This window comes from Gymnoscopelus microlampas (genome assembly GCF_963454915.1).
Source record: "Gymnoscopelus microlampas genome assembly, chromosome: 20".
NCBI classification, from domain to species: domain Eukaryota; kingdom Metazoa; phylum Chordata; class Actinopteri; order Myctophiformes; family Myctophidae; genus Gymnoscopelus; species Gymnoscopelus microlampas.
The window spans coordinates 37,003,684-37,075,772 of record NC_139957.1 but is presented as its reverse complement, the minus strand read 5'-3'; the positions used below and the strand labels follow the sequence as shown (position 1 = coordinate 37,075,772).

At 42.7% G+C, this 72,089-nt stretch overlaps 5 protein-coding genes across 6 annotated transcripts in view; 2 read left to right on the top strand and 3 right to left on the bottom strand.

The window, feature by feature from the left end:
• The window catches only part of LOC311036848 (prostate stem cell antigen-like), a 1,598-nt gene extending 1,379 nt beyond the window's left edge, over nucleotides 1-219 (bottom strand). Inside the window, exon 1 of the mRNA XM_084045863.1 lies at nucleotides 98-219. Coding sequence (XP_083901989.1) covers nucleotides 98-146 — 49 coding nt within the window. The 5' untranslated portion in view covers nucleotides 147-219. The remainder of the gene's footprint in view (nucleotides 1-97) is intronic.
• A 22,216-nt stretch (nucleotides 220-22,435) lies between these two features.
• LOC311036119 (ankyrin repeat and LEM domain-containing protein 2-like) lies at nucleotides 22,436-24,592 on the top strand (the record flags this gene model as incomplete). The annotated part of the gene is given in 3 exon segments (XM_084044641.1): nucleotides 22,436-23,626; nucleotides 23,632-23,661; nucleotides 23,663-24,592. Coding segments are annotated over 3 exon segments (2,151 nt in total).
• A 5,185-nt stretch (nucleotides 24,593-29,777) lies between these two features.
• Nucleotides 29,778-65,977, bottom strand: mthfd1b (methylenetetrahydrofolate dehydrogenase (NADP+ dependent) 1b). Its single transcript, XM_084045456.1, has 28 exons — nucleotides 65,840-65,977; nucleotides 61,556-61,640; nucleotides 56,422-56,481; nucleotides 56,256-56,309; nucleotides 55,622-55,758; nucleotides 50,267-50,367; nucleotides 49,895-50,031; nucleotides 48,677-48,788; nucleotides 47,551-47,678; nucleotides 46,518-46,615; nucleotides 44,569-44,742; nucleotides 44,030-44,166; nucleotides 43,714-43,760; nucleotides 43,046-43,153; nucleotides 41,081-41,155; nucleotides 39,279-39,381; nucleotides 39,001-39,077; nucleotides 37,758-37,898; nucleotides 37,196-37,264; nucleotides 36,435-36,546; nucleotides 35,838-35,977; nucleotides 35,304-35,345; nucleotides 35,045-35,145; nucleotides 34,735-34,912; nucleotides 34,374-34,481; nucleotides 32,815-32,967; nucleotides 31,743-31,857; nucleotides 29,778-31,286 (listed from the first exon to the last, which is right to left on the bottom strand). The coding sequence occupies exons 1-27, from the start codon at nucleotides 65,875-65,877 to the stop codon at nucleotides 31,768-31,770; spliced, it is 2,805 nt and encodes a 934-aa protein (XP_083901582.1). The 5' UTR covers nucleotides 65,878-65,977; the 3' UTR covers nucleotides 29,778-31,286; nucleotides 31,743-31,767.
• LOC311036885 (GPI inositol-deacylase-like) lies at nucleotides 57,668-60,457 on the bottom strand (the record flags this gene model as incomplete). Its single annotated transcript, XM_084045896.1, has 1 exon — nucleotides 57,668-60,457. The coding sequence occupies one exon, from the start codon at nucleotides 60,455-60,457 to the stop codon at nucleotides 57,668-57,670; it is 2,790 nt and encodes a 929-aa protein (XP_083902022.1).
• A 3,137-nt stretch (nucleotides 65,978-69,114) lies between the features above and the next one.
• Nucleotides 69,115-72,089, top strand: part of dorip1 (dopamine receptor interacting protein 1) — a 7,478-nt gene continuing 4,503 nt past the window's right edge. Inside the window, exons 1-2 of one of the 2 annotated variants that reach the window (XM_084045168.1) lie at nucleotides 69,115-69,358; nucleotides 71,195-71,713. In XM_084045168.1, coding sequence (XP_083901294.1) covers nucleotides 69,267-69,358; nucleotides 71,195-71,713 — 611 coding nt within the window. In that variant the 5' untranslated portion in view covers nucleotides 69,115-69,266. Of the gene's footprint in view, nucleotides 69,359-71,188; nucleotides 71,714-72,089 lie in introns of both variants that reach the window. The other variant, XM_084045167.1, reaches the window with a different exon arrangement.

Below are 72,089 nucleotides of genomic sequence, written 5' to 3'. Positions count from 1 at the left end.
ACACACATGTTGAACTAGACAGGGCCTCAAAATTCCACTGGATGTTATTCATCCCAGGCTAGCTACTGCATTAAAATAATTATGAATCAGTTCTTACCTGTAGATATAGTCAAAACCAGAAGTGCCAGGGCTCCACACAGCTTCATGGTGCAAGAGTGATGTACAAATAGAGTAGACTAATAAACCCCGTGGATTTAGTAAGAAGGGAAGTGGATTGCTCAATGCAAATTCAGAAACTGGTTTCAGCATTTGCATGTCTTATCAAAGGCTCTTTTCAAGTGACCCGAATAACACTATTCAAAATGACCATGCCCTTCTACCAGCCCATTGTGAAAAAAATGTTATCTTGTGGATAAATTACTACACTATTACTTGGTGTAGGCCAACGATTTTCAACAAAGATTGTATTGATAATATCATTAATATATATAAACTCCTCACAAAAAGTTCGGAAACTTTACTTTGGTCAATCATTGCTCGGTTTCAATAATACCAATTGGTATTGTATATTGTTTTTATCGTTTAGTCAGGATTAGTCACCTTTACAACGAGGTATAACTTGTAAGGATCGTGCAATCGTGGAATGAGCAACACAGCCAAACGTGTCCCCCAAAAAGTTGACAGAATCCCTGAATATGCTTCTGTTGGTGTTCGCTCTCGTTTTGAGCGACCTGCACCAGTCACATGTGTGTGACTGGCACCTGAGCATGGGTCCAAGCAGCAACACTGCCCCCATGGAAAGATGCCAGGTTTGTCCTTTCAGGATAAGGCCTGTGCAAAAGGGCAAGTGGAAGCTGGTGTTCCGTTACGCAGAGTGGCAGCATTATATGGTGCCAGCCCTGGTACCATTTCCAAAACTAAGGACCAAGTTCCATGAGACTGGAGAAGTCAAAGACTTCCGCGTGGCTGTCCCAGGAAGACAACACCCCGAGAAGACCGGTTGCTTCACTGAGGAGCCATAGGCTTTCTTCCAGATATTTAGTTGCAGGATCCATGCTAAAGGTCGGGGGGGGGGGCGCTACCCACACATTTAGCAGTGTTGTTCAAGTTATAACTCGTTGTAAAGGTGACTAATCAACGATAAAAACAATATAAAATACAATACCAATTGGTATTATTGAAACTGAGAAATAAGCGACCAAAGTTACGTTTCCGAACATTTTGTGAGGAGTTTAAAATACATTTTTAATATCATGTTTATTTTGGGTTTTTTTCAAATCTAAAAGTTTTCATTGTGATACCGATAAATAGGAACTTGGGTTATACCAAATGTCTGGTTCCTCTAATCCAAGACACCACACAAAGGTTGCCTCTGGGACATGACCTTTCACTTGCACTGCAAGCACTCTTACTTCCCTCCTCACAACTTTAAATAGTCATTTTCCATCAGTCACACACACGTTGTAATGCACGTTTTCAGGAGGCTTTGTGTCGGTCATTTGCTTCTGCAGATATGTTTTGACATATGCTTTGTCAATGCATTTAATATCCTGCATTAAATATTTGTACTGGTCAGTGGGTTCAACTTCAGCCTTCGAGTCGCGGTGTATCAGAGGTTTGAAGGACTGGGGCTGGCTACAAGTTTGTTGTGGTCAAAAAGCAGTGGTGTAAAGTAACTACGGTAGACACATTTACTCAAGTACTGTACCAAGTACAATTTTGAGGTATTTTTTTACTTTACTGGAGTATTTCCAATTTGCAGTACTTTTACTTCTACTCCACTACATCTCAGAGGCAAATATTATATTTTTACTCCGCTACAATTATTTGAAAACTTTAGTTACAAGTTACCTTGTAGATTTAGATTATTATTACAAAAGATACATTAACCACTTCAGCCCTATATACATTTCGGCCATTTGAAAAAAGCCGATCTACAAGCTCTGCGACACATTGTGAGCTTGTGGATCTGCTATTAAGATTTTTAAACATTTGAAAACTTGTGAAATGAGACATTCTACATAATGAGTACTTTCCACTTTGGTACTTTTAAGTACATTTAGATACCAATACTTTTACTCAAGTAAATTCGGAATTTCTGACTTACTTAACAGAGTAACAGAGTATTTCTACATTGCAGTACTGATACTTTTACTTAAGTAAAACATTAGAGTACTTTTTCCACCACTGTCAAAAAGCATACAGTAGCATAACACGTACAGTACAGTACGTGTAGACTTAGCACATCCACCCGCAACGTTCTTCACTCACTGTGATGAAGTGTCACCTACTGGCAGGTTTCAGAACTGCCCACAGCCCTCCTCTGAGACACAGTGGGTAGACAGAAATGATGCCATCCTAATGAGTGTCGGTGATTACCAATTATGTATGTATGAAGATAGGTTAAATATTGGGTGAAGTGGTCCTTTCATGTGGCCAGCCTGTGACGTCGATCTTCTATGACGTCAGTTGACTATGACTCAAAGTTTTGGGCAAGGTTCCAGCCTGATCCGAGCCCTGACTTCCATCCATTATCAAATTAAAGTCAAATATCTTTTTTAAGTATGAAACATACCTCCCAACAAATGTGTGGAGGTACTTCTGTAGCCTATACTGGCAGTGAGCACAAGAAATGCGGTGGCACTGATGGGTCCAGCGGTTTTGCAAGATTAGCTTAAGAGATACAGACGAACCCCTCTAGACTCCTACAGAGCTACGCCGTGGAAATGGTTGACAGGTAGCGTTACCATGGTTACCACTGGAGAAAACGCAGTGTCCGTATTGCAGTATATTGTGTGTCCTTTATATTATAAGTACTGTAGCATCTATGCCAATCCTTGGCCCAGTGTGCAGTCAGTGATTGGCAGGAATAAACCCGGAGCTACATAATTGCTACAGTACGGTTTGGCAGGCACCCAAACAACCCTGGACCTCTGGGCTTCACTCAGGCGCTTCGATCCTATGTGCTCAACACCCAGTACCGGAGGTAACTCTGACAGCATTGGAGATCTGATTGGATTACATTTTTTTTTTAGTGAGATCCTTATTCAATTTAGAACAGGAATTTCCTGGGAAAGATCTGAACTATAACCGTGCCAGAGACCTATGTACCATGTGAGGAATTTAATCTTGTTTGTATTAGTGAAACCCTGAAAAGTGGTATTTTTGTGTTGAGCCTTACTTTTGAACTTGCCTGAAAATACTGACATTTTATGTTATTAGGAGTGGGTTTCAGTGTACAGTCTTCATACATACCCTACCAACCCGCTTTACATTTTGGCCTATAACTCTTGAACCGTAGATCGTACAATGGAAATGTCTTTTCCTCTGGATTCCCCGGATCCCCAGGGGACACAACTCCCTATATCTCCCTATATAGGCACACATTTGAACCGTATGCTGTAGAAATCTAGTCAGGACCCTGCAGCTTCCTCAGGTCCTGACGGGCCCTGTGTAGGCCACCTGGCCTGGAGCATCCCTTTTTAGTGCATACAGTATGTGGGGGATTGACCTTGAAAATCTAAATGGTTATAATGCCGAATGAAACGCCAGCTGGTACCACACGCCCCACCCCACAGGCAGGCACACGCACGCACGCACGCACGCACGCACGCACACGCACACGCACACACACACACACACACACACACACACACACACACACACACTAGTGAAACAGCTCTTACAAAACCCAGTACAGCATTTATTCATTTCTTTAAAGAAAATGTTTAACTTCCTGTTGACTTTACGGTTTGAAGATTGTCTTCTTCCCAATACAAATAGCAAAATCAACATGAAGTTGGCATTTCTCTTTTCAAATAAAAATGCCATGCTGGGTTTTGTGATGTTGTATACAGTATTGGCAGAATTTGCTTTGAGACCACCCGTTTCATCGTGCAATGCAAGTCAATGAGGAGAATTTTTGGGATTATCCATTGCTAATCAATGCATAGATATCTCGTTCGCCAACATATGGAATTACATCACTGCCATCCAACTACACAACTGAAAAGTTTTACCAAAATGTCATGGAGCTTTACAAAAGAAAAGAAAAAGAGTATTAGGCCAGGTGGAACCTCACTGACACACGCACTCACACACCTAATCTGATGGTGGGGATAAGGACCAATGAAGGGCAGCCAGGCCCAGTACAGTACATCCCAGTTTTACACCTGTCTCCCTGCAGTGTCCACCCCTTGTCCCACCCCATGTAGCCTACGTCAGTGGTTCTCAAACTTTTTTGTGTCAAGGACCCCCAAATTGATATATATTTGGCCCCCAGAAGAGAATATTTGATGTTATATGTAACATCTGCTATTTACAAAAAATAGCAGTTGTACAAGCTCGCAGCGCGGCACTAAGTGACATGATGCTGTGAGCTTGTAGATCTGCTATTTTTGAATAACCAAAATATAAATGGATAAAATGATTGTGATGCTCTGACATATGATTTTACACCCATAGAGACATGGTGAGGCACTGAGTGTGCTGTGCAGTGGAAACTGCAGGGTCATACTGTCATTAGTGATAGAGATATTATTGATTAAAAAAGGTACAACGTGAATTCTGTATTAGTCATCTGTGACAAATTCAGCAACACTTGCAGATATTCTCATTTGACTTGACGATAGGAAACAAGGTGACTCCAAATAAACCAGAGCTGAGCTACATTTCTCCACAGACGAGCACAGGGAGGAAACAGTCGTTTGCAGAGGTGTACTGTCTGCATCAGGTAGAGAGAGGTCAGCAAGACCTTGTAACCCAAACTCTATTTCTGGAGAGCAGTCATACTCTAGTGTCAGCCAAACTGGAGAAGTGGCCGGTGCTGGCAAGTTTGGAGATTTTAGCGTCCCAAGAGTCGTCACACACACACACACACACACACACACACACACACACACACACATACACCCACACCTCTATGCCACCATGATGCTAATTCACTCAGCAGAGGTGCTAAAGTCTAGTTTATGCTCTGTCAAATGATGGGGTCGCACGCTGAAAATAGCAGATCTACAAGCTCATAACACGTCACATCCACAATTGATCTCTCTCCAGTCTCACGATAACAGTCCATATACCGACTGTGCTGCCCTAATTGAGGTGTTGCAACGTCAATTAAGCAGCCAGCCAAACTCCATCCTATGTTAAAATTGGCATAAGGGAGGACCGGCCGGCGGACCTATGACGTCACGCTCATGTCACTATGACTCAGCCATAACCACATAAGGAGTTGCCAATGTAGCTACGCCCAAATATGGAGTGTGTTGTCTAACCTCAATGTGTCATCATTGGCAAACAAATCAGTCAGCTCCATATGTGGGCACAAAAGGGGCATGCCCATATATATGGGCATATACTGATGACATCAGGGATCTCCATACATGGGCATAAAAGGGACAAGGACTGAGAGATACAGAGATCTCCATATTGGCATACAAGGGACAAGGGCTGACAGATACAGAGATCTCCATATATGGGCATGTCAGTCGGATTGGATGTGCAACAACATACAGTAGGTGTGAGCGGCCCGAAATCTAGATGTTCGGCCCAGACCTCTAGTACAAAAAAAGAGAGGAGTCAGGAATGAGTCTGCTGATCTTTGTATCATTTGTGAAACTAGCACAGCAAAAGTGCAACACAATACAATACAGTTACAAAAATGACAACACAAACACAAACTATCCACTAAATCCGCCACAAAATTCTACAGCACAATGTATACAGGCATCAAAAAAGCAGTCACATAATTGGCATTTAAATAATCAAGCTACAATAACAGCATTTCTGTTTAAAGGTAGTTCACCCCCAAAAAAATCTTATTTTCTATCAATTACTCACCCCATGACACTTTGAATTCATGGAGATTTTTTTATTTTTGTCGCATTCCTAAGCCAATAATTTGCTGACCACTGTATTTCCGGTAGGAGACACAAAGAGTCTCCTTTGTGTTTCCTACCGGATACATTAGCCGGTAGGAGACGGTCATCAAATTATTGGCTTAGGAATGCGACAAAAACAGAAAAATAGCCATGAATTCAAGGCTTCATGGGGTGAGTAATTGATAAAAAATAAGTCATTATTTGGGTGAACTACTCCTTTAAATCCAAATATGTGTCACACTCACACTCTTTACATATAAATGGAAATAAACATAAAACTTACAAACAATCTTCTTCTGTAGTTTCAAACAGCACAGCAAACATTTTTCTCACCCACAGCTGCAGACTGAACGTGCTCAATTATAAATTGCACAGGTGTTACAATCACAAACAGGCAGTCAGGCACACAAAGAATACTTCAAAATAAAACAGAAAATAGCCTGGAAGGCAAAACACCGACTTCTCCATGAAGAAAGCTTTTCTTAGAATAATTGCTGATTGTAGTTATATAGCATTAGGAATTATAATACTGTGTATCGACAAATTAACATATTGTCTCTGTCAGGTGGAAATGTCTAAAACTGTTACTTTTCAAGATTCAAATTCAAGATCAAGCTCAAAACGTGTTGTTTTGAGCTTGCAGATCTGCTACTTTTGATGCTTTTGTAAGTAAGGCGTTCATTTACAAAAGTTAAAATATGGAGATAAGAGGTTTCTGCCAGAGAGTGACGATATAATGTGTTGAGAAATAATGCATAATGCAGAATAATACAACATAGTTCTACTTTTACAACATAGCTTTACTTTTACATAAAATAAGAATTACTAAAACACTCTAAAATAGAAATACATACAAGTATTAAGTTCATTGGGTTCATAGAGGAATTAAGTTCAGAGGGTTCTTACAGGTATTAAGTTCATATAGGTATCAAGTTCGTTTAAGCACGTTCATACAGGTATTAAGTTCATATAGGTATAAAGTCATAAAGCCACTCAAAAGGTTCATTACATTAATCATGGATTGGAAAAATACCACTAGACACAGAAATCATCTCTGGTGTACACAGTAGCCATAAGTACATAGTGTCAGGCATAGAAATCATAAATGATGGATATCCCCGATGTACACAGCAGCCTAAAGTACGCATAGAAATCATAAATGATGGATGTCCCTGATGTACACAGCAGCCTAAAGTACATAGGGGGTGACCCGGTCGGAAACTTAACTAAACATATGTTCAGAACACCTGTCAGTAACCTCTCATAAAGTACACAGTGGGTGAACGAAAGAAAATGAAAACCCCAGAGGAAAAACACAGAAACAATCAAAAGATCATAAATCAGATAACGACAGGATATCATGTTACTGAAAGAAAACCCCAGACCTAGGCATAAAGTTGTTTTTCAGCAAAGAAAAACCAAGAAGTTCCCCTCCCTCTGTCTACACTCGTGCTGAAAGGGGGGCGTCCTGCACGCGCCAAGTCAAGCGCATCATGGAACATCTACCACTCATCAACAGACCTGATTGACACCTCCCATTATCATCAATGTTTACTCTGTGTTCATGGACTGTATATATACGCTCTGTAGTTTAGAAATCGGTATGTAAGACTTCTCGCCCTTCCTTACCGATATACTTGTGAAGAGGGACAATTAGTTTTCCATCAGAGCTCTTGCTGTTGCATGCTGATTCGCTGTATTTGCTGTACTTCAGGTTGTACCATTTGATCTCTTACATTCATTCTGTATTAGCTTAAGTTCATCTTATACTGGACATTAATTAATTGAATATTAATAAATAATTGGCTTTTATAATTCTAAACTGATCTGCCTGGACATTGCATTCCTTTGGTTTCCTCCTATAACAATATCTGAACTCGTTGGGTTTTTCACTTGAACACATAACTTAATGAACAATTTTTCATTGGTGTAAAGGCACAGAGAAAAAACCCTAACAACTTGGGGGCTCGTCCGGGATATTGTGGGGGAGACCCTGGGACCAGGTGACCCTCTGGACATCATTCCTGAAGCGGTCACGGTGACGCTTTCTTGTAAGGACTGGTTCGAACCCCGGGGTAAAACATCAAACGGTAAGCGGATACCTGTTATAACGAAATCTGCAATTGGACACTCTAAAAAGAACCTTGTCCAAACAAGTAAAGTGTCACTGTAATACAAAAGCATAGTATAAAGAGTAAAGTGTTGACACATAAAAGAATGAATGCTAAGAATTAATGACTGTATAATTCGCCGTAATTATATGTACACCTGAAGCTGTGTTTTGATTACAATACAAACATAAGTGAAATAGTGGTCAGTTATAATTAAGAGAACGAGTTGGAATAGGGTCACGCTTTAACGTCTATCCTGGTCTAGGACCAGAAGGAGCGAAAATACATTTAAGAGGTCGCTTTAACGTCTATCCTGGTCTAGGACCAGAAGGAGCGAAAATACATTTAAGAGGTCGCTGTTACGTTTATCCTGGTCCGGGACCAGAAGGAGCGAATATACATTTAAGAAGTCTAGCCTGATCAAGGATCAGATGTATTGAACAGTCCAGGGGGCTGGTGTTAACTGTGGTATAAAGTAAAGTTAAAGTGGTTGACACAGCACTTAGGTGAGTGTCGTACGAGGAATTAACATTTGGAGTCGGGGACTCTTTGTTGTGGGAAAGTGCGGGAGGTTTCCTTATGCAAAAATTTCTTAAAAACGATCTTGATCGCTTTTCCGAAATTTTTGAGTAAGTTTGCATTAACAACTGTATTGAGGGAGGGAATGCGCTCGCGATCGTAAGATCGTATCTCCTCTGTCTATCCCTTTCTATCACATCCTGTTACATTGTGTTGTTGTAAAGCATCGAGTGGTGAGGGTTTTTCTAAACCATCTCCAACACCTTCGATGTACTGAAAAAGGACAATTGTTGTATTGAGAAGCACTACTCTAGGAACTTGTAGATCGGTGATTTTCACTAGACCTGCCCATCATTTTAGGCCGCAGTGATAAATGTGCTTTTGACTCACGGATAGTAAGAAGGGGGAATCACTGATATCCCTCCCGCCTCACTGGGTTATTTGCCATTTAGAACTAAAACATCTTTGGAGAATAATTGTAGTAAATAAGCGTAAAAGCTGAACTCAAGACAATTAAGTAGTCCATCATTTATTGCAAGGTAAAGACATACAAAAATAGGTTGAGAATATTCTAGCACAAACAAAGAGTACGTTTCTAAATTGTATTCTAGTGTGGAGACTGAATAAATTTGATTAACTACCGAAAGACTCGAGCCACTGGAAAATTAATACATAGACGATAAAAATACGCTAGTCATAGCGTAAAACAAAAGCATAATCATGGCCAATTGGGGTGAATTGTTTGAGGATTTAGTCGCAAAGTGCTTGGAATGTGAACCGGGCGCTAAAGCTAAAGAAACAAAGAAAGAGCAGTTAATGTCACTAAAAGAGGAATGGCAGGCTGCGGGACAGTGTCCTCAAGACTCACACCCCAGAGATGAAATGGTGGGCATTAAGCGTGCCCAAATAGCCTTGACAAAACAACTAAGAGAGACTCAGGAACAATTGGAAACAACATCAAAATTCACCGGAAAAAGAAAGTTGAAGAAGACGGCTGAGAGCTTAGAGCAGAGACTAGCACTTATTAACAGTTTGGTCCATGCACATAACGCTCGCAAGGGACAAATAGACAGTATGAAAAAAGCGATCGCTGCTCCGCCCCCAGCCATGCAAATCCTTGCTAAAAAGGTTGAGGCTACCGCGCCTCCAGCGTCTTCCCCTGCACCCGCTGTTACCATCACCCCTGCAACACCCCCTATCTACCCTTCATTGCCTGAAGGGGTGCCACCCCCATATGCAGGCCCCGTTACAAACATGCAGGCTCCCGTCATAGAGGTAAAGGGTGGGTGGTTAGATGTAGAGGGGACCAAAGGGACCAGAGATAGAGACAGGGAGAGAAATATAATGCTAGATTTGACTCAAACAACCCAGAACATTGGCTTAAGCAGCAGAGAAAGGGAGCCACAATCATCAAGGTTTTGCCCTGTCAGCCCAACATCACACTTCTCTAAATACACACGTCCTGACATGTGCACAAGCGAGGAGCGCGAGACGGGTCAGGGGGAGAGGAGAATCATCCACACAGGGCCCACACAGCTCACACAGGCAGAGTTACGCAAGATGAGACAGTACCAGGGGGAGGATATGAGACAGTGCCAAGAGGAGGACATGAGACAGTATAAAGAGGAAGACAGACAGAATAGTCAGGACGTTGGGGAATCAGAGTCAGACTCAGAGCTAATAGAAGCCTGGGGGGAGGAGGAACGGAGAGCGAGACAGGAAGAGAAGGAAAGAGAGAGAAAGAGGAATAGAAGAAATGAGAGGGAAGTACAGAGACAGAGAGATCAGCAGAGACTGAGACTCCAGGAGGAAGCCAGAGAAGGACAGAGAAGACGGGAAATGGCAAAGCTCCAGGAGGAAATAAGAGAAAGGCAGAGAGAGAGAGATAGAGAGGAACAGGATGAGGGACGGCAGGAACAGGAAATTAGGGAAAGACGCTCTCCGGAAGAGACAGACAGTGAGGTAGGGCAGTTCATACGTGCAGCTCACCAGACACTTAGAAATAGGGTCCACACTGATTCACACACTGCAAACGCCTCTCCACCTGCCCCAGGTAACCAAGTTGTTCGCAAAAAGGCACCCCCTTCCCAAAACCTCATGATGCCCCTCATTAGCATTGGGGGAGGCCCCCACCAGGACTATCAGCCATGGAAAATTAAAGAAATGACCGAGCTAAAGAAATTGCTCCCTGACATGACTGATGGTCACGCTGGTTGGTATAGAGCATTAGGCTCACTAACAGTCGGCATGGATCTTTGCTTGGGCGATATGCGCCAACTCACAGCGGCCTGTACTAGCGCCTCTCAAATGGAGGAAATAGATAGACGTGCAGGAACACTGATGGCTAATGACGACGACCCATGGTACATGCACAGGCCAACATGGTACTTAATTATGACAGAAATGTGGCCAGGCAAACGCAAGACATTGGCTTTCACCATAGGAAAGACTGAGACACCTGATGCGTTTCTTCAACGCACCACAGACGAATGGTCTGATGTCACAGGCGAGCACCCTACAAATAGTGAGACGTCCAGAATTTGCTATAAACAGGCTGTCTACACAGCACTCCCTCCTGACGTCAAAACAATATTGGACGGCATAGCCACACTGGTTGCCGAACCAATGCACATATGGACCACACATGTTAAACATCACCTCAAACGACACAATGACAAATTGGCTGTCTCGGATAGCGAGCAAAAACAGCTCGAACTTAGACTACTCAAAGCTCAGGTGAAGGAGGCAGAGGAGAAAGCTAAAGAGAAAAACAAAGAAAAGGACAAGGCGGCCAAACAATTAGTCGCACACACACCACAGGATGAGGTGCAGCCACGGGGAACAGATGGGGAGGGAGAGGGAGACAAAATGATGTTTCAAGGTGCCTCACAGCAAACCAGCTCACAGTCAGCGCAGCCCGGGGGTCAGTACAAGCCTTATAGGGGCAACAATGAGGGGGAATTCAGAGGGGGGAACGAGGGATACCAGGGGGGATATCAGAGAAACCGGAAATTTCCCGGGAAATGCTTTAACTGTGGCATTTATGGCCATATGTCAAAAGACTGCAGAAGGCCAAAACAGCAGAGTAACAACAATGACTCACAGGGTGCCCAGCCTCGCCAAAACATGTCACAAGCTACGCAGCCACTGACTCACTACATCCTACCGCCACAGCAGTACCAATACGTGCAGCCACAACAGATCGTGCAGCAGAGTGTGCAACCTCAGCAGAGCGTGCAGCATGGCACGCACCAGATCATGCAGCAACCACCCAATGCCGCAGCCTTGCCTCCACTGCAGGGTGCGGTGGTGTACGGGTGGCCACCGCAGAACGCATAGGGGCGCCTAGAGACTCCCAGTCAGGAGTCGGCAATGGCAGAGCCACTCCTACACATTCGGGTTGACGGGAAGATAAGAACATTTATGGCTGATTCTGGAGCGCGTTACTCCACACTGAATGTGGGAATCACACAAAAAGACTTATCTGACGTTCGCATGCCCGTGGTGGGATTTTCAGGACAAACACAAACCATGCCACTGACCAAACCTCTCCTGACTGAAGTTGGGAAGCAACAGCTGTCCCATGCCTTCATGTACTCTCCTGAATGCCCTGTCAATCTCATGGGCAGAGACTTATTGCTTGCATTAGGTGCTAACATTCTATGCACCGCCGATGGCATCACTATCAATTTTCCAGACGGGACATCTGTTAAATGTACAGACAGACTCAACATAACCGGCCAGTGGCCACTGATGGATAAGAAAGCAACCGAACAGACGTTTCCAGCTGAAGTTTTTTGGGGGGCTCTCCAACCGCACACTGTGGGTCATGTTGGTATTCTGACAGCTTTTACACAGTGGAAAGCATGGATATCCAATCTGTCTCCCTACGTAGCGCCCCAGGATCCTCCTCATGTTACGCTAAATTATCTGAGGGAACAGACTGAGGAGGGGGAAGTGTATAAAGAGGAGTATGACAAAAGATTATTGGGCACTTCATACAAAATAACCTCCTCAGTTATGTACGTAGGCCCCGAGGGGGTAGTAGCTGAGGTTTGTTTACCAAGTGAACTCTGTGATTGGTACAAGTTGTCATCATATGCGGTCCCACATGTTTCCTTACTCTTGTCCCCTGGCCATCAAGCCCGCGAATTAGGTTCCATGGCAAAAAGGTTACACGAAACAACAGACTGGTGTATGACTCATGATCCTCGGCTAATGCACTCAGTCTCACAACAAGCTTACAAAATAACATACCCCGCTGTAGATAACACAGTGTTACTGGAATATCACGATGTAGAACGATATCATGGCCGAGAATTAGACGATCATGAGTCAGCTAAGCCGATGCTCGAGCAGTTGCCTAGTCATATCTGGTCACAAGGAGCGAACGATGTGGGTTTCTGTAATATTGCACCCATCACATTCTCGGTTGACACAGCTGACCCTGTTTACATTCCACAGTACAAAATGAAACCTGAGGCCACGCTAGGCGTACGTCACATAGTCAATGACTTATTGCAGGCAGGAGTGTTGGAGCCTAGTACATCTATTTGGAACACTCCGGTTCTGGCAGTCCCCAAGGCAGGTAAACCTGGTGTTTACCGTTTAGTGCATGATCTCCGTAAAATCAACGCATTAATTACCACTCCACTGGCACCAGTCCCTAATCCTTATGTAGCTATAAATGCACTTAAGCCGTCACATTTCATATATACCACAGTGGACCTCTCGAACGCGTTTTTCTGTTTACCTTTGTGTCCGTCACTTCGCGACATATTTTCTTTCACTTTTGAAGGTAAGAAATATCGTTACACGAGACTCCCACAAGGGATGCGCCTGTCACCAGGTCTGTTCAACCAGGTGTTGAAACAACAACTGCTCACGTTCACAGTTCCTCCGGAAGTATGTCTGATACAGTATGTTGATGACCTGATTTTGGCATGCCCTACAGCGGAAGTGTGCCTCGCGGTCACTTCCTCTCTACTCAGACACCTCTGCAACATGGGATACAAAGTATCCAAATCCAAATTGCAATGTTGCAGACCGAGAGTTTCATTCCTAGGTAGAATAATCAGCCACAGCCACACTTCTCTATGCCCCTCTCAGCTGACTACAATTCTTAGTCATAAAAAACCTGAGACTGTCAAAGAAATGATGTCATTTCTGGGTCTCACAAATTACTCACGACAGTACATACCATCCTATGTTGACAGCACAGCATTATTGAGGGCCATGATCAACGAACATGGCATGAAAAATGGCAAGGTATCCCTCAATTGGACAGCAGCTGCAGAAATGCAATTTGTTCGGTTGAAACAACTATTGAACTCTCGTGTAGAACTTAGTGTCCCAGATTACACTAAGACATTCTTTCTGGATGTTTCTGAAAAAGCAGGGATAGTGAATGCTGCTTTGTTTCAGAAACAAAGGGGGGAGAGGAATGTACTGATGTACTACTCGACGAAACTTTTGCAAGCCGAACAAGGTCAACCTCCATGCACACGCTATGCAGTAGGACTGGCAGAGGCAATAAAGAGAACTGCACACATAGTCCAATGCCACTCACTCACCATACTCACAGAGCATAGCATCACAGCCTTCATCGAATCCAAGGCATTTACACTCACAGCACTCAAACAGTCACGCATGGAGAAAATTCTATTGGCACCCAACATACAGTATGCACACGAAGGTGTCAACATGGCAGATCACATGAATCCATTGCCACCACACAATTGTGTCCAAAGGACGGAAGCAGGTTTGAAACTCAGACCTGACCTAGAAAATGAACAACTTGCACACACTGATACAGTCACATACTACACTGATGGATGTTGTTTCAGAGACGATGAAAAAGGGCTGCAGGCAGGATATGCGGTAGTAACCAAGACAGATACAGGCAGTTGGGAGACAATAGGATCAGGTAAGATAGAAACCAACCCCTCCGCTCAGAAAGCAGAAATAGTTGGTCTGACTACTGCTCTCACCTTAGCCGAGGGAAAGAACGCTAATATCTACACTGACTCAGCCTATGCACACGGGACAGTTCACTACGAACTAGGCAAATGGTTTAGAACTAATTTTATTACATCAGCCGGAAACCCAGTAAAGCACCAACAAGAAATTATAGACTTGGCACACTCCCTCACTCTGCCAAATAAAGTTTCAATCATGAAATGTAAAGGACATGACAAAGCAGGTTCAGAGATAGCGCGTGGCAACCACGCCGCAGACAAAGCTGCAAAGACGGCTGCAGAATATGTGAGTCCTGCGCTAATAATGACCTCTAACCCCCCAATAACTACCTTGCCCACATGCACGTTAAAAGATCTAATCACGCTGCAGGAAAAAGCAGGAGTTTACGAACAGCAGGCATGGATAGAAAAGGGAGCAACAAAGTCAGACACAGGTTTGTGGAGAGCACATGATGGAAGAGTAGTTTTGCCCGCTGGTTTAGCTCACATTTTTATCAAGGAAGCTCATGGGCTAGCTCATTGCTCTAAAGCACAGACTTTGCACAACTTAGAATCCCAGTGGTGGCACCCCTATCTGAAAGACATGGTAAAGGAACAACTGAGCAACTGCGACATATGTAACGCGTATAATGCCAAGCCAACAGGTAAACCAGCAATGGGATATTATCCTGTACCCCATGCTCCATTCTTAGAATTAGTCATTGACTTCACTGACATGGGACGGGACAATAGGCACAAGGGCTACCGATACATGCTAGTTGTGACAGATTCCTTTTCAAAATGGCCAGAGGCCATACCATGCAAACGAGAGACAAGCGAGGTTGTTTGCAAGTACTTGATTAACCACCACATTCCTAATCATGGATTTCCCCAGAAAATACGGAGTGACTCGGGTTCACACTTCCGGAATGAACATCTAGAAAAAGTGGAGAAATTCATGGGAATCACCCACAAGTTCGGTTCGGTCTATAAGCCTTCTTCTCAAGGTCAAACGGAACGGTGTAACAGATCCCTTAAGGAAAAGCTAGAAAAAATATGTGTTGACTCAAAACTGAGCTGGACCGAGGCTCTCCCGATCGCCCTTGCATCTCTGCGTAGTTCTGTAAATAGCACCACGGGGTACTCCCCTTTTGAGTTGATCAGAGGTTACCCTTTCCCCGGCCCAGCTACTGCAGCTGTAAGGGGGACCGAAGTGGATTTGTCAAGGATAAATCACACCTCGTTCTACAATGCTCTAATCACATTGGCAGCGTGTATTTCCCAACAGGCTCAACTCAAACGAGAGGAGGTGCACCAGAAGAGGGACGATCAACAACTAGCTGGAAAACCTATCCACATTGCAGACTGGGTCTTCCTGAAAGTGATAAAGAAGAAGTGGGGAGAACCTAGGTGGACGGGTCCATTCAAAGTAACTGTCAAAAATTCTCACTCTGTACAGCTAGAAGGAAAAGGTTCCACCTGGTACCATCTGACTCAATTGGCACCAGCAGACGCTCCAGGGGAAAGGCCCCTGGCGCAAGTCCGAGAGGACATTATCACCAGTTGGCTGGACGATCCTGAGGGGGCGCATCTGCAGGAAGAAGTGGGAGGGAACCGAGAGCCATAAGGGACTAGCAGCCAGCAAGGAGGAGTCCACATATATAACTGTATATACTCAAACTGTCTAACTGTTTTCTCTTTCCCTACCTAACTACATTATTTTCCAAAATTGTTAGGCACTGAGGTCCTATCCAGATCAACTGAAAATTACGATCTGTGTAACCGATGCCTCTCTTGGCTAAAATAACTCTTGAAAACTTTGACACACAAGAGTGTAGTATATACATTTATGAGTGTGGGAATTGGCGTATTGAAGTTATAATCTGGGATTCCTTGGTAGAGGAACAAATCTGGGCAACCCACGGGGAGTGGGAACAGGCAATCGGGAATCTTTTTAACAGGGACCTGGACCAATATTTTGAAGAAGAGTCTTTGGCCCTATATTTCTCTCGCCTTTAACAAACGTTCATTGCATTTTTTCCTTTTAACAGGCATACTTCAAGTCCTGGCGTAGATCCGAAATGATCAATTAATAACCATTTCTCTCTTACAGACCAAGGTTCGTAAGGATAAGCTGCTTAACAAAAAAAAAAAAACAAAGAAAAAATACTAAAAAAAAATATATATATATATATACATATTAATAATAATAATAATGAGTAGAAGTGATAAAAGTATATAAATAGGACAAATAGTTGCAAAATCCAGTAAAGGTAAATTACAGAACGAAAAGTAGTTGCATGCCTCTTAGGGCAGTAGTAAATAGACACCCAAACACAACCAAAATCCATGTGTATTGGCATAACCGGTGGAGAATAGATTATCACAATCATATCACTGGGTTCAGAGATTGTGACCATTTCGAAGAATTTTATATGTGGGAAATATCCCTACTGGATCTGGCAGAAGTAATACTACACATATTGTGAGAAACAACAGCCCCATTACAATTAATTCTACCGTAAATTTGCGCCCTGTTGACAAACACACCTGAGGGAAGCACCATGTCCACAATTGACCCCCATTATCAAAATGCTCCAGGACGCCGCAGGTTCCTACCAGTAGGATCTAGACCAAAAAATAGGAAAAAGGTGTTATGTTCTCCACAGCGTCTGGTGCTCATCACCCTCTGCGTAGCCCTTGCCATCACCCTACCCATCGTATGGTTTAAACTAGGAAATATGGAAGGTTCCAAATCTCCCTCCCAGGTTTATGGCCCCTCACCGCGACCACCCATGACTGACGCAACTGACTCCACCACTGACCACCCGACTAACAACGAGACCAATCCGCAATACGCTGAAAGCCCTCTCCCACCACAGCCCTTTGTTTCACAAGAGTTATTGGATGCAGTGTATAACATGGTCCGCATACCCTGTACTGGTTGTAGCGTACAATATGCGGAGGTAGAAGGCCCGACATTGTACTTTCCAGAGGAGCTAGGTGGGGCAATCAAAATAGATGAATGCATTATAAACCCTAGATGTGTCAAGAACAGCCAAGCGCAACTGTATGTATGTCTCAAAAAATGGGCATACAACGACCGAAAGTGGGGCATGTGCGACCACTGGTCCGATGTGATCTATAACTCAGGAGATCGATGGAAAGAGGCCAAGCCTAAAAGTTTCGGTGCCAGACTCAGCATAAGACGAGAGAGCGGTCATTTAGCCGGTCCAGGTATTAACCCGCTATGGATAGACTTATACGACGCTGAACTTTCTGACACTGACACCTATGTGTTGGGATCTTACGAGTCGGGTTATCCGGTTGGTGTGTTTAAGATCAAGGTTGAGACTTGGAAGGATTATAATAAGCGACAAGATGCAGAACTGATACATAAAGCCTACGTTAAAGGTCATCATTATTCTTCTGACTTATTTAGGGTAGTCACTCCACCCCCTCCTACCACACCAACCACTCTCAAACAAGGGAAAGTATTCCTGGATAACATGCCTCATAGCATTGCAAAGACAGTTGAGACAGGTTTTGCTCAATCAAACACTTGGCTGGAAATGGTGGCATCACATGGAACAAAGGGTTCTGATTGTGTTGTCTGCTCGGGCCCCAGGCCAAATCTCATCCTAACCCCTTCTGTTTACACCTATGAACCAAGAACCAGGCATTGTCTCTTACAGCTCCATCGCCAGGACAATCCAGAGAAAGAATGCTTGGAGTTGGAAAAAGCTTTCCCCATCGCCCCTCCAGCAGGTATACCACCAATCTTCTCTCCGGTAGTTGCTAACCACTCATGCATAACCAGGCAACAATCCACTATTGGGGTATATATGGGAGACCTAGACCCTGATAATTGCATTGAAACTCTTGATGTTACAGAATGGCAAAATTCAAGTCAGTTCCCTGTCGCCAGAGCAGACGTGTGGTGGTACTGCGGAGGTAGGGCTTTACTAGGTGTTCTGCCCGATGGATGGACGGGCACTTGTACCATAATCTCCCTGATAACCCCTGTTTCCGTCACTAAGGTATCAGCCGATGAATTAATTAATAAGATCGACAGGTTTGAGACCAATGCTCTCAAACGCAGAAAAAGGGATGCTTTTGATCTGTATGGCCCCAGCCCGGTATATTTGGACGCCCTGGGAATTCCCCGTGGCGTCCCTGACGAGTATAAACTTCAAAATCAAGTAGGAGCAGGATTTGCATCTATTGTTTGCCCATGGTGTATCATCAATTCGAATGTGGACAGTCTTAACTATGTCCACTTTAATGTACAACGTCTTACTAACATCACCAAGGATATCACCACTGGTATTGCAGCCGAACTTCACGCTAACTCCCTCATGACTTATCAAAATCGCATTGCATTAGATTATGTGTTGGCTGCCACTGGAGGTGTGTGCGCCATGTTTCCGTCTTCTCAGTGTTGTGTGTTTATTCCCAACAATACAGCCCCTGATGGAAGAGTGACCCGTGCCCTGGACGGACTCCGCGCTCTATCCGTAGAGATAAAAGAGCATTCTGGCATTAGCGAAGGACCATTCCCTGATTGGTTTGACAGAAAATTTGGCAAGTGGAAAGGGATAGTTGCGTCCATGCTCATGTCCATAGGTGTGTTTATGGGTATCATAGTTACCTGTGGATGCTGTTGCATTCCATGCGCTAGAGCACTATGCATCAGGATGATCGAGACGGTGGTTTCAGGTAAAATCCCTGAGATACCCCCTGCCTACCAATTGATCCAGCAGACGGAACCACGAGAGTTGTATTCTGCTTTGAACCGCGAAATTTCTACTATGCCGTTGCCTACTGCCCCTCGCTATTCTAATGTCATGGACCATGTTAATTCTACACTGATTGAGGAAGAGATTGAGCTCATTGAACCCATATATGTTGATCACCAGCCCAACCTCCGAACTGTTGTAACAGAGAGGCAGACAGAGTCGCCTATCTATTGTAAAATTATTGACAATCCCCCTTGTGGCCATAGCAGCCGATGTCCAACGCCCCCCATTGAGGATTCCTATTATGGCGTGGTGGAAGAAATTTGCACTGTATACATTGATCATTGTTCCCCTGACTTCTTTCCTGTGAGGAGGGCCCCTCTGCTAGGAGAGTGTCCTGACTTGTACCCTAACCCTGACACCGAAGACGATCCCCTCTATGACGAACCCCTCGATACTTTGAGTACTCAACTGGGTATTCCTGAGACCACGGAGGATCCCCTCAAAGCTTTGCGTGTTCACCTGGGTTAGACCAGGTGAGAAGAGGGAATTGTTGAGAAATAATGCATAATGCAGAATAATACAACATAGTTCTACTTTTACAACATAGCTTTACTTTTACATAAAATAAGAATTACTAAAACACTCTAAAATAGAAATACATACAAGTATTAAGTTCATTGGGTTCATAGAGGAATTAAGTTCAGAGGGTTCTTACAGGTATTAAGTTCATATAGGTATCAAGTTCGTTTAAGCACGTTCATACAGGTATTAAGTTCATATAGGTATAAAGTCATAAAGCCACTCAAAAGGTTCATTACATTAATCATGGATTGGAAAAATACCACTAGACACAGAAATCATCTCTGGTGTACACAGTAGCCATAAGTACATAGTGTCAGGCATAGAAATCATAAATGATGGATATCCCCGATGTACACAGCAGCCTAAAGTACGCATAGAAATCATAAATGATGGATGTCCCTGATGTACACAGCAGCCTAAAGTACATAGGGGGTGACCCGGTCGGAAACTTAACTAAACATATGTTCAGAACACCTGTCAGTAACCTCTCATAAAGTACACAGTGGGTGAACGAAAGAAAATGAAAACCCCAGAGGAAAAACACAGAAACAATCAAAAGATCATAAATCAGATAACGACAGGATATCATGTTACTGAAAGAAAACCCCAGACCTAGGCATAAAGTTGTTTTTCAGCAAAGAAAAACCAAGAAGTTCCCCTCCCTCTGTCTACACTCGTGCTGAAAGGGGGGCGTCCTGCACGCGCCAAGTCAAGCGCATCATGGAACATCTACCACTCATCAACAGACCTGATTGACACCTCCCATTATCATCAATGTTTACTCTGTGTTCATGGACTGTATATATACGCTCTGTAGTTTAGAAATCGGTATGTAAGACTTCTCGCCCTTCCTTACCGATATACTTGTGAAGAGGGACAATTAGTTTTCCATCAGAGCTCTTGCTGTTGCATGCTGATTCGCTGTATTTGCTGTACTTCAGGTTGTACCATTTGATCTCTTACATTCATTCTGTATTAGCTTAAGTTCATCTTATACTGGACATTAATTAATTGAATATTAATAAATAATTGGCTTTTATAATTCTAAACTGATCTGCCTGGACATTGCATTCCTTTGGTTTCCTCCTATAACAATATCTGAACTCGTTGGGTTTTTCACTTGAACACATAACTTAATGAACAATTTTTCATTGGTGTAAAGGCACAGAGAAAAAACCCTAACAAATGGAAGCCAAGTAAGAACTCAGAGTCAGTCCAGCTGTGCTCTGCTGGGCTAAGAAGGTAACAGGTATTTCATTATTATCATAGTCTAACTGTGCCCTCTACTGGACAAATAGAGTAACATCAATGTTTGTTTGTTTTTACCCTCAGTTGTTCTTCTTTGCAAGTAATAATATTCATGCCACATAATATATATTTACTTAATGTTGATATTTTGAAAACTTCCACACAAACAAATTAAGTCACACTATAATCTCATGATACTAATGAATCAAACAGCAAACTTTAGTTCCTCTATAATAATAATATTAATATTATATTATCAAATATTACCTGAGTGCAAATAGCCGATCTACTGTACATGCGAGCTTGTAGTTCGGCTATTTTCACATTATTTGTCAGGGTGGGGGGTCCCCAGTTCACGGTTTAAGTAGTTAAATCCTCTAGAACCCTTTTCCTGCTTAGGCCACTGGACTGTGAACCTCACTACCAAGTGTGGTAAGAAAAATACTTGAATGGGAGCTGTAACCTATTCCCATTCATGTCATTGGGAAAATCAAATTCTCTAATAAATTAATAATATAAATAAAGTCTGCTAGATCACCTTTCAAACGAGCTGACACAATCTGGGCACACACATCCATTCACGGATATCTCCATACATAATGGGCATGTGAAGTGCCGATTTGCACTGATGTCAGGCATGTCCATTTTTGGGTATTATCGCCGGGGTTATTGCATTGACAACGAGTCATGAATGAATGAATTTCGTGTCTGGCTGCCTTTCACAGCCCATCCCTTACGGGATTATTCAGACACAAGTTAAACAGTTTTTCCCATGCCAACATGCATGACACAAAAATAACAAAATAAATAAAAACCACACTGTATACATAACTCTGATCAAAAGTACAGTTTAGTATTCTCATTTTTAAGCTAGAGAGTGGAGGGCAAGAGAGAGAGAAAGAGAGATTCTGAAGACAGACTTAAATGTTTAACTTAGACAATACTGTGTTCACTCAAATATTGTATTATACAATACAAAAAACTCAAAGCTTAGGAGTGAGAACAACTTGGTATGTGCCCACCATATACTGTATGTGCCCACCATATAGATCATTGTCTCCGCCAGGCCAACGGCAAGGGGCAGATTTTGTTAAATCTGTGTGTCTATGTGTCCGTGTGTCTGTGGCTAACCTTGCAAACCACTGGGCCAAGTCATCCAAATGTTTCTCAAAGCTTGTAAATATTTCAGTGGGGTGGGGTGACTATGTTTACATTTTGTGAATTTATAATCTCAGGTTCACTACCCGCCGAGTAACCAAACCACAAATTAAGACTTATACCTAAATATGGAGCCATGGAACTCCATATTTGGATGTTAATATGACATCATATTGATGATGTAAGATTCTCTGGCAGAGATATGCATTCGACTTAGTACACCTTTCTAGTTGAGATTGAATCCTTCAGGGAACAAAGAAGAAAGATGCACATATGCTACATTCAAAGTGCATACCATGGACATGGACAACATGATAGCAGGCCATGTTAAAGGTGACACCATGCAGACCATCGTTGGCAGACTGCAGTGCATGACAGCAGACCAGTTGCAACAGTCAATTCTTGGAGCAGGACTGAAATGCGGCCCAATAACTTCAACCACACGAACCACCTATGAGAGGATGCTGGCCCAAGCCCTGATTCAGACTGATGCGGTTGTATTTGGATCTGAGAGGGGCGATAGCCCAGGGCCGTCGTGCAAAGAGGAGGCTTATGATAAAAGCCTGACATTAAATCAGTCAGTGGAGGAGGCTAAGGGAGAGAGCATCAGAGCTCTGTGTAAAGAGAAGCCATTGGTTTATTATGGTGTATGCCCTCAAAGGGATGACCAATTCACAAAATATGAAAATGTTAATGTCTTTGTGGACAGGAAGACGGCACTTAACGTCATGAGGGCAATGAAAGGGGCTAGGTTCAAAGGCTTTTCAACACAAGAGGAAGCAGAGACATTTTCCAAAGGGATAAATACACTGGAATTAGAAACATTGCACGCAAGTTTGGAGAATGCCAATGAATTCCCCACCCCACGAAACCAGGACCTTACAAGCAAGCTAAGAATAGCTGTTGAGCAGGGTGATCAGATAGCCTTTATGAAGCTAGTGTGGGATAACCCACGCTACCTCATAGGCTCTGGTGACAACCCCACTATTGTGCATATAGGTTGCCACTATAATGTCCTACATGTAGCAGCCAAGGAGAACCAGCCTGGGATTGTCCGTGTGCTATTGGACACACTGGAGGACCCAGAATTTATGAGACAAATGTATCCTGATGATCAGGAAACAATTCTTCACCAGCGTATTTGCCACATTGTAGATCTGTATCTCAATACACCCGATAAGACAAACAACGATGGACCTCTTCACTTTGCATGCAAGTTTGGATGCCCAGAAGTGGTCAACTTGCTGTGTTCCCATCCCATCACAGACAAACAGCGAAGGAATAAATACGGCCAAATGCCCTGTGATGTGATTTGTGAGAGGAATAACAACACACCGGAGACACAGAAACAAATGAAAGAATACCTTGAAGATAGATGCTATGTACATCTATTGAGGGCTACAGACAACAGTGTCCAGCCTATGTTTACATTTACACGTTCACCAATAAGCCAACTAAAGACGGATTTTCAACCTCTGGATTCTGGATTGAAGGCTGTCCAATCGATCCTATCCTGGCAGTTGAGAGCATACGTGGGACCTCTTTCTCCTTCAAAGGCAGCAGAGTTTTATAAACTATGGAGGAATCCACAACAGAAGCCAGCAGAGAACCCAGCAAGGGATTTTCATGGTATACTCAAAACAGACCCTGACAGGGGAATAGAGCGTGTGGGAAGGGAGATTGCACACAAGCTGGGCCACCCTTGGGCAGAATACTGGGACTTCCTGAACATTTTCGTTGACTTATCAACAGAGGAAGGACTGAACAGGCTGGAGAGCTACCTAGAGAAGGACAATGGATCGAGTGTGGCTCACCAAACCGCAAAGTGGATCGATCTTTTAACTGATTCAACAACTGGCAAACAACACGTATCATCTTCCACAACAGCAAATTGCTCTGTGTCTCCAGTATGCGATTTGCCTTTACAGTTTGAGGAAGCTGATTTGCCAGATGTGTCGATCTCACTTGACCACCAAGAAGAGAAGGTAGATGATGCTGAAGGCCATCCGTCTACCTTTGTTCCTGTGAGTGAACGACAAGGCCTGGATTTGTCAGACAGCAGTTTCTGGACATTATGGTCCCCCATACTGTCCAGCCAGGAAAAACAGGAGAACAAGGACGATGAGATGATGATGATAGGTGATGAGAGTACCTCTTCAGATGAGTATCGGACTGCTGTTGAGGAATTTGTTGATTACTCCCAAGAGGATGAGAGGATGGGCTCTGTCTCGTCATATTCATCTAGCCAATCTATGGTGGATGACAGCGAGTACACAACCCTCATACCAGAATCCAGTACAAGTCAGAAACTTTTCATTAAAGGGGTCTTACACACCAAGTTGGACAACGAGGTACTGTCTGCTATTGAGAATGTCAAGATTAATGCAGAGAGATACCCATTCATTACCAAGTGGAGGAGCACTGTTCAAGCCTATCCATCAACGCAGACGTAGTGCCCCAGACAAGAACCGCCCACAACAACTCTGCCAATCCAGCTAAGCTCTATTGGCACGGTAGGTTGTGCGTTGGTTTGCAGAGTGGGAGACTGAGGTTCGATCCCAGCTCGGGTCTAAATCACTACATCTGTGTAGTCGGCAGGACATGGAGGAGGTTCTCGCATGAGGGACATGAAAGACGTGCGTTGTTGAGCGTAGCGTGCGTGGCTTAGCGTGTGGTGTGAAGCGTGAGGCTCCAAAAAACTGAGGGGGTAGATGTGCCCCAGACAATACCACCACAACAGCTCTGCCAATCACTCAGCTCTATTGGCACGGTAGGTTATGCATCAGTTTGCCTTGGGTCTAAATCACTACACATACAAAAAGCATTTAATGGAGAAGAAGGATTTCACTTCTCAGAGGATCACCTCACCATGGCATCCAAGATCCCCCAACTGATCAGGGGTCAGCAGTGAACAGGATGATGTACCTAATAGCTTATTGTGGCTTTCCTGACTGTGACTGACCTGAGCACCTGACAGTATACAACTAACCATAACTTTAAAACTTCTACATAAGGAATACCATGTTTATATTCAGGTATATAAGCTACCTGGCTACTTTGTTCAGAGAAACAAAAGCGTGATCAAGCGTTTCATATAATAGTATGGTGCTATTTCCACCAAACCACCCAGCCTATTTGAGTCATAATTCATACTCGTAAGCATGTAGAAACAATTACAGTATCAAACTCCAATAAAATGCCAACAAAATGGAAAAGAAATAATACTCAAATAAAGAAAAATGGAAATTGGAAAAACAACCCCCTAAAACAGGGTAAGAAGAGAATTTCTAAAGAACCTTGCACACAGAGTCCGATTTTTGTATATGAAAAGAAATCAAGGGCAATTTTTAAAACAAACACTCACTTCTCTGACATCTTGCACACCGACTGCAATTGCTGTCCGATGAATGTGATGGTGAAATCTTTTTTTTTTTCTCACTCAAACCAAGTTTGATTACTACGCCTGTACCAATGCGTTAAAAAAAAAGATTAACCAATTAAAAAAGTTTGCATGAGACTGTGCAAGGGCCCAAATGAGTTTACAAACCCCCTTCAAACCCAGATGGTTGACCTTCTTAAGGTGATTGCTGAGAATCAGAAGAAGTGCCCTTTTCCAAGAAAATCAAGGATCACCTGTGTGGCCCTCTGAGAAGTATGTATTGATGGGGCCTGGTACTCCGGGCCTGAAGGGAAAAGAGAATTGTGAATGTAGGAACCCACAGAGCAAAAACAAACATCAAAATGTAATGGGAGTAACTAATTATGCCATCTTTTCACTGCATAGTCCCGGCTGTCCTGCACCCTCTCCCTCTCCCCTCTCTCACACTGATCGAGCTCTCCCTTCTCTCCCTCCCCACCCGCTCTCTTGCTATGTCCATATTTGGGCATAATCTATTTACACTGACATCGGAGAGCTCCATTTAACGAGATCCATCTAACGTCAGACATAACAGAAACCATTGACCAACAATTTTCATATGTCCATATTTGGGCATTTGAACGAGCACCACTGAAATACTTGACCTAACCAATAGCTTACCATCTCCTAGAAATTAATACATTAAATTGCGAAATCACATTTCAAACATACTCTACAAAGGAGAATTTACAGATCATGATTTCCAAACGTTTTCAAACCATAACAATACCAATACTAACCATAATAGCACTCCACAATCATAATCCATGGAAACCCTTGATCCACAGCCTCACCATCAGACCTCCCCCTCGCCCTTCATTAATCACTCATCATGTACATCTGACTCTCAAGTCTTTTTCCATTGTTGGCATACCTTAGACTTTCTCATCAACATACAGTACCTGACAAACAAGAAACTAGTTTAGCTGGTAGAACGTAATATTTTCCTGTCCTCAAGTATGGCCCTTTTGCTCCTGTACACTAAGATGGAAGCACTGTCTGTACTGATAAGACCCAATTATGGAAATCCCCAAAATGGAAAATAGGTGAACCATGCCACATTTTATACCAGTCTCAGGACTGTCACCTGCCAGTATACAGTGGATAACTACCCAGTCTCCAGGTTCTTTAAAGTATAGCTAACCGCTTTAACCCTGACGTCCCAATTGTGGATGTCATTATAGGCTCAAAAAAGAAAAGATATACAGTACAAGCTCACAACATGCTGTGATGAGTTGGGAGCTTGTAGATCGGAGTTCCCCCCAAAATATTTTATATTTATTTACTCTATATTTATATTAATATAGAGTAGAGTCAGTAGACACTATGGCACATCAGGAATCCATTAGTATACATTTAGGGCTAGGCCTATGTGATTCTGGTGATATTACTGATCCCTTATTTTGTATATGTCTGTGGCAAAAATAAAATATTGATGGAAATGTCCATCACAGGCTTGCATGGTGATGACCCCTGATTCAGCCTGGATATCAGGTTTGGCTTGCAAGAAAGAGAGATGAAAAAACAGATTTATTCTCCCATGTCAGTGTCGAAGCAATGACAAATATTTATTTAATCCTCAATCTGGTTTTCCTGGCAGAAACACATTGCTTTACCTGTCCTGTAAGTTTCATCATAATGATCAGGTTGGGGCGTGGACACTTAGCCATCCGGTGAATCATCACATACAAAGAAGAGACATACAATCTTAGCTCACAGTTAAGACACACACACAGACACAGACAGTTTAGTTCAACTTTCTGAAACAGGTAATTATTTTGTTTTTATTGAGTTTACTAGGATCCCCATTAGCTGGTGCATAACAACAGCTAATCTTCCTGGGGTCCACAAATAACATAAAACATGACATTTGACAAGACATTACAGGACAATTATATAAAAAAGATTTACAAGGTCAATTTTCCTTCGAACAGTGACTTTCATATCATCCATCATATACAACATATTCTCTGATTCCCCATTTCCTTGTTCCGTGTTGATTTTGACAGCAAATTGTGATTACGTTTTAGTCATAGTCTTTTGAATAAAATTCCATTTAGTTTTAGTTATATTTTAGTCATCTGAAATGTTTTAGTTTTTGTCTATTTTTAGTCGACTAAATATCATCAGATTTTAGTTGACTAAATCTACAGTTAATATAGTCGACTAAAATGTATTTTGGCGGTGCCTTGATGGCGTCGTAATGGCTGATTTTACACTTGGTTGCATGCTGAGAATAGCCGATCTGCGACGCGTTGACAGCATTGCAACAGATACATTATTTCTTATTTACTTTAACAATGATTTTCTCTTTCTTTCTTGCTTCAAGTGAAAATGGTGAGTCAGTTAATTTGGTTTTCAACACTTTTTTTGTAATCCTTAGAATGGTGTCTCTCAAAAGGACATTGATGTTAAGTTTAGGAATGGGTTTGGTGTTTGTTTAGTTAATTAATTTCGGTTAAGGTTAGGCACTGCAAGTATGGTTAAGTTTTAGCATGTGTTTGGTGCGTTTTTAATCATTTAATTTTAGTTAAGATTAGAAACTGTTATACAGTTACGCTCAGGGTTAGGAAACTAATACTGCATGAGAATTCATTTGTGACGTGGCATGCATGCACATGCTTTTTTTATCAGGATAAAGAGAAAGACTGCAAAGATGAGGGATGTCACCCAGACTCATCCTCTGGCTCTCAAGATGTAAGACAACTGTTTATTTTACACTGATTATTATTGCACAGCTGGAACAAGATAACTAATTTGAATGTTAACCCTGTCTTTTTCAGCCCATAGCAGCCCCTCATACATATTTTTCTGATAAGTGGGCCCACCGGTACGAGGTCAAACAGGGCGGGACTTCAGGCTCTGAAGACGTAAGGCAACTTTTTATAGTTTCTGACTCACAATTTCCCAGTTTCTTAACTTGTTTTAATCCCTTTCTGCATAAATGCAGCTTTTTTTTTTAAAGAGGAAAAAAAGGCTGTTTTGTTGCCAATCAAATGTGCTTTATATGTGCTTCACATTCAGCCATTCAGTTTTTTCAAATAATTGTAGTGGAGTAAAAGTATAATATTTGCCTCTGAGCTGGAGTAGAGTATAAGTAAAAGTACTGAAATACTCCAGTAAAGTAAAGAATACCTCAAAATTGTACTTAAGTACAGTACTTGAGAAAATGTATTTAGTTACTTCACACCACTGCATTCAGACACATTCACACACAGCTATTTGTGCATGCTCACAACGCGTGAGCGTGTAGATTATTTTTCGTTGTGCGATACAAATGTGTAACCTAGTAAATCAGGCTTTACACTTTATGCAGTGCACACCATTCACACAGCGATGGTGGAGGGAACCATGCAGGGCACCTATCTGCTCATCAGGAGCAGTTAGTGGTTCAGTGTCTTGCTCAAGGACACATCGACATGCAGACAAACAGGAACCTATATGTCCTGAGCCACTCCCGCTTTAATATAGCACCCACAGCCTTGTATTACAGAGTTTCGTCACCTCGGGGGCAGAAAACAGCACCGGTCACGTGGTTCATGTAAGTTCGAAATAATGACAAACGCTCATAGACTCCAGTACATTGCGTAAACTTCCGGCTCAGGGCTTTGTCACTATTCGCCAATAGAAGGCTCTGTAGAAGACTGGCCCGATGAAGTGAACGGAGGTGACGCAATTCTCCATATATGGCTCTGATAGCACCTGTACATTTTGATGCATGGATTCAATCATTGATGGGCTTTGTTTGTTTGTTTGTTTTATGCCCGTTTCCAGGGGGCTGGCAAGAAGGGAAAGGGACAAGGAGGAGGAAAGAGTCAAGATCAAGTTGGAAGCAAAAGAAAATGAATCCTCATAACTTAAGTGATCAGTTTCCGCTGTACTGTATGATAATAACTGTGAAATATTCAAACACCAAAAAATAAACAATTTCAGCAAGAGAAACAATACTAGGTTGTAAAATATCCTGGAAATAGATATCCCGTCTTAGAAAGGGGCAGATGATGGTCTGAATCGCCCGCGTGGCGGTCTGGGCACCTAGGCTACAGTGTAGCCTGGTGTCGCGTGTTCGAGTCCCGAACCCGAAGGCCTTTGCTGCGTGTCACACCCCATCTCTCTCCCCCCGTTTCCTGTCAGCCTACTAAAAATAATTCTTGAAAAAAAAGAAAAGGGGCAGATGATGAGGGTTAATGCAAAAGCAATATAGAAGACAAAGACATGGCTTTTAATCTGCTCTACATGATCTTTATTCAGTATTTTCTAATACAAAAGCAAAAACTTTTTTTTCTTCTTTTTTTTCATTATACAGCTGTGTTAATTACTGACATTGTTAAGACAGTGTAACACAATTAGATTGCAGGACAAGATAAATCAGTCAGGCAGGGTCTGCATTTAGCTGAATACTGTGCTTATTACAAAAGGCCTAGTGAAGCCATAGTGCCATCAGTTTAGAACATAAGTGGTTGCATACAATATACGTAAAGTGATACCGTGTAACCTTTCCAGTTAAAATAAGTTATTATTCACTGGCATATTTTTCACAATAACCATTCCACATAAATGTATTGTGGTTGTGATGTGACCAAGTGTCTGTCTGCCCTCTTCAATGGGAATCACAGTTCATACAGATTCTCCATCGACCACAGAGCTACCAGAGGTGTCACCAAAAAGTTACACAGTATGACTTAAAAAAATAAAATAAAAAAGGTACCTGATGCAAGACTCCAGGCCTTGTCTGTGAGAACCGTTTGGAAAAATATCATCTAAACGTACAAGGCTGGGAATCAATTACGATGTGAGTAGTCATGTGAGGGCTCCTTCACCACGTTCACCCTGGTGTCAGTATTTTAGGCATGTCATTATAGACAAAAATGTCCAGAAAATGTCAAAAATATTTTAAACACGTTACAATTTTCAAAAAGAAATAGCAGATATACAAACTCAAAAGCGTTGCGTTGTGAACCAATACAGCTCAACTGTCAACATGACGAGTGAACTGAACATAATATGAAATAGAAATAGTTACATAAAGCAACATATAATGCCTCATTTATGCTCCATACCGAAAATAGACATCTAAAAATTGAAAATAGATCTATAAGCTCAAAACTGAGCTTGTAGATCTGCTATTTTAAATAAGTCCATGTGAAAAGAGTTTAGAGAGGAACAACAAAAGTTGGTCCAAACTCCCTCAAGGTCTCCAGAACCAGTGTGTCGGATGATCCAGAAAACAATGGACAGACACAAGGAGGATCCGAGCCTCGTCCACCTGATGGACAGGAGGACGCATCCAGACACGGTCAGGCCCTTGCCGATGTCTCCTCTTTCCTCGACTCTTTGTCGGGTGGCAGAGACCAGCTTCAGGGCGCCGCCGCCATATTGCTTGTGCCTCTTTGAAGCGTTGTGAACTTGTATATCAGCTAATTTGGCTATTACTGAAATAGGACTTAAGAGAAGTTAATGTGCAGCCTTAAAAAGGGAATGTAAACAACTAAAAGTCTAACAGACGGCAGCAGCAGTGTCAGGGGGACAATCTGTCAAGGTGATTAATTAAGTTTCTAAATTTACCCTTCAGTGAGTGGCCTTGTGGGCAAAGCAAACTAATTATTTACAGATGTGAGTGGCTGAGTGAAAAACGTGTGATGAAAATCATGAATGGCAGGCAAAAAGGAAGACACTTCCAGGTTTTGTGCTCCGTCACATTTGATCAGGGCTCCATTGGCAGGTCACATCTGTACACAGAGACCGAGGAGATAAGAGGAGGATGAAGATATGCAGTGGTGGATAAAGTACTCACATTTTTACTGACAGTAAACCATTAAGACCTGAGGCCCATTCTACAAATGTCTTCTAAATCCTACAGTTTTCTGAAAAACGTATGTTGTTATATCAGTGGTAAGTTTTCATGTCAAGGACCACCCAAAAGTATATGTATTTGGTCGCGGACCCCCATCTCAAAATATGTTGTTCCAGGGATCCCCAGAAGCAAGTCCGGTATAAAAAAATGTATCTGGAGTAAAGTAAGCTCACAAGCTGTGAGCTTGTACATTGGCTATTTTCAAATTTCCAAAGTATATATATATATATATATAATGTTTTGGGGGGCCTTGACCAAGCAGTGTGACAATGTGCTGTCACTACAAGCAACAGGCAGCACAAGACGGACATGGATCGATTGGTAGCCTTACCAGTTGAACAGTGCAAAGATCCACATTAGAAGAGTCCGTTGACCTGCTCGGTCTCAGGGTCCAGATCGATGTCATAGAAACATGGTCTGGTTGGCAGGCCTGGGATTGTAGGCATCTAGAGGGAACAGATAGAAATGAGAGTCACAACGATGATGATGATGATAATAATACTAATAAGCAGTTACGATTAACCCATTGAGTTGAGGGAATCGATGAAGGCGTATTTGCGAGGTCAGATAATAGCTTACAATGCCGGGGTGAATAAGAGACGGTCAGCACGCCTTAATGAATTGACATCTCTACTAAAAGATATTGACCAGAGACGATTAATAACCATTTTCAACCTGGCATCCCTTTATTGGGAATGTCATTATAGGCGGACAAAGGACCTTGCAAACAGTCAGATTCTTCTGCACGTAGAAAATGGACACACACTTCTCTATAACCTCTTGCACACCTACTCCGAAATTGCTGTAATTTTTTCCCAAATCAAACCCAATTTGATTCCTGTAAGGGCTGTCACGATTACAGATTTAAGTTGACGATTAATTGTCACACTAATAATTGCGCTTAACGATTTAATTGTGTTTTTGGCATCGAACATTAGAACATGTGAATAAAAACGTAATTTCTGTTTGGCTTTTAGGCTTCATATCAAAACGTATTTGACAAATAACTTAAATATACAAAGAAATTACTGACATATTTAATAATTTTATACTTTGAAAAATGTTTAAAAACAAGCGGAAATAGCTGATCTACAAGCTTTCAACGCGTCACGAAAAAAGCTTGTAGATCTGCTATTTCCGCTTTTTACAATTTTGACAATTATTATGCAAAATAATTGCGATTATCTCAAATAATTGCGATTACACGATTATGTAATAATTGTGGCAGGCCTAATTCCTGTGTCCCTTTTCCCCATATGCATTAAAAACTGATTATCCAATAAAACATTGCATCGTTGCTATGTGCAAAAGCTAAGTGCTTCACACAGCTGGCTGCAAGGCCGACTTCTCTCCTGATACACAACAACAGAGGAAATGGGTGTGTCTACTAGTCTAGTGCCTACCGTGCCAACCAGCGGGAAGAGGAAGCCGGCGCCCACGCTGGCTCTGATGTCCCTGATTGGCAGGATGAACCCGGTGGGAACGCCCTTCTTGTCTGCCTCATGAGAGAGCGAGAGGTGGGTCTTTGCCATGCAGATTGGCAGATTGCTGAAGCCCTGAGGGGAGATGAGATCGGTTTTTGTTTTGGTTATTATTAATTCTGTCCAAATTCCACCTGGACCTCAATTTCTTATCTTTCATAAATCTTTCATGATCTCCACTGTAGTCTACAAGGTGTATGCAAATATGCCATCATTTGGTGGCTTCAAATCTGGCGTGATCATTCTGCAAAGCTACTTGTGTGTCATTTACATAATAGTAACTTAGACCAGTGGTCAAGTCAAACTCTCGAGGCACAGCTGTATTCATATCACTCTGTTATCACTCTTATCACTATGTAAATGTTTATTATTGACTAATGCCAAATACAATTTGACAAAATATTATATTACTCATGAAATATACAAAATAATTCAAGAATTGCTTTTGACAAAATTACATCAAAACAGCAACAAATGCCATTTGAACCAGACACGTCACTAATTTAGAGACCAATAGCTAAAAAGAAAGAGATGCACCGACAAGGAAAACAATCTTTTTGTATAGTTGTATATATAGCAACGATAATGTGTGGTTGTCACAACATCCCAGATGCCGTGGGTGGCATAGCTTTTGTGAATCACCGACTTGGCATTTTAACTTGAGGTTCGAAATAGTTGGAATGACACTTACGATTATCTTCATTCAAACCGTCCATGCGTCACATCAAGTATAGTTATAAACCAGTTAGACAACACACAGTGATACATCTTGACAAACATCTAAACGAGTTTCACAAGATAATGTTCATTTCATCTCATTAAACAGATGCTACAGGTATGTGAGTTATTTCATCTTGCAGTTTGCAGTAAGTAGCCTTGGGCAGCAACAGTTCTCAAGCCATGTGATGCATAGCTCAGAAGCCAATATCCTACGAGTAAACCCCCTGGACATGACGCTAGTACTGTATGCCGCAGGGACTTACCCCTAAACCAGCAATTGTGGTGCCAAGCAGGGAGGCATTGGGTACCATTATAGTCTTCGGTGTGACTAGGCCTCCCAGTCTCAGGGCGGACACTCTAACTCCGATAAATCAGTGGTTCTCAAACTTTTTCATGCCAAGGACCCCCAAAAGGATATGTATTTGGCCGCGGACCCCCATCTCAAAATATTTTGTTCCAGGGACCGCCAGAAGCAAAGATTTGAGTTACAAATGTTCGCTTAAAAATATATATATATAAAAGTTTTGCACAAATTCTCATGATTTTTCAAAAATAGCAGATCTACAAGCTCATAGCGCGGCACTCGGTGCCGCGCTATGAGCTTGTATATCTGCTATTTTTGAATAGCCAAAGTATAAAAGGTTAAAATGATTGTGACGCTATATTAAACACATTTTGCTGGGGACCCCCTGGTACCCCCCCCAAGGACGCCTTGGGGGGGTACCTGGGGGGGCACACGTACAGTCAGCAGCGGTACAGACCTGTCTGGTGTAGCGCTCCACCTTCTCTTGGGCCGCTGGCAGCAGCTCGATGTCGTCAGCTCCATAGATCTTCTGGGCAATGATTCGAATCTTGTCGGCGATGGGCAGCTAAAAGGAGAATCGCAAACACGACTAGGGGTGAAAACTTTTCGGTTGAAACGATTAAGTGACATAAAATGTAATAAAATCATCAGCATTAACTAAACTGAATTTACAGAAGAACAAAATAATTAAACAAGTCAGATGACTGGGTGGTGTGAGGAGAGTGAGAGATGGTTGAGAGCACAGTAAACATTGAAAAGTAAAAAATAAAATAAATAATAATAATTTAAAAAAAGCTGTATCCCTGTAGATGCCATACCTCCACATCATAGAGGAACTTAAAGTTGCTGGGGGCCTCAGAGGCCCTCTCGACGGCCTGTCCCAGGGCCACTGCACCGTCTCCACCATCGGCCCAGTGGGAGGCCCTCACGGCATCGAAGGCCCCGGCAGACTTGGCCACTCTGCAGATCAGGTCCAGCTCAGCTTCAGTGTCGGTCCTGATTCAACGCAAAAGGTGTCAAAAAAGGTCAAGAGGAAATAAAAGGGCCTGGCAGCCGAGTTTCAGCAATCTGAGCTCTTTTCTCTACTTGCAACACGTACAGTACTGTATGAGGCATCACCCAACTTACTTGAAAGCATTGACTGCAACCACGACTGGCACGCCGAAGTGCATGGCATTTTCTATCTGCTTATTCATGTTACTGCATCCCTTCTCCAGTAGCTCGAGGTTCTACACACACACACACACACACACACACACACACACACACGTGAGACAGAGGGAACTGAAAAGATAAAAGCCACAATACCTTCCCCTGCTCTTTCAGGGTAAAGTATGAAATTAAGTCAAGGAGAAGATAGCTGTGGGTGACGATGAAGATGATTTACCTCCTCTATGTATTCCTTGGGAAGTGGCATCCCAGCAGTGACCTAAAGCAATAAACAACAACAAAATATTTAATTCACAGAGATCACAGACTGTGTGAATTTACCAAATCAGCGATGGAGGACAATCCTCCAGTTTCATTACTCTTAGTACTTAGTACAGTAGCCACTCTATGACGTCAGTCATCTATGGCGCACCAACTATAGAGAGTTTTCAGGGATTTCCATATTGCAAGGGACACAGACAGAGAGAGAGAGATCTCTAAATCAGTGGTTCTCAACCCGTGGGTCGGTACCCCCTGGTCAAGCATTGGCCAAATTGTCAAATAATATAAGAAAGAGGCAACATTTTTTTAAATAGCAGATCAGCTATTTTCACAATATTTATCTGTGGAACCGAGTCAAACTAAATTGAATGCCTCAACTCCTACAATTCCAAGTGCTTGTCAGGGTGGGGGGGTCCCCAGTTCAAATTATGATTATTTTGGGGGGTCACGGCCTGAAAAGGTTGAGAACCACTGCTCTAAATAAACCTACGAGGGGTCCTCCACCATGCATCTTCAAGGCTCGGACAGTAGCCACCAGAACCACCACATGGGGCCTCAGGCCTGAGTAACGACACTTGATGTTGAAGAACTTCTCCATACCGATGTCAGCACCGAAACCAGCCTCGGTCACTGTTGGATAAAAAGGACATAATCAAAAGGGACAGTGAGGTTGAGAAACACGTTCTAAGCCATTGATTCTCACCTTGTTTGTTTATTTCAAGTACCCTCAGTTTTTCAGATATACAAGCTCATAGCGTGTCACACTTTGTGCCGTGCTATGAACTTGTAGATCTGCTATTTCTGAAAGTTTTTTTTACACTTGTGCAAATCTTTGAATATACTATATATTTTTAAAGTGACATTTTTAACTCAAATCTATGCATCTGGGGGTCCCTGGAACAAAATCTTTTGAGATGGGGGTCGGTGGCCAAATACATATAATGTTGGGGGTCCTTGACATGAAAAAGTTTGAGAACCACTGATATAGCAACATATGTTTTTCAGAAAACTGTTAGGATTTAGAAGACATTTGTTAATAAAGAACAAACAGAGGCCACCACAGAGCATGTCTCTCTGTCCCACTCACCTACAAAGCCCTCAGGTCCGACCAGCTTCAATGCAATCTTATCAGCCAGGATGGAGGAGTTGCCGTGGGCGATGTTGGCAAAGGGCCCGGCGTGGACGAACACAGGGGTTCCCTGTGGAGACAGACCGCTCAGTAATGCAACGACAGAGCACATAAAGTTCTAGTGAAAGCGCTGCTGATAACAGGGGTCTGGGTCATTAATTTTTCGCACTGGTGAGAATATGTTTTATCCCTGCTTCTGGCCAGACTGAATGCATTTCCTTTTGGGAAATGTAGACTGTCTGATATGTTTGACATGTATGTTTGTAATAAAAGTTGCGATTAAATTGTGATAATTGAATAAAAAAATGTTTAACCACATTAACCGTGGCAGCCCTATTTTGAGCAAATTTGTCAAAATGGATGTCAATTTCTTTATTAAAAAATTGCCGATCTATCGGCTATTTCCCCTATTTGTTGTATGGTGAAGTATATAGATAAAATGATAAATGCTTAAGAAAATGCACCCCCCTTTGTTTTTGTTTTTACAGATCAAACCCTGATAAAATCCTAATCGGATACAAGCACTAAGCTCCCACAACGCTATTTGTGGGTAGTTCAGTTCCAGCCTGACCAGTCGTGCATTATGCAATGCAATGCCAGAGTGCGGTCTAGCCAACACCAACCAGGGACTTAAAGCATCACTTTTGATGCATTTGTGCAAATCTTTGACGGTGTTGGTCATGATAATGACGTATACTTTATGATGCTGCATGTTTCACCTCCAACGTCTGCATCAGGTTGGGCTTGATGGCGTCTCTCATCAGGACGGTCAGAGCACCACACACACCCTGGAGAGACAAGAATGAGTATTTCAGCACTAACCAAAAGGTTACTACAAGTGCTGTATAAGTGGTACAGTACAGTTACACACCGTTAAGTGGAGGTAATATGATATTTTCTCTGTCGGATGGAAACCTCATACTGTATGTCCAAAACTGTTACTATACAGGATTCAAATTCAAAATTAGCAAAAGTAGCAAAAGACTACAGCACCACTCACAACCAACTCTCAAACTTCTACAACCATGCAGTAAAAAGAAAGGCAGATTCCATTATCAAGGACCCTTCACGCCCCCACACACCACTCCTTTGAGTTACTCCCATTAGGCTGCTGTTTCAAGGTACCTCTGGTCGGTACATCAATTTTAAACAAGGTCAATAATCCATTATGTGTGTGTGTGTGTGTGTGTGTGTGTGTGTGTGTGTGTGTATATATATATATAATTTTGGGGGTCCCCGGACACCACTTTGCCCTAGAGATGAAACCGACGGGCCACTGACCAGGTCCTCGGTGGTGACGGGCACCCCGGCGCGGCTCGTGGCCACCACCATCTTGGCCAGGCGCAGGCGCATGTCCTCCAGGCTGCTGGTGAGCGCCAACACTGCCATGATCTCACTGGCCACCGTGATGTCAAACTGGGCCTGGGGGGGACAGACAGATGTTTCATATTATATCATCAGTTATAATATGCGCTGCGAGGCATTGTGAGCTTGTAGATCGGCTATTTTTGGCAAAGAGGTATAGGTGTAGAGGGGGAAAAAGAGCAGACCAAGTAAACAAAAAAGGTTTAATCTCAAGCACAATTTTATACAATATAGAGGGGGGTCCCTGCTTCATCGCTCTCTCAGCTAGGGGGTCCTTGGCCTGAAAACGTTGAAGACCCCTGCTTTAGCAGATGCTCTTCCAAGTGCGAGATCGGAACAAGCAGAGAAAGCATGAATTCTAGTCAACAAACAACAACTCTCACATAGAGAGAACGATGTGGTGCCTCAAAGAAAGAAAAAAAAAAACATCAAACCTAGCATCTGTCTAGCCATGCTTATCCAAGTAATATTCTTAACATCTTCTTAACAAAAACATCAATCAGATGCGAGTAAACTAGCATCTGATGAGATGAAAGAAGGGATACAAGGAGAGGGGAGTGCTAGGGGTGAGATGAGAGTCTGAATCATAACCTGGCGTCTATATTTATACACATGTCGTTATAGACGAAAATAGCAAGCTCACAAGCTTGTGAGCTTGTAGATCTGCCATTTTTGCTAAGATGAAGTATATAGACCATCGAAGTCTGACGTAATTTACACATCCTTTGTTTGTCTACCTGGTTCGCGGTTTTCCACCCCAATTCTGAATCCCATAGACGTATTTAATATCGCGTCTAATAAGAACTGTGTTCCAAAAATAAACAAATGACCCCGGCGGTTTGACTCTTATGGATATGAAGCATCAACTGACGGTGAGAAAACGCTAATGTTACTTCCGCCAAATTAGTTACATTTTCGCCAGAAACAGACTGTATCAAATATAAGTGACTGACTATCATAAACGATACAGAACCTCCTCCCTGACAATATCGCCGAGACAGTTTGTTTATTTTTGGACCACAATTCTTATATGAGACGATTCTATGATGACCCAATGTTATTCTCCATAGCGAAATTACTTTACGAACCTGGGGATTAACGAGTGACGTCAGGACTTCGGTGGTCTATAGGGCTTAAGTGTCAAATAATACATCCTTACCTCTCTCGTCTGTCCCTTCTCAGTCGGTGACTGGCCGATAGTGATCTTCCTCAGGAAACGGTCATTGGTGTCCAACACTGGAATGACACACAAAAGACAGCATACATTTAACCACATGAACCCCTAGCGTCTTGATTCTGGGCATGTCAAGACAGGCGGAACATTCTGCACAGAGTATGTACTGTTTAACCACATGAACCCTAGTGTTCCTATTCTGGGCCCGACATTCAGCAAAGTAATGTGTGACCCATGCGTGATGTCATACAGTGGGCGTGTACCTCTGTGCCAGGTGATGGAGTCGGGGTCCATGTCCAGACGGGCGAAGCTGGTGATCTCCTCGTCCGTCAGAGTGGCGGGATCGGTCTTGTTGATGCCCAGTTTCTATACGTCACACAAAGAGGAACACACAGAGAGGTGATGACGGCTCAGGAAGAGACAAAGGTGTCGTCTGGGAATTGGAAGGTTCTTGGGACCGTTCGATCTCCCTACGTACATACATACATACATACATACATACATACATACATACGTACGTACTGTAGATTGTGAAGGGCTTTGGAAAAAGGTGTTGTGTATAAATATAATGCATAATAAATTAACCAGGCCATGGGAAAAAAGGAGGGGTCTAGTATAGAGCCCTGGGGACACCGGTCAACTAACTATCTAGGGCCTAGATATTCAACTGGTGGCCGGCGGGCAAAGTCCGGCCCTTGGGGACCTTTATTGTGGCCCCTGAAACAGATTCCATATTCCAATGTAAAAAATAAAAGATTGTATGGTTTTGAATGTTTTTCATAACCATTAACTAAAACTCAATAACTAATTAACCATTAACCTGCGAGGTACTGTATGTCTGTGACTCACTCCGGATCTTGGGAATATAAAAAATTAATAAAATAACATTGAATTAAACATTTAACTGTTAGTAACCGGTTATACATTTCTCAACAGTTACCGGCTAAACGGTTAACCATGAACATTTTGTTCATTGTTTGTTATCACAGTCTTGTGAACCCCGACCTCAAGTCACATTACAATTTTGCCCCCCGCCCCCCCCCCCCCCGGCGTAATCTAGTTAAGACAGGATAGCCCTGATAGATGCCACTCTGCTCTCACAGTCGTGGGCAGAATGGAGGCAAATGGGTCAATGACTCCAAAAAACAAATACCTCTTCTGGTCGTGCTGTGTTCCAATTCACAGCACCTGATGACTGGAATGAGTTACTGTACAAAGACTTCTACAACTGGACACAGCTTTCAATGTCTCCTTTAGGGACATTCTCATAGAGACTGTCAAATGCAAATGCAAATGCTCCCCCCCCCCCCTCACAGAAATAGTGATCACAGCCTAGAAGAGTGTTTGTGTGTCTGTCTGCAGCTAATCTCATAAACCACTGCACCGCTGTCCCTCTGTATTTGGGCAAGACTGACATCATCAACATGACATCAGAGATCCACAGGGGAACCATGGTGTTATAAGACCTTGTACTGTTAACTTACTGTTATCTATTGCCTGTTTCATTGCATTGTGTTTACAATGAAGTCCCCGTCTTCTGTTACCCTGTCTTTTGTGGTTGCTATTTACACACAGTAGCTCTGTTATAGACCGAATCATCACCACAACCAAAAACATATTTCCGGGTAGATAACACCGGCAGCGCGGCATTGAAGCAGTATTATTAATTCACCTTATATCTAGAAGAACAGGACACTTATCATATTGTTATTGACTATTAGAAATGTATTATTTTGTTCAAAATATCCACAGGTTGACAAACTAGAAATAGCTAACGTTCTGGACACTTTATTTTATACTTTATATTTACTGTGTAAATATCCATAGACTTTCTACCAAGAAATACCTGTTTGTTTAGAAACATTCAAACATTCTGATCTGGTCTATGGTCTCGTCTGTCCCTCAGCATTGAATGTTTTGTCACGTTATTATTATTATATATTTTTTTTTACATCTACTCCCCATCAAGAGGTACATTTACTCTCGTCCTCGTACAGTTCATAAGAATGTGTTCTTATGTGACATACACCTGGTTCAATAAATGTTAAATACAACTTTGTTTTACCTTGAGCCTGTTGATCTGGACGGGGGAGAATTGCCTCTGGCCTCCACTGAGAGGCACCAGCCGGTTGTACAAAGCCTGAGGAGACATACAGTACAGAGAATATTCATATCTGATTCACAACCTCAGCTATGTTGAATAGAAGCCTATTTCCACCACTCTGTACAAATGAAAAGGCCTGAATTGTGTTGCCACAATTGCCTATCTCACAGGTTCTTGAGGGGGTGTTCCATGGGCTCCCCAGCAAAATCACTGAGTGTTAAACAAATGGCCCCTTATGAAAGAAATCTCCATGAATTCAAGGCTTCATGGTTTCTAATTGATAGAAAATAATAAGTCAGTCGGTCTGTAACTCAGACAAATGTACAAATGTAAGCATTCCATGTGTACACTCTCTGAGTTAAATTAACACTGAGAATGTTAGTGTCGAATGGGGTTCCAGAGATTTAAAATGCTATCAAATGGGGGTCCACAGTCTAATGCATATCAAAGTGGGGGTCCTTGAAATTGAGAATCACTGCTATAGAGTCATGCCGTAAGCATCTTCTGGTATATCTTTTCAAATGGGGGTCCGCGGGCTAATATGTATCAATTTGGGAGTCCTGGACATGAAAGAGGTTGAGAACCACTGGCCTATCTCACAACTGTGAGAGAACTTTTGAGGTATAACGTCGGAATGGACCCTTCGCTAAGCCCCACCCACTCCACTCTGTGACTGGTGGTGCGAAGTTAGTCACACCCAGGCCTGGCAGCGCCTGGCAATCTCTGCTTCTCACCCATTGACTTGCATGTTAAATGATGGCTTTTCCCCTTAAAAATAATCGATCATTTCAGGAGCAAGAGCTTCAAAATCTCTTCTAAATCTAGTCAAGAAGGCCTGCAGTAGGCTATGCACTGGACAAATGTGCATGACATTATTTCAATAAACTAAAAACATGGGAAATGTTAGAGGGAGTAATAGCCATGGATACACGATGGTCGACTGTCACGACCGTCATGGATGAACTTCAACCTGGTGTTTGCACTTTCTCCATTTATGGGACATCTACATAAACGTTCATATTTCAAATATAAAGTGCTTATCCCATGGCCACGGATGTTACATGTATATACGGGCTCTCAGAAGTACCTGTATCATCCGTATTGTTCAATAAAAAGCATTTCAATCTGATCGGTGAACAATACGGAATATACGGGTAATTTTGAGAGTCCCGTGCATAATTGTAACATCCGTGGCCATGGGGTAAGCACTTTATATTTAAAATCTGAACGTTTATATAGATGTACGGACCGTAAATGGAGAAAGTGCGCTGGTGGCGCTATAATAGGCCAATGTGAAAAGGGTGCCATTTATTCTTAGGTCTTTCACGGCAATCAGACACTGCATTCATGATTTGAGGCATTTTGTTCCAAAAATGTGTTTTGCTAAATTAGACCTGCTGGTGGCGCTATAACAGGCCAATGTGAAAAGGGTGGCATTTCTTCCTCGGCCTAGTGGGAATGTGCGTGTGAAATTTCACGGAAATCGCAAGCTGCGTGCATAGTTTGAGGCTTTTTGTTCAAAACGGACCAATCCTGCAAACTTTGGAAGCCAACCATAGGCAATGAGGATGGAATATGGGAAATCGGACAGATCCGTGTTGATCACATGACTATAGAGATACTGTGTACCGATTTGCATGACGTTTGGATAAAATCTGTAGGAGTAATGTAAATAAATGGGTTCTGCACAAATCGGCCTCCTGGTGGCGCTATAACAGGCCCATGTGAAAAACTTGGGTAAGAGGTTCTGAATTGGCATCCAGGGAGTGTGTGTGCACAGTTTTGGAGCGACCGGGCCAACGGTGCCGGAGATTAGCTGGTGACAGACGGACACACAGACACACGGACGGACGGACGGGGTGGAAAACATACTCTCTCGCCATGCCTTTCGGCCTGGCGGAGACAATAAAAACAGGGGTTATTTGCCTTGTCGGTCTGGGTGTTTTCGTGGAACATGCGGGCATCAATGGCGGCTGCCACCAGGTTGTTTGAGGCGGTGATGGCATGGATGTCACCGGTGAGATGGAGGTTGAACTGAAACCATAATAAAAAACATACAACCATCACACTTGATTCCAGGACATTGCTGTGAACTATAACCACTTCGTAACTGCAGTGTTAATTTGGTCGACTAAAACTATGACGGAAAATGGCCATCGACTACCTTTATTCACTGACGAAAACTAAATAAAAACTAAATAAAAACGAAGCTATGAAGACTAAAATTAAGACAATATATTGACAATTTCATCAACAAAAACAAAAACTAGACTATAATGTTAGGGAGGGACTAGTGGAAAAGAAAGAGATCCAGAAGAACTAAAAGACAAGTCATTATGTTTGGATGCACTCGGATGTTGCACTCTGAAAATAGCAGATCTACAAGCTTGTAGAACGTCTATTTTCAGCATGCAACCAAGCGTAAAATCTGTCATTACGAAAAATCTTATATTTAGTCGACTAAAACTTTTCAGATGACTAAAATATGACTAAAACTAAATGGCATTTCATTTAAAAGACTATGACTAAACTAAATAAAAATGTGCTGTCCAAATTAACACTGCGTAACTGAAGAAGAGCATGCTGTGCAATACCTCCTCCATTGGAATGACTTGTGAATAGCCGCCTCCGGCCGCACCTCCTGCACATGGGGGGAAAAATAAACAGACGTTAAAATAATGGCACAGCAGTGGAAAGTATATTTACTTTTTTTTATTAAGCACTATTTTATACTTCGACTATTTGAAAATAGCTGAGCTGCAAGCTCACAACGCGTCATGATTGCGACGCAAAAGTTTTAAAAATTGAGACAAATTTGAGTACTTTTACTTTGATACTTGATACTTGATACTTGATACTTGATCAATGACACATAACAGCCATCAGTGAGTGGACTGTAATCACACTGACCTTTGATGCCGAAGGTGGGTCCCTGGGAGGGCTGCCGCACGCAGGCGAAGACGTTGCGCTTCATGTGGGCTCCCAGGGCCTGGACCAGTCCTATGGTTGTGGTGCTCTTCCCCTCCCCCAGGGGGGTGGGGGTGATGCTGGAGACAGAAGATAATATCACCGTCAACAACAAAAGTCAACAACAAAAGTGATACCGTACAGCAGCTGTTGTAAATGTATTATTCTCCAATGCCGTGATTCCCAAACGTATCAATTTCAAGGACCCTTGCACTTTTTCACAATATTTATCTGTGGAACCGAGTCAAACTAAATGTAATGCCTACAATTCCAAGAGCTTGTCAGGGTGGGGGGTCCCCAGTTCAAATGAGATTATTTTAAGGGGTCGTGGCCTGAAAAGTTTGGAAACCCTTGCATTAGGCCAGGGGACCACCTTTTTTGACATGATTTTTACCTCCAGCACTACAATTTACGATCCTCAGTGTTAATTCAGCTCTGAGAGCGTACAAATGGAACCAAATGGACAGCAGATCAATCCATACCCAGTGACCACCACGTATCTTCCATCAGGTTGGGAGGACAGGCGTTTCATGACGTTCAGCTGGACCTTGGCCTTGGTCTGTCCGTAGAGCTCCACCTCGTCAGAGAACAGGCCCACCTCTTTGGCCAGACGCTCGATGTGCTTGGGCACACAGGAGCGTGAGATCACTATGTCACTGTCAGAGGTAAGTGCACAGAAACACACACACACCGTACCCGTCAGAGAACAAGAAAAAGTCTCACAGGACCCCATATAAAGAGTTCCACTGTGAGGCAGGGGCTCCCTCTCCTTTAAGTGTAGTCTCATGTAGCCAGACGACCCCGAAACCTCCACCTACTGACACTGTCCGGTGACATCTAAATTCAATGAATGAGCTAAAACTGGGAGGAAACTATTTGGAGATTAAAGAACAATAACAGCATCACAGAACCAATGCAAAGACTGCAGGCCAGTCGTTCATACTGGAATGGCATCAGGATTAGGGATGGAGCTCGTTAATTTTTATTGATAATGAGCACCTTATCGAGGCTGCTTATCGAACCGAGCTTTTATCGAGCCCACTATCGATCTTTTTCTATTATTAAGAAAAAAGACGTGAGGCGAAATATTCTGAACAGAACCGGTATCTTTTTTTATTGGCCAGCTGTAACAGTGAGTTTGTGGCTGACCACTATCTAAAATTAAATGAAGATGACAAAAGTAAAAAATATTTTTGCCTATCATTAAAACAACCATTCATATAATGTGCAATAAGTGTCAAATGGCTTTATATTATGAATAGTACTGTAATAATTACTATAAAATCTCCATGTCTCTTCAACTTTTTATAAACAAAAAATGCATAGTTATTTTTTCTATTCTTTTTTCTTTGTTTTAACCAAAATATATCACTTGCACTACATTTTACTAGGGCCTTCAAATACAGTACTTTTCTAACAGACAGAAGGCAAGTGACCTTTTTACTTTTGGAAAATAATATTGAAGAAACGGTTAATGTGTGTACTGTCACTTTAAAAGCGCAATGTATACTTCATCGTACGACGGTGTCACGCACCAAACACGGCCGATCTCCAAGCTCACACTGCGTCTGTTCGCACCACGTTGTGGGCTTGTAGATCTGCCATTTTCGGCAACGATAGACTGAGGGACGGGCAGCGCTGTTTGGCACAACTTGCAGCTATCAATACACTTTTAGACCAACATGTTTGTGCCAGCGTGGGTGATTAGATTTATTTCTTGATCGCCTCTTGTTTTGATAGTTTAGACATGACGTCATGGGCCGCTACACTCCATAACAGGCTCGACAAGCCTAAAGCTTATCGAAAACCGGGTCTCGATAAATTCATGCCCGGGTATATAATGGACCCGGTTTTCGAGCTCCATCCCTAATCAGGATTGGTTAGCACTGGTTCTCTCCATCCTAGCCCAGTTCATTAGATTTCCCCAGATGTATCAGTAGACAGAGATATCTGATCATCTGGCTAAGTGAGATCAATCTTTTCTTCCCTCCTTTTCTAAGAACTTTCAGTTCTTAAGAACTTGCAGTTCTTAGAAAAGCGCTATATAAATTTCACATTAATCTCAGCATCTTTAGTCATGTAATCTGTAAATTTGTCACTGCAGGGTTAGTTGAATAGTTCAGTGTTACACTTGCAATAGATGCAAAAATGCTAATTTAAAAGACATCTGTGTCACACAATGCTCACGTGCAAGATAAATAAGTGAATTCAAAAAAGCAGCTTGCTTCTTTTTTAATCCATTTTTTAAGGCTTTCTATCCCAGGAACAATAGCCGCATGTGGATAGGACTGCCTTCTACTGTATACCGAATGCACCCAAGACAACTTTCTGTTGCTCCAAACATCACCACAGATACAGTACCATCATAATTCATTTGACTGCACAGAAGGAGCACCCGTGCAGCAGGGGGGATGAGAGAGACGGAACTAACCTCGGCACAGGCCTCTGCAGGTTCAGCTTGGTGTACGTCATGTCCCATTTCCCTGGCTGGTGGTGGTCCAGGAAACGCTGTGCACTCTGGACTGTGTTCTACAGACAGACAGACAGACAGACACACACAAACACGTCATCGTTGAGTAACCGAGTGCTCGACACCCCTTCCCATCCTGTCACTAATCAAGTTGCAAAAGATCATTCTCTCTCAGTCAGTCAGTCAGACACATTATTAAATAAAGCAGTTCTCAAACATTTACATGTCAAGGACATCCAAATTAATGTATTTCTCCACAGACCCCTCCGCCATCTGAAATTATTTTTCCTAATATATTCCAAATCAGAGGTCTTCAACAGGGGGTCCGGGGCCCCTAGGGGGTCCTCAGAGTTACTACAGGGGGTCCGCCAAATCTTTGTGTGATTTTTACATTAACCACTTCAACCAAGCATTCCTATTCTGAGGAGAACTTGTTAGCCAAAAATAGCAGATCTACAAGCACACAACGCCTCACAGTGCGCTTGTAGATCTGCTATTTTTGGCAAAGTGGTTTGGTGTAGGAGGAAAAAGAGCAGACTAAGTACAGAGTGAAAGGTCAGGTTTACTAAGCATTGTTTAAGTGCATGTTAACATGAATCAAACACGATAGTGTTGTGAAACAAGTCTATGCAGCTGCCGATGAAATCTATGAAAAAATAAATATTTTACACAATATATAATGGGGGTCCCTGCTTTATCTCGCTCTCAGCCAAGGGGTCCTTGGCCTGAAAACGTTGAAGACCCCTGTTCCAAATATTTCACTTTTTCTTTTCAAGATCTATTTGAAAATAGCAGATCGACAAGTTCACAACGCGTCGCGAATTGTGAGCTTGTAGATCGGCTATTTTCAAATAACCAATGTATATAAGTTTTAAGTGCTCATGTGGCCTATAGTTGCTTCTTTTGGGCTCGTTTTCATAGACCTGGCTGCTTATTTCTCTCACAAAATCTGACAACAGTGGGGGGGGGGGGGGGGCGGACACTTCGTACGTACACCCATGAGCATGGCTACAGTCATGGGTCCAACTCCGCCGGGCACCGGGGTGATGAAGCCAGCCTGCTCCTTGGCGGAGCTGAAGTGCACGTCGCCCACAACGCGCTTCCCACTCGCCTTGGTCTCATCTGAGGGGGAAAGAGGGGGGGAAAAAACATGTGAGGTTAGTGTACAAAAACGCTCAGAGCCGATTCTACATGTCTCCTAAATCTCAGTATTCTGAAAAACGTTTGTTTCTATATCATTGGTGCTCAATCTTTTTCATGTCAAGGACCCCCAAAATTATATGTATTTGGCCGCAGACCCCCATCAAAATATTTTGTTCCAGGGACCCCCCAGAAGCAACAATTTGAGTTAAAAATGTTCGCTTTAAAAATATATATATATTCAAAGATTTGCACACATTTTCACGATTTTTCAAAAATAGCAGATCTACAAGCTCGTAGCGCGGCACTCGGTGCCGCGCTATGAGCTTGTATATCTGCTATTTTTGAATAGCCAAAGTGTAAAATAATACTTATTAGCTCAAATCTAAAAATGACACAGTTCCAGGTCTTCATGGGTTAAAAAGGTGTACAAAAAAAACCAACTAACGATAATCGTTCAGTTAAAAATGAATGTTCACTTACACCACTGCTATTTTTCCTCTAGTCTATAAATCTTTTTTTTTGCCAAAAATAGCTGATTTACAAAGCTCACAATGCATCACAACCCACAACAATCTGCCATTTTCGCCATGTGTTCACCCCCAGGGACACTAGGGCTCCTGTGGCCTCAAATTAAGTTTGTAAATATGTTTTTACTATGTAGATACTTTTGCCTAACTTATCTTTTTCCCTTAGTGGTTAAACGTACATACAATGGTGTCAGAAGCTGTAATGTGTTTGACTGACATGCATGATGAACATATAGTGTTTTATTTGTTGATGATATTGTATTTGTTTTTGTATCCTTTTTGGTGAATTGAATACATAGGACCACAATGGAAACTAGTCCCAGGACTTTTTTGTGTTATCCTTTTAGCTCAAATGTCTGACTGTACCTCGTGCTGTTTACATTTCTGCCTAAATAAAGTACTCAATCAATCAAAAAACAGCGCCTTCTGAAGTTTGAATGTTTTACCAACCAGGAATGTGATTGATGCCACAGTCGATGACCACCGCTCCCTTCTTGATCCATTCCCCCTTGACCATCTCCGCCTTACCGATGCCGACCACCAGGATGTCTGCTCGGCCCACCTGGACGGAGACAGTAAAGGACAAATCTCTGCATGAAATGTGCTGCTCAGGAGCCCCCTGGTGGCTCAACAAGTGTAAATGCATCAACTACACAACACCACCTTCTCCAAGCAACTTAACCACTCAAGCCCTTTCATACTTTTTTTTGTTTTTGAAAATAGCCAATCTACAAGCTCACAACACGGCGCATTGCGATGTGTTGTGAGCTTTTAGATTGGCTCATTTGTAATTTGTGAATGTTTTCACCTCTGACATGCCAAATAGGGACGCCAGGTTGAAAATGGTTAAATAAACCAATCTGAAAATAATAATTAATTAATAAAAAGATCAAATGAGGTGACAAAGGGCCTATCGCATGACAGATAATCAAAGATCAAGGGTTTTACTGTCACGTGATTACAATACAGCTGTTGCAACATTGCAGGCAATAATGATTGTACTTTGAGCTTGATCCACATTGTGGATAAAAATAGTAATGCAAACAAATAAAAAACATTAAGATTTAGAAGTCCAAATAAAGTAAAACAGCACAAAAAAAACTGCATATATACCTGTATATATAACCCATAATCGACAATGGTGCATAATAAATCTGCCCATCTGCTTGCTAGGCATGCAATTTGTATCAAAATATATGTTCCGTTATTGGTCTGATGATGTTGGGTAAAAGACACATCTTTGGGTAAAAGACACATTTCCTTACGGACAGATAAACAAATTAATCATATTTTTTTTTACCATTTGAGTGACTTGTTGGGTTAAAGCTGTGATCCTTAACTTTTTTTGTGTGAATAAAATGGTATATTGACCAATCGGTATGGTAGAATATTATAATGCAATATAACTAAAACATCTGCAATGGTTGGAGGTGGTCTCCCTACTCTTCCATTGAGACATTAAGATCCTTGTGGTCGGGTAGGACCACAGTACTGGTTGTAATAAAACTGTCAGCGCTCGCGGGACCCCGGTTCAAATCCCGGGTTAGGACATGAAAGTTACGGATTGCAGCTTTAAGTGAGACACTTGGAACATGTGTGCATGTCATCGGTATAGATGCCTTGGCTAGTCATGGTGTGATTGGCTGGTTGGTTGAACCAATCAATTACCTCTCCGGGGAGGTCTGCGGTCTTTGAGTGACAGGTGGTGACAGTGGCGTGGCTCCACAGCAGAAGGTCATGCATGGGCGCGCCCACGATCTTACTGCGGCCAATCACCACCGCTCTCTTCCCCGCTACGGACACACCTGTGGACAAGCGGCCAAATGGTCACTTCAGTCAAAACTACATTCAAGTCCTTTCTAATATTAGAGTAGAGTAAAAATAGCCCAACTACAAGCTCACAATGCGTCACATCGCGATGCATTGTGAGCTTGTAGATCTACTACTTTCACCGTTTTAAAAAGAACCATTCATTAATCGTAATTGAGGCAAAGGTTTGAAGTAATCGTGATATTGATTTCAAGCCCAGCCTCTACTCACCAGTCTGTCGGATGAGCTCCATGCAGCCATTTGGAGTGCAGGGGATGAAGCAGTCGGCCAGGTCTCCACGAGACAGCTTCCCTGCATTGATGCTGGTCAGCCTTATATACAGACAACAGATGAACTATATGAACACTGGGCCAGCAACTTATACCTCTTCCACATTCTAAACACAACCTATGGCTGATTTGGACCCTAAGAGCAAATCATCACTCCATGACAGAAGGCAATGGGCTCATCATTACGGGGCCAGAGCTCTGCTCTGGACACGTATTGTTATTCGCATTATTCTGTCACTTCTTCTTCTTCTTCTTCTTCTTCTGCCACTTTTCGCAGTTCTGGCTGAACCGTGCAGTCGGTTTTTACGAAACTCGGCCATATGGTAGATGGTCATGAAAAACGATCAAAAAATAATTCTCACAATCTTTCGTCCAAAGGTGGCGCTATAGCACTCAATTGAAAATGGCAACTTTGAACAGGTACAACTCATGCCCTGTTTGACCTACAGCCATGAAACTTGGATACACATATGCGTCTCCTCATGCTGAACAACTTTCACACTCTGACTTTTGACCTCTGACCTTTAGATCTCCCACCATTTTGAATTATATGAAAAACAGTCATTGGCTCCTAACTTCTGCATTTTTTCACTTATGGAAAATCCGTTGGAAATTTTTGTAGAAAGTGGTCCAAAGTTCAAGTGTGAAACGTTTCGTGCAGATTGCTCAAAAATCCCAGGAGGAGATAGATTTTAACTATTACAGTTTTATGAAAATTATTCATCTGTGCCTAAAACATACATGCAGACTCACATTTCTTTGAAACTTTGCAGAAATGTAGAGGGTCATTCCAAATATCACTGAAACCAATCTTACTCCAATTGGCCAAAAGGGGGCGCTATAGCAATTTTTTGAAAAGGCAGACTTTAAACAGGCATAAGTCATGCCTCGTTTGGCCGAAAGTCGTGAAACTTGCTTACACATGTGCCTTGACTCATGAGGAACACACGTATCGATTTGACCATTAAGCTCCGCCCTTAGATTTTCCGCAATTTTGAGCAGTTTGAAAAATACTTGTTTTTGCCAGTTCTGGCTTAACCGTGCATACGCTTTTTACGAAACTCGGCCATATGGTAGATGCTCATGAAAAACTACCAAGAAATAATTCTCACACTCATTCGTCAAAGGGTGGCGCTATAGCACTCAATTGAAAGTGCCAACTTTGAACAGGTACAACTCATGCCCTGTTTGACCTACAACCATGAAACTTCGATACACACATGCGTCTCTTCATGCCCGACAACTTTCGTGGTCTGACTTTTGACCTCTGACCTTTAGATCGCCCACCATTTTGAATTATATGAAAAACAGTCATTGGCTCCTAACTTCTGCATTTTTTCACTTATGGAAAATCCGTTTTTGTAGGCAGTGGTCCAAAGTTCATGTGTAAAATGTTTCGTGCAGATTGCTCAAAACTCCCTGGAGGAGATAGATTTTAACTATTACAGTTTTATGAAAATTATTCATCTGTGCCTAAAACATTCATGCAGACTCACATTTCTTTGAAACTTGGCAGAAATGTACAGGGTCATTCCAAATATCACTGAAACCAATCTCACTCCAATTGGCCAAAAGGGGGCGCTATAGCAATTTTTTGAAAAGGCAGACTTTAAACAGGCATAAGTCATGCCTCGTTTGGCCGAAAGTCGTGAAACTTGCTTACACATGTGCCTTGACTCATGAGGAACACACGTATCGATTTGACCATTAAGCTCCGCCCTTAGATTTTCCGCAATTTTGAGCAGTTTGAAAAAAACTTAAACCCAGGATTTTTCAGCTATTTGTGTGAAACTGTATCATCTGTCTGATCTCCTTTTTCACAGTTACTTGTCTGTTGGGCCAATGGCGTCTCCCTTAAATGAATGCCTCACAATCTCAAGGTCGCCAGTTCAAGCCTCACTTGATGCAGACTTAATTTAAGTTGAATTGCAAACAACATGACTGTATCAATGAATACATGTGCAAATGGTAAAAATAACCTGAAATGCTTATTTGAGAGTACGTTTTTTCAACGTATGACATACTTCATTCTGAAAATAGCTGATCTACAATCTCACAACTTTTCATGGTTTGTGAGCTTGTAGATCGGCTACTTTCACTAGTTTTGGTTCTGAGGAGATGTACAATTTCTTCATTGGTAAATGGTTTGTGAACGAGTGATCTTAGTGTTAGTGAAACAGGGGCTTGGTTCATGAAAGAAGGCAAGAGTTTATGATCTTCAACAGACAATATCAGCCCGGACAAAGCTATAGCACTATAGGTAGTGTTGCAGCCTATTAGTCTGAAGGTTGAGAGTTCGAATCCTGTTAATGGCAGTAGGTTGAGATGTCCAATCAAACCATTATGTTTCCATCTCTCTCTCTCATCAATCTATTGTTTCCATGTCACTCTCTCTCTCTCTTCAATCTATTCCGTTTCCATGTCTCTCTCTCTCTCTATTCACTGGCCCCGTATTATCGCTGCTTGCAGCTATATTGATAATTGTTTTTCGCCCCCTCTCAATTGAAGGCTAATCTTAGTTCCGGCTTAACCGTGCTGTCGCTTTTTACGAAACTCGGCCATATGGTAGATGGTCATGAAAGACGATCAAGAAATAATTCTCACAATCTTTCGTCCAAAGGTGGCGCTATAGCACTCAATTGAAAATGCCAACTTTGAACAGGTACAACTCATGCCCTGTTTGACCTACAGCCATGAAACTTGGATACACATATGCGTCTCCTCATGCTGAACAACTTTCACCCTCTGACTTTTGACCTCTGACCTTTAGATCTCCCACCATTTTGAATTATATGAAAAACAGTCATTGGCTCCTAACTTCTGCATTTTTTCACTTATGGAAAATCCGTTGGAAATTTTTGTAGGCAGAGGTCCAAAGTTCAAGTGTTAAACGTTTCGTGCAGATTGCTCAAAAATCCCAGGAGGAGATAGATTTTAACTATTACAGTTTTATGAAAATTATTCATCTGTGCCTAAAACATACATGCAGACTCACATTTCTTTGAAACTTTGCAGAAATGTACAGGGTCATTCCAAATATCACTGAAACCAATCTTACTCCAATTGGCCAAAAGGGGGCGCTATAGCAATTTTTTGAAAAGGCAGACTTTAAACAGGCATAAGTCATGCCTCGTTTGGCCGAAAGTCGTGAAACCTGCTTACACATGTGCCTTGACTCATGAGGAACACACGTATCGATTTGACCATTAAGCTCCGCCCTTAGATTTTCCGCAATTTTGAGCAGTTTGAAAAATACTTGTTTTTGCCAGTTCTGGCTTAACCGTGCATACGCTTTTTACGAAACTCGGCCATATGGTAGATGCTCATGAAAAACTACCAAGAAATAATTCTCACACTCATTCGTCAAAGGGTGGCGCTATAGCACTCAATTGAAATTGCCAACTTTGAACAGGTACAACTCATGCCCTGTTTGACCTACAACCATGAAACTTCGATACACACATGCGTCTCTTCATGCCCGACAACTTTCGTGGTCTGACTTTTGACCTCTGACCTTTAGATCGCCCACCATTTTGAATTATATGAAAAACAGCCATTGGCTCATAACTTCTGCATTTTTTCACTTATGGAAAATCCGCCGCTTTTGTTTTGTCGGCAAAGGTCCTAAGTTCATGTGTAAAATGTTTTGTGCAGATTACTCAAAAATCCCAGGAGGAAATAGATTTTAACTATTGCAGTTTTATGAAAATTATTCATCTGCCCCTAACACATACATGCAAGACTCACATTTCTTTGAAACGTTGCAGTAATGTAGAGAGTCATTCCAAATATCACTGAAACCAATCTCACTCCAATTGGCCAAAGGGGGGCGCTATAGCAATTTTTTTTAAATGCAAACTTTAAACAGGCAAAAGTCATGCCTCGTTTGGCCGAAAGTCGTGAAACTTGCTTACACTTGTGCCTTGACTCATGAGGAACACATCTATCGCTTTGACCAGTAAGCTCCGCCCTTAGATTGTCCGCAATTTTGAGCAGTTTGAAAAACACTTAAACCCAGGATTATTCAGCTATTTGCGTGAAACTGTATCATCTGTCTGATCTCCTTTTTCACAGTTACTTGTCTGTTGGGCCAATGGCGTCTCCCTTAAATGAATGCCTCACAATCTCAAGGTCGCCAGTTCAAGCCTCACTTGATGCAGACTTAATTTAAGTTGAATTGCAAACAACATGACTGTATCAATGAATACATGTGCAAATGGTAAAGGTAACCTGAAATGCTTATTTGAGAGGGCGTTTTTTCAACGTATGACATACTTCATTCTGAAAATAGCTGATCTACAATCTCACAACTTTTCATGGTTTGTGAGCTTGTAGATCGGCTACTTTCACTAATTTTGGTTCTGAGGAGATGTACAATTTCTTCATTGGTAAATGGTTTGTGAACGAGTGATCTTAGTGTTAGTGAAACAGGGGCTTGGTTCATGAAAGAAGGCAAGAGTTTATGATCTTCAACAGACAATATCAGCCTGGACAAAGCTATAGCACTATAGGTAGTGTTGCAGCCTATTAGTCTGAAGGTTGAGAGTTTGAATCCTGTTAATGGCAGTAGGTTGAGATGTCCAATCAAACCATTATGTTTCCATCTCTCTCTCTCATCAATCTATTGTTTCCATGTCACTCTCTCTCTCTTCAATCTATTCCGTTTCCATGTCTCTCTCTCTCTCTATTCACTGGCCCCGTATTATCGCTGCTTGCAGCTATATTTGGCATTTATATTGTTGTTGAGGGACTCTCTGATTCACCAGGACCGACAGTGACAGAGGCACCTTCCCCTGGCCTTTGAATTTGAAAACCAATGCAGAGAACAATCCACATCAATAATCAATACACAGATTTTGGAGGAACACAGGACATGAGTTTTTCTAAGCTGAAACAAATAATATATGTAATAACGGGTAAGAAGAAAGCACTGGAGCATCTCGGACAGTTAGTTTATTACGTCTTTGTCAGGTCATGACCTGACGAAGATGTAAGAACATGGAAATGTTGTGTTTCATGCCTTGCACCCTGTTACATTAAAGAAAAGGCTTCCTCTCCTCAATAATATAATAATTCTTCAATAATAATAATATGTACGGTCACAAGTCAGGCCAGATCAAAGGCATTGCCCAGCAAATAAACAGCTGTCATACATTCTTGTTTTATTGTGCGACTATGAGCACCCAATAATGTCAAATAACTACTTGCTTCAAAAGAGCAGTCATTCTGCACAAATAAACATTAATTGTCATTTCAACCAGGTGGATTGTCATGTCAAGCTGGTGTCGGTTCTCACCCATCCACGTCCTTCTCTGGGGCCACAGCGTTGGTGACCCTCTCTGTGTCAACCTTGTGGATGGAGTCCAGAGGCAGCTGAACGATGAGGCCGTGGATAGACGAGTCCTCGTTCACCTCTCTGATACTGCGGAGAATCTATGGACAAGTAAATGGTCAGGATTTATGTATCTAGTCAACTACTGTATAACCCAAAGGCTATGTTAAGGCTGGCAGCTCAAGTCTGATGTTTGGCCTATCCAGATTGGAATCACATTGGTTTTTAATTTATCAATCTGTACAGCAAAGAAAAACACACTGTCATTACGTCTTTACCACAGCAACCATTGCAGATAGGTAGACAATGTCTGAATAGTCACTCTAAAAACAAATCACGTTTGCCTGTGGTCTGAACAAAGCCAAAGTGCTTTACAATGTACCACACACACACACACACACAGATGGCCATGAAGGGGCATCATGGGCAGTTGGAGGTTCAGGATCTTGTTCAGGGTCTTGCTCAGGGACACTTTGACAGGAGGACCCAGGGATTGAACCGTTAACCATCCGGTCCTGAGCCACGGCCACCCATGAAGGCAGAGACAGCGCGCGTGTGTGTGTGTGGTCAATTGTAATTTAGGGACCCCATCCCTCACCTCATCCTCGGTAGCGGTCTTGGGAAGTTTCTTGTGTGTTGCGTTTATTCCGATCTGTTCACAAAGAAACAGGCGGGTTAGTTCTAAAAAACAGAGAGATCAACATGTAAGGTATACATACAGGCATAATGAATAACAAATATCAAGACGAACTGGATTTCTTTACCTCTGCAGCTGCTTTGAGCTTCATGCTGATGTAAAGCGTTGAATCATCTCTGTCTCCCACCTACACATAAATTACAGCCATCATGTCAGTTCTATGTTATTGCTGTTCAATGCCTGTATGAACAGACTGTCAGCCATCTTGTCTGTGTTAATGTTCATTTTGTTGACTAAAACTATGACGAAACTTTTTCGTTGACTACCTTTTTTCACTGACGAAAAACCTAAGCTATGACAAAAACTATGACTAAATATATATTGACAGTTTTGTCAACAAATAAAAACTAGACTAAACTGTTATGGAGGACTAATTGAGAAGAGATCCAATATAACTCACAACGCGTCGCACTGCAACACGTTGTGAGCTTGTAGATCAACTATTTCCGGCACTCAGCTAAATAAAAATCAGGCATTATGACACCATCACAGCCTGCCAAATATACATTTTAGACAACTAAATCAACTGTAGAGTTAGTTGACTAAAACCTTAATATTTACTAAACTAAAAAACGTTTTAAAAGACTATGACCAAATCAAAATTTGCTTTCAAAATTAGCACTGGTCTGTATTTTGCAAATTTCAAGCTAATAAGTAGCAGGCTGAAAAGCAAGCCTACATGCAACACTTCCGATTGCAAAATACGGAAAGGATACACTCATTATACATTATACATCATGTATCCAATAGCAAAAATAGCAGGTACCTTGGAACCTTATGAATAGAAATTACATTTGTTGGCCTTTTAGGCTTTGTAAACAAAAGTTGCACAAGGCAGATATGACATATAACATACATATTTAATTGCTTGTGGAACTGTAGAATTTCCACTCATTTTGAAAATGTTTGAAAATATATGAAAATGTTTAACATGAAATGATTATGATCATTATGCAAAACAATCTGATTATCTCAAATAATTGTGATTAGGCATTATGTAGTAATTGTGACAGGCCTTGTCCGGGGAACACCTGGGGTCCAAATAGACCCTTTACGGGTCTGTAACTTTGAGTGTTCAAATGGAACCAAATGGACCCGTAAGGATTTGTACACTCCCAGAGTTAAATGAACAGAGGGTGTTACAGTGTAGATTGGGGTCCAGAGTTTTATTTGTTTTAACAAAAATGGTGTCCGTGGCCTAATGCGTAATCGGATGATCCTTGAAATTCAAAAGATTGAGAATCACTGAGCTGGACAGACTGAGGTTCTTCTGTTAGAGGACTCATGTGGGCTAAATAGCAGCCAGACACCGTTCAGAGCAGACAGGAAACAGCCAGGGGTACCAGTGCCGCCGACAGGAAGTAGGTGATTCTGTAGAGGTGGAGCGGAGAGAAGATCACCATGGCGACGGCCATGGGCAGCGGGAGACGGGCGGTCAGAGGCAGGAGTTTACTGGTACGGAGTTTCAGAGCGTCCGAGTTCATGAGCAGCACATGGGCAGCGAGTAGAGGCACCGTGTGTGGCCAACAGGGGTCAGGATCCAACCGGGTGGAATAGCTCAGGTTGCGCGCCCAGTGGATGAGCGAGGGCGCACCGAGCATGACGGGAAGTGTGAAGAGCGCCCACAGACAAAGGTGGAGCTGCAGGTCATCCCTCGTCTCTTGCAGTGCACGCTCCTTGGGCCTACGGAGGCCATCAACTGAGCCATTCTCCGCGTCTTTATGCTTCCGGGGCGCTAGATTCGCCATGCGACTCAGAGAGCTTTCGGTCATCTGTAGTCTCAGTACCCTGTACAGGTGGAGCAGGAAGCTAAGAAAGATCGAAAGGGCTCCACAGGAAGTCCCACCCAGTGCGGCGAGAGACAGGATGAGGAGGAGTTGCGTGCGGAGACGCAGAGTGCCGCAGTGTCGAGACACCGACGGTCTATGTACTAGTGGAGCCAGTATCAGTGACAGCAGGCGTATAAGAAGGCGGAGCAGGACGCTGCCCCAGAATGCCATGCCCGCCCCCAACGCGTAGAGGAGAGGGGACAGGAGGTGAGACCACTCCTCCACGGGAGCCACGCCCTCACGGAAGGAACCATCAGGAGACGTAGGGGGGAGGTCATCCGCGGAGGGGAGACCAAGAATGGACCAGGCCTCAAGAAACCAGCTGCAGCCAAGCAGAAGGTGTAGAATGTAAACAGGAACGTGCACCTTGTGAGGCTGCAGACCGCCGGCAACCGCCTCGCTCATGTCCAGCACCCGGCGTGTCCTCAGGATGGAAGACAGCTGCCCCCCGCAGGCTAGGAGGAGCGTTACAGCCACGTAAACAGGTAACATGTGCCAAGAGAACCTCAACACCTGCACAAGGACTCCGGGAAATGAAGTCCTCACCGACACCTTATAATGGCAGTTGGGAGCAGTGTGCATCTGTAGAAGAACAGAGGAGGTGTTGTCTGGTCTGCTGGTGTGGAGAATCCCCGAGATCTCCGTTACTGATGGAACACTGACTGTGGTTAAAGAGTCTTCCCTGAACCATGGTACCATCAGTCTGTATATATCGGACATTCTGTCTTTCTGTACTGTGCAGTGGCTTGCAATGGTGATGCGGAAAGCCTGATAAACCTGATGAAAGTGCTGTAGTTGGACAGTGTGTAGCAGGCAGGAGGAGTTAATAACAACATCCGTAGCAGTCAAACCAAAGGACATGACATGTGGTACGGGAAGCGACATCATCTGAGACTCTTGCGTCTGCCACTCACACTCCACTGTGAACCGTTTGCCATTGGCGTTGGACGCACTGACCACCAGATGAGACACAGAGGACAGGTCGCTGAGACTCAGGGTGACAACCTTGTATGTTGGGAGGAGCTCCGTTCCCAAAGACAGATCGACCGCATGCACACAAACCGAGCCGATCCTCTGTGTGCAACCAAAGACCCAGCTGGTCATCTCCAAGTTGCTGCTGCGACAGTAGAAGTGGCTGTAAGCTTTCCTCCGACTGGACAGCGCAAACAGAAAGTACTTGACCTGTCCAGCCTTTGGTGTGCTGTAAGCCAGACGCAGTGTGTTCACTTCGCTCCAAGCTTCCGGAGAATCTGAGAAAGAGATGGAGGTCTCTGGAGGTTCCGCCCCCAGCATCATGACAGGATGTCTAATGAAGTGATGGCTCAGAACTGACCTCCTCCTCTCTGGGTCCACTGAGAACTGTCTAGTATCAGGTTCAATGAGATCGAAGAAAGCACGGACAGTGGCGAGAGCAAACTCTAAACACCAATATATAGCGGCATGATCAGCGGAGACCCATAACCTAGGAACTGCAGTTGACACCATGGCCAGCTTGCTGGGGTCTCCCGGGGCACAGGGAAGGGACGTGAGGCCAGAGCGTACTTGGTAGTCACGGTAGCCGCCTCCCACAGACAGGACGGTGACACCGCGGAGGTCTTCTGCGTGACCCACCCACCTCTGTCTCACCACCGAGTAGAAGTCCAGCTGGAATGTGTCGAGGGCCAGCACGGGGGCTAGGTGAGGAGAGGCCTGGGTGATGATGAGGCTGACCAGATGAGGGCTGAAGCGGGGCAGGGTGAACAGAGCACGGGCCACCACCCCTCCCATGGAGTGACCCACCAGAACCACACTATGAGGGGGCGACTCCGTGTCCCTATAGAGGCGGAGGATGGCCTGTATACATTCGTGCACAAAGTGGGTCTGGCGACGCAGACTGCCGCCGTAGAGAGCCACCAGCTCCTCGTTGAAGTCCACCGTGAAGACGTTCAGGTGGACTCCTCCCTCCATGTTCTCTGCCTTGCGGAGAGCCACCGAGCCCAGGCCACGAGCTTGTCGGTAACTGCCAGCGTTTCCAGGCAGGAAGAGCACGGGAGCCCCCGTGAGATTGAGAGCTCGGGTCTCCTTAGCGTAGAGCCCCTCCCCGTACAGGTACAGACGATACGCTGGATACAACCTGGACACGCGATGAGGCAGCGCCACCCGCCGGTACTCTGGGTATTCAAACAGATAAGTCATGTTGCATCTTTTCTCTTCAACGCCCGTCATTATCCCCCACAGACCCGCTGCCAGAAGAACCACAACTAAACCGCAACTAACGTACAAGACCTCCTTCATCCCGCTTCAGCTGCAGTGGCTCAGGAGCCAGAGCAGACGCTTGGGAACCCCTAACTGAGCAAGGTCGGCGCCTTGCATGGCTTCCTCCACCGTCGGTGTGTGAATGGGTGAACTGACGCACTATATAAATGCACTATTTTGTAGACAAACATCAGTCTATAAATGTGCAAAATCTGTTTATATCTTCTCGAGAACTGCCCGACCGACTTCAACTTGAGTATCGCGGAGGACCCAACGGAGTGCAGTGCCGAAGGGAGAAGACGGTTAGACCAGGAATACGGCGGTTCTCCAGGAATACAAAAATCTATTAACCCACACATCACTATCTGTGTATCCGTCCTTAAGACTGTCTGTCTGTCTGTGGGTCCCTCTGTCTGTGTCCCTATTATGCACATATATGAAGATTCCTGATGTCACCATTATGACATCATAGAATAGCTTTCAAGTACGATGATAATAAGGTCACTGCACTACGCACTCTGACAACGGGTGCAACAGGTATTGCATAACCGGAGGTGTATGTGTTCCCAAAGAGCATTGCCCTAGTTTTTGAAAATGTTTGACTTTCTTCACCTGAGAAGAGCAAAGTCTTGACTTGCAAAAAAGATTATAGTTGGGTTGAGCTGTTGTGTTGTATCTGCAATAAACTATACTTTTTTTCTGAAGACAGTGTGCGGGACTCCCCCCTTTTGCTCTTTTCAAGTTCATTACTCTGACACACCTGTCCATTTTAGAAGGTGTGCAAAAGGACTTTTTCTACTGACATTTTTTCACCTTGAATGACATGCCCAAAATAAGGACGCCAGGGTTAATGTGGTTAATGAAACAAATTATTACCCGCTGAGGACAAGCTGGAAAGGGCAAGCCCTGAGAAAGTGCATAGTAATAGTAGTAATAGCCGGTAACAATAACTAGTGCAGGACTGGGGCGGTATGTAATTTGTATTACCACAGTGGAAAAAAAAAACATTATTATTAATGCAGTAATGAGCTCAACCCCACGGTATTGCGGTAATGCGGTTATTGTACCCATCCCTAGTAACAATAGCCATTAACAGGATAACATCCAGGTCCATAATAATGACCATCTTGCACTGACCTGTAAGACCACCAGACCAGGACTGAAATTGGGGTCCTGGGTTTTCATTTGCTGCACCTGCTTCCTCAGCCTCTCCCTCACCTGGCTGGGGTCCAGAAAGAGAGGAAGATAATTTAGATTTTAGTCTGGGGTAGGGGTTGCAAACAAAACAATTAAAACGTTACATTTTTTTTTTGCATGGCCACGTTGCTCAACAAAAAAAATAAGATTTTCTACTGAAAACCAGACACATCAAATCATGTTGAAAATGATTGCCAGAGACCTTTGAAGCTATAGACCTCCATGGCCTGGCAGCCCATGAAGCAAAGTGAAGTTTGAGAGAGATGAGAAGAGTCATGGCCCAGCGAACCAGCAGAACGTAAAGTAATAAAGACAGTAATAAAATCAACCCTGATGATCTGATGAATGCACCATGACGGACCACGCTAGCAGCCTGAAGTTGCACAATAAAAATGCAATCCTGACCTGTGCTAACATTTTTGTTCTGTAGGTGAGCACCCACTGACCCCCACTAGAGCTGTCACGATTACAAATTTAAGTTGATGATTAATTGTCACTCAAATAATTGCGATTAACGATTTAATTGTGTGTTTGGCATTGAACATATGAAAACGAATAATAATACAAAATTTAACAGGGCAGATATGACACACAACTTAAAAATACAAATAAATGATTGACATATTTAATAATTTTATACATATAAATTGCAGATAATGCGATTAGACGATTATTATGTAATAATTGTGACAGAACTAGCCCCCGCCAACCAGAAGTAGCATGCACGCCTGCTCTGCATTTCAAAAACGCCTTCCTATGTAAGGCTGGTCAGGCTGTTTGTGCCATTTCTTTGGGTTTTATCACGACTTCTTGTTTTGGAGAGATTGACAGTTGATACTTTGAACATTTTGTGATAAAATAGTATCTCTGAGTGGACACCAGGCCATTGCAGCAAGTCATTCACATTTCAGGTGAATGGTCCAAACTTTATCTTAATGCCAATAGAGAACAGGGACAAACATTGCAATATGTTAAAGATGATGCAAAGCATAGGCACATCATCAGACCGGCTTAAAGAACATGTCATATAAACATGTATGGCACTGGTGGGGGGAAAAAGCAGAGCTTAAGCACAAGATGTATGCTTTATACATACAACTAATCAAACATTAAAGTGTGTAATCAAGCTGGAACTGCTTCAGAAATAATGATGCATGTTGATCAGGCCTTCAATATGAGTTGTGTATATGTATATGCAATATGTATGTACGTGTGCGTGCGTGTGTGCGTGCATATGTATGTATGTATGTATGTGTATGTATGTATATGTACTGTATGTATGCATGCATGCAAGTCTTGGATCGCAACTTTTGCCTGTGCTTTTGGTCTTACAGGGGTTGGGCACCTGATCATGTGATTTACACTGGTCCGAGTGACAGTGACACAAATGACTCTTACATGGACGGCTACTTCTTTCAGAAACCCAACCCCCACCACAACTATATTATAGGCAACACAACGCTGCTGAATGAATGCCAAAAGGGGGTTTCTGTGAAACGTCGCAGAATGGATTCTAATCCCTTTACTAGTCCTAAAAAGGTGTAGGATTCTCTCAAGAGCCTTCAATCCCCAATAACCACACCAGATTCTTACCAACCATCTAAGCCTGTCTGAGAGGACAACCATTTGTTAGTGTATTAGCTAACTTTTATGACTCAACACAATGACACAGCAATATTTCTAAGTGACATAGTTCAGACAAAACAAACTGACCTAGAACTTAAAGCTGCACTATGTAACTCTCCTCTTCTACCCCGGATTTGAACCCGGTATCCTGCGCAAGTGCTGATTTGTTTTTTACCATTGAGCTAATAGAGCCTGCCTGCTTGCTCAGGAGATAAATTGAATCTTGACCATCAGGTCAAACTTCATGTCAGATCCTGTGTCTAGGTGAGACATGACCTTTGACACGATCTAAATGTCTCAATAGAAGAGCAGGGGGACTAAATACAACCACCCCAATTGTATAAGTTATATTGTGTTAACATACTCTACCATACAGATTGGACAAAACCAAATTACATTTTATTCATAAAAAAAGAAAGTGACATAGTGCCGCTTTAACTAATGTTCTATATGCCAATGTCTTCTGAACCAGACATGCTCTATTTACTCAAAGGAAATAGCCTATAAGTACAACCTACTTAAACCCTATATACCCTGACTGCGGTCCCCCATGGCTCTATCCATGGCCCACTCCATGGCTTTTTCCCCCCTCTACAACACCACCTCACCAAAAATAGGCCTCCTCACCTTTGTGAGCTTGTTGATTTGCTATTTACGCAGAATGCTCGCCTGTGACATGCCTTGAATAGGGATGCTAGGGTTCAAGTGGCTAAGAAAGAGAGCAACAATCCCTTAAAGGAGTAGTTCACCCAAAAAAATACTTATTTTCTATCAATTACACACCCCACGAAGCATTTAATTCATGGATTTTTTTTTTGTTTTTGTCGCATTCCTGAGCCAATAATTTGATGACTGGCGGGGAGTCCCCGGTAGGAGACTCAATGGAGACTCTAAGAGTCTCTGCCGGTCACCAAATCAGTTTGTGAGATATGGCTATCATAATCCATTCACAACTCATAGAATACCCTTACACTCGAGGGTTATAAAATAGCCTTGATTGGATCAAAATGTCATCCATTCCTACCCACCACTGATCAGCTAAGGAAAAGAATCATACAAGTGAGGGGCATCCACACTTGTATTGTTGCATTCTGATGAAGGTACAGTATATAAGGTCAAAGCCTTCCTGGAATAACTTAATTCCAGGAATTGCCTGAACGTGCAAACTAAGAGCCCTTCCCAAAATTGACCCTGTGTGCAAGAAGGTTAATTTCACGCATCATAGGCTCAAGAAACCAGAAGACGCACAACACCTGTCTCCACAGTGGTTCTCAACCTGTGGGTCGGCACCCCCAGTGGGGGTCCCCAGATAACAGTGAAATGACAATTTAAAAAGAAAGAAAGAAATAAGAACATTACTGCATCAAACGTTATCAACAAAGTACACTATAAAAACTGCTCAAACATTGGCCAAATTGTCAAACAATATAAGAAAGAGGCAAACATTGTGAAATCTACAGTTGCGAGGCCTTGTGGGCTTGTAGATCGGCTATTTTCACAATATTTATCTGTGGAACCGAGTCAAACTAAATGTAATGATTCAATCCTATAATTCCAAGTGCTTGTCAGGGTGGGGGGTCCCCAGTTCAAACATGATTATTTTGGGGGGGAGTCGCGGCCTGAAAGGGTTGAGAACCAGAACCACTGCTCCACCACACACACTGACTATCCCATCATATCAGCTTGTACAAATCGACCTCCAAATGACAGCAGCAACAAATGCAACTGTTGATGGAGGTGATGATGAATGGACCCCTGGTCAGTGATTTGCATTAAATAATTACCTAATAGGTAGTGTGAGGGCCGGGGGCAGTTGGCTGCAGGCCATCTGTCTTGTGACAAGCATGTGCCACTGATTATTGTGCACTTATCAAAGTCATCTTGTGTCTACTTTAAGTGCATGTGCTTTTGGCAGCACCTACTGACATGCTTACAACATAGTGGTAAATGTTATTTATTTGCATTGTTTGTTTTGTTTACAAGCCTATACAGGCAGTGACAAATAGGAATGCAAAGGCATTGTTTTGGAAATAATCAGCTCTGAAGAATGCCATAAAAGTCTCTGTCAACATCACCACAGGTCACTCCCCATGCGTAAAGGGCAAAGGCCACAATATATAAACTTATTACATAATACCTAACCGATTAATCTTCACAAACAGTGGCCAAAGCTGACCCTGACCTGACTTCAGAGGGTATATGGCACCAATTCAAACCTGGCCATACACTCCTCCGTCCAGTTTTGCTCATTTCTCATTCCAATCATTATTAGGATACAAACATGTCATATTAAAATCCCTGCATATTGATTTTGCACGTGGTCAACACACAATGCCACTTTATAACAATCCATTCATTGTCACTCAAGCTCAAGACAATTAATACATGTACCAGCCAGGCCAGCTCTTGTAAGGAAGTTTTAAGATTCCAAGATGACTCAGTTCAATGAATGAATTGATTAATGTAATAATAATATAGAACTTGACATCAGAAGCAAGGAGTTAGCCCGCCGCACACAGACAGACAGCATGGCTCATTATAGCATGCTTCATCCATTCAAAGTATGTACTATTAATAAGATAAATGAAATCAACTTACGCTGAGACTTCTTTGCCACTGATGATCTGAGCTGACATGGTGTGACCTGGCTGTAGGGACAGTTGTGTGGCTGTGAGATGCAGATGTGAGCCTGTCTTCACTCTTCTGTTGTGAGAGGAGCAACACAACCAAGTTTTGAGAAGCTGGTGGTGCTAGTAGTGAATCTCAACTTCCGTTACGCTAGTAACGTATCCCTCCCATATCCTCGATCCCTCCATTCACAGAGAACCTCATAAAGCTGGCCCCTGATACGTGACTGTCATATTTTGTCTGACAGTCATGGATGATCTTCAAAATAGTGTTTGAACTGTCTCCCTTTTTGGCCCGTTCATCTACATGAACGTTCATATTTCAAATATAAAGTGCTTACCCCATGGCCACGGATGTTACAATTGTGTACGGGCGCCCAAAAGTACCTGTTTCTTCCGTATTGTTCAATAAAACGCATTTTAATCCGATTGGTGGCAATTTTCTTCGTTTTTATTGCTGTGCTTTCAAAAACGTTACCCTATCGGTTGGAAGGTGTACTGCAATCTGATACATTGTAACTCTATGAGAAAATTGCCACCAATTGGATTAAAATGCTTTTTTTATTGAACAATACAGAAGATACGGGTACTTCTAAAGGCCCGTACATAATTGTGACATCCGTGGCCATAGGGCCAACACTTTATATTTGAAATCTGAACGTTTATGTAGATGTACGGACTAAACAAGTAAAAAGTGCAAACACTATTTTGAAGATCATCCATGACGGGCCGTCTTGTGATCCAAGGCTAAGAGAACACTCTGCTTACGGCTTAATGTCACCGTAGAAACTTTAAAGAATAATGTTCAAGCGTAACTTCAGATTCGCCAATGAACAGCATGGTGAAGAGGGGTGGAGCTGTTGTTGGAGCACTGCCGACTTTGACAGCCAATTAGAACGGCCGTTGAAATGATTGACAGACGATGTTGATCAATAAAGAAACGAGTTCTGGATCCCACCCACGTGAGGACTAGTAGCTGTTACAGCAAATGACCAGCAGATGGCAGCATTGTACTGGTGGGCGGAGTCCAGCGTCCAGATTCTTCAACTTCAAACCAACTAAATTTTACAGGTGTAAGAAAAAGACAGGGTGACATTCTTTTCCCCCCTCTTTTTTTTTCATAAGCTTCCAATGTTTTTGCAGTTTAAAAAATGGTCATTAAAAATAGACAAGAGAGAGAAATAAACAAAGGAAAAATAGTCATAACAAGTCATGTCAGTCAGATAGAGTAATGGTCAAAATAGAAATAAATGAGACAGAATACCAGTATCTTGTGCAAGTAGAGACCATTCATAGCAGTAGATAGGCAGTGGTGGAAAGTAACTATAAGTACATGTACTCAAGTACTGTACTACTGTACTGTACTGTACAATCTTTCTCTACATCTCAGAGACAGATATCGCACTTTTACTCCGCTACACTTATTTGAGAACTTAGTTACTAGTTCCTTTGTAGATTTTGATTATTATTACAAAACATACATTAACCACTTCAGCCCTATATATACTTTGGCTATCTAAAAATAGCAGATCTACAAGCTCACAAGGCATGGCATTGCGACGCCTTGTGAGCATAGTTGTACTTACTTAAGTACAAAATGTGAGTACTTCTTCCACCACTGGAAATACATTAGGCAGAAAGTAGAGACCATTCTTAGCAGCAGATATAGAATAACAGTCTCTTGTTTGTGCAAGAACAAGAACAGACAAAACATTCTATAAGTGTGTGTGTGCATAGAGTTGGTGCTAGTATTGGAGTGTCTGTAATCTGTGTATGCAAGGTCATACATAGCCTACATTTTGATAAGGTAGGCTATATAAATCATTGGTTCTCAAAGTGGGGTCCTGGGACCTCCAGGGGTCCTTGAGGGAGTTCCAGGGGGTCCCCAGCTAAATGATGGATAGTTGGGAACCAAATGGACCCTTATGGGTCTGTAACTCTGAGAGTGCACAAATGGAACCAAATGGTTCCATTTGTGCACTCTCAGAGTTAAATGAACATTGATTTTACAATATGAATTGGGGTCCCAGAGATAAAAATGCCATAAAATAGGGGTCCGTAGCCTTATGCATGCCAAACTGGGGGTCCTTCAATTAAAATGGTTGAGAATTGACTGCTAGAGCTGTAAAAATCATCTCTTATGGGGGGTCTGTGGCATATCTTTTCAAAAGGGGGTCCGCGGGCTAATAATAAGTGTCAATTTGGGGGTCCTTGACATGAAAAAGTTTGAGAACCACTGATATAAATGAACTAGGCCTACAAATCCTTGTACTTCCTTAGATATGTCCAGTGTTTCTGACTGATATCTATGTGTATCTTTTTATTATTATTTCAGAAATACCAATTTAATGATACTTTGAAATCACAGGACCCCAATGGAAACAAGCCAAAGTGCTTTCTTGGGTTTAGTCCTTTTTAGCATCCCTTTGTATAGAACTGTACTTTCTGTGCTTTTCTTGCAAACTGTTAATAAAGTATTCAATCAATCAATCAATCACTTGTAGGAAGGGTGACTTTGATTGGCTAGTTCGGTCGGTTGTCCTCATTGTCCATAGCCTTGATTGTCCTGCGAGGCGACCTGGTTGCCAGGCAACCAACCCCATAGCCAATCACACAGCGCAGCAGATCGTCCGATACCCGGACTGCTTCATGGATCTGCAAACTGCAGATGTGAATGGATCCCAGAATCTGACCCAGATGGATGGATCCCATAATGTAGTCATTGCATTGGCAACTAGCCAATCATGCTTACCCTTACATGCCAATGGCAAGCTGCAATAAACTGATTTATTTACATAATTTAGAGTTTTTTTGTATTCTTTTACTACTACTACTACTACTACTACTTATTTTCTGTTTCCAGTGGTGTAAAGTAACTAAGTAGGCTACATTTACTCAAGTACTGTGCTTGAGTACCATTTTGATGTCTTTTTACTTTAATATAAATATTTTAAATATAAATATTGTATGCGGGCAAAATGTTTCAAAAATATTTTCTTCAAGATTTTTTGGGCGAAAATAGCAGAATGGCCAATGTATATGTTTAAAGGACACGCCTCTTTTGGGCTTGTTTTCATAGACCCGGTTGCTTATTTCTCTCACAAAATCTGGCAACAACACTGCCCTTAGATCTCGGCAGGCTGTACACCGCAGTATGGGATCATAAAAGGGTTGTTACTCCAGAGTATGGGATCCACAAGGGTCGTTCCAGTTCCAGTGTTTATGGGCGTAACTTGACGTCTGTTTGATTAGAATCTTTTGCAAAGGGAGCTGCAGCAGCAGCTGCAATCAGACCAGACAGAAGGATAATAATACTAATAAAACACACTTAATAGAAAGATCATTTGGCTGGGATTCAGCCTTTTGCAGCATAAAGTCATGAAGAAGCCCAGAGAGCCATGGAGAGTAGATTCTGTGTTCTGAACGACACTGAAGACCTCAGATCTCTCATTTCTTCCAACACTGATGACGAGAGTCTCCAGTTTGAAAGGTAGGCGATGCTACATGCTAGCATGTTAGCATCAGCAGTGTTGCCATGTCCGCTTATTATAAGCGACTTTGGGCTGGATTGTTTTGGGCTTGTTTGTAAAGTGTAGTTGCTTATTTGGGGCTTGTGTTTCCTAATGTTAAACCAGAGGTTCTCAAACATTTATATGGCAAACCCCCACATATTCCTATGTATTTGTACCCCCCCCACCTGAAAGTATATTGTGCCAGGGACCCCCTCCCCCATACACAATTAGTGAATGTTTCTAAAATATTCAAACATGACAATTTTCATTTTCTACAAGCTCACACGCGATGCCTAGTAAGCTTGTCTTCTGTTAGGCTTGTTTTCATAGAACCATGTTGCTTATTTCTCTCGCACAATCTGGCAACGCTGCCTGTTTAGCAATGGACGCTAGCCTTGGCTGCAGCAGCAGGGCTCCGTCTACTCTCTGGAGAGGAAACACTTATTTTGTTATAGTCTGTGCTTGTATATCTATGGAAATTAATGTCATATCATACAATCTAATGGTTCAGATTGTCCAGATCTGACGAGGTAGTCGTAATAATAAGGAAAAGTGTCTGAAATCTCTCAGCCTCAACCCACTAGTCCACTATGCACTCACTAGTCCACTAGTAACCTGCTGCTATGTCATGATCTGTGTTGATTTAAATGTCCCACCCAGGAATTTAAATGCCCTAGTACAGTGGTTCTCAAACTTTTTCATGTCAAGGACCCCCTTGACACTTATTAGCCCGCGGACCCCCATTTGAAAAGATAAGCCAGGGACCCCCATAAGAGAAGATTTGTACGGCTCTAGCAGTGATTCTCAACCATTGTAATTTAAGGACCCCCCCAGTTTGACGTGCATTAGGGCTACAGACCCCCCATTTAATGGCATTTCGATCTCTGGGACCCCAATTCATATTGAAAAATCAATGTTAATGATTAACTCTGAGAGTGTACAATATGGTCCATTTGGTTCCATTTGTACACTCTCAGAGTTACAGACCCATAAGGGTCCATTTGGTTCCTATAAATCATTTAGCTGGGGACCCCCTGGTATCCCCTCAAGTACCCCTGGGGGTCCCCGGACCCCACTTTGAGAACCAATGCCCTAGTATCCATTTAAATGTCCTAGTATCCAGATTCTCTCGCCTGGGAGACCAAACAGTCTACAGTGATGGAAGAAGTACTCACATGTTTTACTTAAGTAAAAGTGTCAATACCCTATTGTAGAAATACTCTTGTTACAAGTCCGGTATTTAAAATGTACTTGATTTAAAAGTGCAAAAGTATAATTGGCATCAAAATGTACTTAAAGGTACCAAAACGTGAAAGTACTCATTATGCAGAAGGTCCCATTTCACAAGTTTTCAAATGTATAAAAAGTTATACAAATCCTTTGAAAATAGCAGAAATACAAGCTCACCCAAGAAGAGGGAATACTCTTATTGACCCGAAGAGATGATATTGTACTTATGAGCTTAATGGAGTAGGCTACTTTTTGTGAACCAGCATGTCCAGGGTCTACACCATAGTTATATACAGATTGGTTTAAAATAACGTTTTATTCGTTGAAATAAGTTGCAGATCTTTAACTTTGAGTGTACAAATGGATTACATTGAGGATTTTGATGGATTGATTATAATACTTTATTAATGGGATTATTAACAGTACAGGTAGTATCAAAGGATAACACAAAAAGCCCCAGGGGCCGGCATGTTTCTTTTGTGGTCCATTGTACTCAATTAATCAGTAATACATATGATACATAAAATATTGCACAATACAAACACACAAATAATAATAATAATGCATGTTTTCCTGAGGTCCAGGACGTTGTTCGAAGAGATCCGAGCGTCCATCAACAACAATGACGAGGAAGACCGGTCCTTCTGGCGGCCCGTGCTTCCCTGGGGGGGCGTGTACACCATCCGGGCCGGACGCAAGGCCATCTCCTGCACGCCGCTGTACGTCAAGATCAACCTCAAGAACACCTGCACCATCGACGGCTTCCTCATGATCCTCTACGTGATCCTGCGGGACAACCAGAGCTTCCCCCGGGAGGTGGGCGCCTTCCTGGGCAAGCAGTTTGTGGAGCACTTCCTCTACCTGATGGACTCGTACGACTACACCACGGTGAAGATGCTGTGGATCTGGGACCGCATGGCCAAGCGGCAGTACCGCTCGGCGGTGCACCACGCCGCCCTGGAGATCGACCTGTTCGGCAACGAGCACGACAACTTCACCATGAACCTCGAGAACCTCATGGCCACCATGCAGGAGAGCCTGTGCACCAACTGGAGCTGTCCGGCCCGCATCCAGGAGTTCATCCAGAGGACGATCCACATCAAGTAAGCCCGGAGCGCATAACGTAATGGCATGGCCTTTCAGAAGGCCTCGAGATGCAAGGAAAAACACGAGGAGACGTCCCTTTCGAATTTTTAGCATAGATCTCAGACTTGTGACCACTTGTGACGTCAGTCACATAATGAGCTGTTTCAACCCAATCCGACCTCCTTTCTTTTGACTTGATTTCCAGTATAAAATTTAAGTTTTAAAAATGTCAAAATGTGTTAAACATATGTGAAATATATTTGGGTATTTACATGCTTCACTTGCTGGCAGCGTGCACACAAAATTTGGCGCTGTTGGTGTCAGTCTTCTAGACGGCACGACACCAACAGTGCCATACCCCCCCCCAAAAAAAACATTAAACATAATTTATAA

What these genes read in the sequence shown, in the direction of transcription:
- mthfd1b (XM_084045456.1), bottom strand. Translation starts at nt 65,877, where the DNA reads ATGTCAGCTCAGATCATCAGTGGCAAAGAAGTCTCAGC. An exon ending in AGAAGGGACAGACGAGAGAG is followed by an intron (nt 37,899 to 39,000) that starts GTAAGGATGTAT and finishes TGTCCCCCCCAG; the next exon opens with GCCCAGTTTGACATCACGGT. An exon ending in CCAAGGAATACATAGAGGAG is followed by an intron (nt 35,146 to 35,303) that starts GTAAATCATCTT and finishes GTGTGTGTGTAG; the next exon opens with AACCTCGAGCTACTGGAGAA.